This window comes from Triturus cristatus, chromosome 8 (genome assembly GCF_964204655.1).
Source record: "Triturus cristatus chromosome 8, aTriCri1.1, whole genome shotgun sequence".
Lineage (NCBI taxonomy): Eukaryota > Metazoa > Chordata > Amphibia > Caudata > Salamandridae > Triturus > Triturus cristatus.
Genome location: NC_140591.1, coordinates 329,711,367 through 329,783,455, shown reverse-complemented (window position 1 = coordinate 329,783,455; position 72,089 = coordinate 329,711,367).

Here is a 72,089-nt window from a genome sequence, read left to right as displayed (position 1 = left end):
CCTGATCAGGGGGGCTTGACAGGGGCCCTGGGGAGAGAGATTTGTTTAGGTATGTCCCACCCTGCAGTGATCACTGTTATGTATTGTATTTTGTCTTGTCGTAATAAACTTGCAATAAAGTTTGTTTAAAAAAAAATAATAGCGAAGAGGCCTGCTGAGCAAGTCCAAAGCTGGATATCTGGGCTAAAGCGCTGTATACGAGTAAACACTCAAACTCAAGGGATTTTTGGACACTGATAAATGGTTTATCACGACCAACTAAAACAGCTGAATCATCTACATTAAGCGAAGAAGATTGGATCAGATTTTTAACAACACACCTTAACTCCAAGTGTGAAATCACCCAAAAGGTGTACAGTGTGAAGGAGACAGATAAGCAAATAAAGGATTTTGACTATAAAATTGACTTAACAACCAACCAAGTATGCAAACTAATTCAAAAGAAAAAGATGGTGCTCCTGGTCCTAGTGGCATTCCATTCACATTATATAAAAAAATCCAGCTATTTGGGCAGAATATCTCACAAAGGTGTTTTAGGAAACTGTTGAGACATCAACAACAGCTGAAACATGACAGGGCTCGTTAATATCACCAATATATAAAAAAGATGATTGGGCACAGCCTGGCAATTATCGATTAATTACTTTACAGGATACTGATGCTAAATTATTTGCTGGAGTCCTACTCTCAAAATGATCTGCGTGGGCAAAGGAGAAACAGATAATTCCTCTGAATCAAACAGTGTTTATACAAGGATTAGGAACCACAACAAATATATTAGTGTTATCAGTATTAATGGATAAGTATGCTGCAAAGAAACAACCATTGTATCTGTGTTTTGTGGACTTTAAATCGGCTTTCGATTGTGTTCCAAGGCAAACACTCTGGCAAAAGTTGAAAGAGCAAGGAATTCCACCTTCCCTCTTATTATTGGTCCAATTACTCCATTCAAAAATCTGGGTTAGAGTTCAGATGGGTAATGGCTCATATGTATCTAAGGAAATTCCAACTTCCAAAGGCCTAAAGCAAGGGTATGTTCCGGCCCCATTGCTTTTTAATTTATTTCTATCGGGTCTAACACACGCGATGAATGAAGTGAATGCCTATCCACTAAAATTAGCAAGTACCCATATATCAAATCTGGTATATGCAGACGATGTTATCCTATTAAGCCAAACAAAGGTTGGGCTACAGTGCCGGATAAATAGGAGAGCAAGGTACTCCCAAGAGAATGGTATGGCTATAAACGACGCCAAGACAAAAATTATGGAGGTTAACAAAAACCTAAAGTCAAAGTAAAAGCATATCTGGTTCCTCCAAAACTTGCCATTAGAACAAGTAAGAACATACAAATATCTGGGAGTACTATTCAATGATAAAGGATCATTTCATCCACATAAGACTACTGACTGCATTTAGAACTTTGCAGAAGTCATTAGGAGGGCTGACTTACCTACCGCTACTAAAAGTGATATCGGCAAAATTAATGCCAACCCTAACATATGGCAGCGAAGCACTGTGTGGAAAAGATGCCATAATCGTCAATAATGCTGTGACAAAAACCTTTAAATCACTTTTTTTATCTTCCATATAATTCATCGCCTGCACAAATTAGAATGGAATTTGGCCAAAATAATCAGCTAATTGCACGAAATACATAAAAATATGGAAAAGAATCAAAAGGGATAATGTAAATCAAATAATAAATTGTTATGTCAGGAAATAAAAACAAATCAGAAGTCTTCATTCTGGAAGTATTTACTAGCTGCTTTAGATGAATATTCAGAGTATGAGATTTGGGGTATGCCAATAACTACAGATTCATTAAAAAAATCTATCAACAAAATTACAAAACATCTATCACTATTTACTGATAAAAATTCCCTGGTAAAGAGAACGCATGCTTGGTCAGTAATAAATGGGTATACAAAATTGAGAGTCCAATCGTATTTAGAAACTCCTTGGTCCTCGAAGCAAAAACATTTCTTCATAAAAGCTTGCTTTGGCGTTTTCCAGGCGCATGCCACGTAATGCCTTGGCTTCGATCAACGGGACGGTGCCCTGTCACCTATGTTAAATGGAAGAAGAGAACATTATTCATTTGCTTTGCATATGCTCAAAACAAACTTAAAAATGAAAGGAAAACTATACTTAAGTGGCATTTCAACTCCAGAGGAATATGGACCTATAGACAAGCACTGATAAAATGCCTTCATGCAGAAGACATAGCACTGAACTCAGCTTTTGTAAAGTTTTCTTTAATAGTAAAAAGGACATTAGATCAGTAAGATTAATTTGAGATGCTGCAACACGGACCTCAGCTTCTGTAAAATGTTACTAATAGTAAGAAGGGAATTAGAACAGCAAGATTAATTTTGAGATCAATATGAGATATAATATAGGATGTATATAATAGGAAAAGTTGTATTATGAAATTTGAACTATTAAGTGCTGCTATATTTAACTATAAAGATTAAATTGATCACTTTATTAAATGCATGTTTTTAACAGTTTTAAATCGGATTTATACTAATAGCATATTTATTATAATAGAAATTATTGTTACTATATTGTAAGAATTTAATTAGTCAAACTTGCCTGCCACTGACTTCATAACCCCTGACTGGGGTTAGCAAAGGCCATTCCAAGGTATGCAAAGGGAAGCAGCTGCTACCCCTGGTTACCCCCATTTGATGGCCATGTGTGTCTCGTTTGCTTACCTACCTTACCTCCTGCTTGCCTTGCACTAGCATGAACATTGGAGTGCATAGCAAGCATGAAAGAATGTGGCGGAGGCCCATGGAAAGACGTGGATCCCACCACAACTCTATCTGAAAGTGGCCAGTGAAAACCGCACCTTGGAGCATTCTGACTCTACCCCTAGCTAATCCAGCCTTGAATCATGGTAGTTCTCTAATGTCTTTCTGTTAATCTGATGCGATGGGAGGCAAAAGTTCTTTCGTGTGTCTCTGTCACTTTGAAACCGTCAAGAACAGGTCTTACAGAGCACTTCGGTCTGGCAATAAATCATTGGACCCCCTCCTCTTTCAATCTTCCGCAGGCAGTGATGGACCATTTTGAGCAGTTCCTCTCTGTTGAGTCAATGCCTTATTGAAGGCACATTACAAGACGTTTTCAGGCAATCATATAAACAAATCCCATTTTCATTGGCCGACCCACGCAGCAAATTTAGAAACCAAACCACTATAGTTTGCAAACAAAACTAGTAGAGCATGCATCAGTCATACAAAACATGATCGCATTCTTTCATCCTTCCAAGCACTCTGTAACTTCTAGCAGCACAAGGACACAATGCCAGTACCTATGTACATCACACAAGGTAGATAATGTGTGCCACTGCTGGGAATGGCTGAAGGCCAACGCAGCTCCCCACGCACCTTCAACTTGTCTAGTGTGGGCATGTAAATAATCAGAGAGAGGCACATCAGCTGGAAGGGCACGGGGGCGTGGCATGACTAGCCATGATGGTGGTAGCCAGATCAGAACCTCTCGGCTTGGACTCTCTGATCCATATCTCCCTCGGCCCGAGAGGGCTTTCTTCCCCACTTCCCTCCGAATGGAGGCTGAGGAGAACCAGGGGACCCAAGGGGCCAGCTTCCCTGCAGTAGGAACTCCTTGGAGACTTGCTGGGAGCCTGATACATAAGAGGCTCGAGCACTGCATAGTGGGGCCTAATCATGGCTGGGCAGAGTGTGCCTGACCTCCCCCTTCCTGTGCTTGTGTAGGCGATGCTAGGGAGACAGAAGTGGGGCGTCAAGGTTGTGGGAACCATGGGACATCCTGCATGCCATGGGACAGGCCCCAGACTACAGTGGCCTTGAATACCTAACTAGGGCTTGGGTATCCATTACAAGTAGTGGCCCACCCATGGCTGCACCACGGAGCCGACCCAGTAGTGAGGAGACTCCGCACCCAGCCTGCTCTCAGACCCGCCCTCGGAGAACCTGAGTGACTAAGGCGAAGTAGTGGCCAATGGCCAGCATGTGCTTACAGATGGGGCTACCTAATTTGGTGGGCCTGATGTGTGCTGGTGGAGGGCCCCAGGGCCCACCCGCAACCTTGTGGTCCTGCTGACTTTGGTATCCTGGAGAGGGCTTTGGGGTCTTTGCCTCCTGTCCTAGGAAACCTGTTGCTCTTGGAGGGGGTCCCATGCATCAACTGGCTTTGAACATTGCTGCGTGGGCCTCAACTGGATAGAGCTCTGCACCCGGTGCCAGGGAGGACCCCCAGGAGAAGTTCAGACTAGTCTACCCTTGCTTCCCATTGGCTGCCCCTGAGAGATTTGATGTTTTGAGGGGACACTGGGCTACTCATGCTGCACTACCTTGAAGAGCTTTGCCCACAATTTGCCTGCTGCAAGTGGGCCCACATGCTCCTCCACCTATCAGTTTGTGGACCTTACCATAGCCCATTGCAGGAGTTCCTCATCATGGGGCGAACTAGAAACCCCAAAAGGAATGACATTCCCCTAAACAGCCAGAACCTCCAGCTTTGCCTAATGCCTCTGCCTCAGACCCAGAAAACTCGACACCGTCTTGATGGCAATAGAGACTTTGCGCATCTCTCTGGCAGCCAAGATTGAAGCCGTGGCTGTGGATGTTACCATACTACGAAATGATGACCGTAAACTGTCAGTTTAGGTCTCTCATTCTGAAAATACTCTGGCCAGCTTACAGCCCCAAACAGACAATAGACAAAAACAACTGGGTGAACTAGCGGAGAGAGTTCGGGTTTTGGAAGGAAGGGAAGAGGATATGGAATCCCATACCATTTAAAGCAAAATAAGCGTCATGGAACTCCCAGAGGGCTGCGACAACCAGAACATAGAAGAATTACTTGAAGCCTGGCTTAGAGAGCTGCCCCCCCTCAGGAGCTTACACCCTACTTCTCCATGGAGATAGCCCACCAGGTGCCCTCGCGCCGCCACCCACCAGAGGTCCTGCCATGTCCGATAGTGGTCAAGATCCTTCACTATAAAAATTGTGGCACTATTCTTAAACAGGACAGACAACTAGATTCCTTCCTCAAGGATAACCATTGCATCCTTATATTCCCATATTGTATGCTCGCGGTCCAATTGCAAAGTACCTTCTTCTTGAGGGTTAAAAGGCAGTTATGAGAGATGGGACTTAAATACACTTTGCTCTTCCTCGCAAAAATCAAAATTATTGCAGGCCAGAAAACTCATTTCTTTTCACATCCATCTGATGCCTCGACCTCAGGGGAGGGTAGAAATGCACCTAATAGCACTCAGGTGGCCTGAAGATGCCCCCTTGCCAAACTAGATGCTGCCGCTGATGCTCCCGGGGAGGAATGGATAAAGCCTCATCCTCCTCTACAGATCCATCCCCAGAACATGTTCAGAGTGGCTGATGTTCTACCCTGAATGCAGCACCCGCCTTCTGTGGCCTTCAGATGGACTCAACCGGATCCTCTGGAGTAGACTCAGAGGATGCCTTGTCTCTTGTCCTTCATAGATTGGGCCCCCCTACTGTGTGACATCGCAGACGGCGGATGACCTCCTGTGACTTCTACTTCTTGGTCACCCCTGATCGCCCCCCACTTGGGACTTGCCATGCCTGACCATCCTGCTGCCCTAATTAGCTCCTCTGCACAGACGCTCAGATCATTGAACAGTTATTCCTCTCTATGCTGGGAGCTATGGGCCGGTCTGCCCCTAGAGTGCCTGACCGTTCTCCGGGCGATGAACCCTCAGACTAACTCACCCCTGGACTCGCTCCAGGACTTCTCCATTCCGCGTGGGTGCCATGGTCCCATACCCCATACAGATCACATACTTGTGAGAGTCCCACCCACTTAGTAACCGCGCCATGACACATAGCCTGCTCTATCCCCCTAGTGGGGTGTCCTTGACCTGTCTGGACAGCAGTCGTGTGGCTCCTTGTCCAGTGTATTGGACTTATGATTAGAACTGTTGGTTGTTCTCCTGGATTTTATTACTATGGAGCTGGCACCTCCACCTCCACCACATCCTATACCCTCCTCATCAGGTGACTCCAGGTACCCTTTGTAACATTGGCCCCGGACCCTCACGTGGGATCTAGTGGATGCCCTGCATGCCCAATGACACCCCCCCCAAATGTTTCAGATTATCTCCGTGAAGATCAGTGGGATGCACACTCCATCCCGACATTACAAAATTCACTCCTTCCTGAAATGTAAGAAGGTCCACATCATGCTATTACAAATATCCCATATGCTTCACTCCGAGGGGGCTAGGCTTTAGAAACAGTTTTGAGGTCAGTTGTACACTACTAATTAGTCAGCCTACACTAGAGGGAACCTTATTTGATGTAAGGGCAGGAACCCCCACTTCAGACACATAAGATAGACCTTAAAATTCTAGCCAACCACGTTCAACAAGTCCTTCCCCATCTGATTCTTGTCAACCAGAGTATATTTATTTCTGGTAGCTGTACATCGCTCAAAATCACGCAGCTCTATCGAATTATGGAGGTGAGGCAGACGTACTGGCCCGGACCACCACCCTGGTCATTGATCTGGAAAAGCATTTGACTCTCTCAGTTGGTATTATCTGTTCACAGTCTTGAGCCGCTTCCGCCTTGGGTCTTGCGCCATTAAAGTAATGTGTCTGCTATACACAGATCCCAACGTCAAAGTTCATTCTGGGGATTGATTTCAAAATTTATATTGGTGGGCACCAGACAGGGATGCTCTCTTTCCCTACTCCTTTTCAAATTAGCAATGGAGACCCTCGAAGCACATGCATGTCTCTCTGGGAGGAATTAAGGAGTTCCCTTACTAGATAGGATCCATCTATTTCCCTATATGCAGACAGTATACTTTTTTATTTTATAGATTAGAGCACGGACCACTCTGCCATTGCCATCTCCAAACTCAGTTTGGAGCACTTTCAGGGATGCAAGGGAGCTGGACCAAGTACTGCTTGTTCCCCCTAGTTCCTACTATGACTCCAGTTCATTTGGGTCTAGCAGAAAGCCCGGTACATTTGGAGACTGATCCTTCCACTATTTGGACATTCGGATATTCCACACCAAGCCTGACCTTTAGATGGTAACCTTACAGCCGCAGTATGTTACCTCCGCCCTCAAGTCACTTTCAAGAAATCTCTCCTGATATCAGTTAAGGGCCGTATAGCCCTCACTAAGATGGTGATGCTTCCCCAGCTCCTTTTCTGCTTCACCAACCTTCCAAATATGCCTGGCCGGACCTTAATACACTACAAGGTGACCTTATCTGGCATAATTACTGTTGGTGGGTAGTATGAACTAAATTGCAGCTTCCTGTGACTTCCAGGGGCCTGGGAGCTCTACATTTCAAAATGTACTTCCAGGCCGCCCAGCTACCATGGCTCACCCGGTGGCTAGCAGGGTATCCTAGAGGATACCAGTGTGCTTGACCACCCACTTGACTGGACTGCTGTCCTGGTCCTTACAGCCCTGGGTGTCCGCCCGACAAGGGGACTCCCCCATCTGTTATGGGTAGCTTTACAATGTCCGGACAGAGAAGGGTAGCTTACTAGGGGTTTTCCCTCCTATGCTCCCACCATGCCACTCCTGGGCCTCCCCAAGGGATCTGGTAGCCTTACCAGGCAAGATTTAAAGCTGTGGGATCAAGCTGGATTCGCCACTTTAGTCCATCTTTTTACAGATTGCACAGTTATTGTCCTTTGAAGACCTCATGGAGCAGTACGGCCTCCACAGTAGCTGGTCTTCTCCTCCACCTCCTCTGTGACCGCAGGCAGGTAGAGGATGCAGAACCAGACACGCATGGTCTACACTCGCTGGGTAACGACTGATAGCTTGTCAGTTGACTGGGCGCTGCTCACACACACTCAGGTCTTGCTGCAGCCCCTGCGAGATACCTAGGAGCGGACTTTGGCAGGGCACTTCATGATAAGGAATGGTTAAAGCTGTAAAATACTCCCTTAGGTTTTTTTGCAACGTGCGACTACAACTTATGCAGTTCTATCTGCTGCACCGAGCTTACCTTTTGCCCCAGCAAATCCGTACAATCTTCCTGGGACACCTGTATCGAATGTGCATATCTAGCGGCGGATCTCAAACACGTACTGTGGGACTGCCCCAACCTCCAGTCATATTGGTCGGAGGCAAGGTAGAAGGACTACCCTTATTGAACACTTGGGAAGTCAGATCTTTGGCTGTCTATAAACGACCAACGAGATATAATCACTCACTTCACGGCCCTGACCCTAGCACTTGGGAACAAGTGATTACACTAAGATAGAAAAGTGCAGCACCCCCAGAAGAGCAGCCTGGGAAAGTGCAGAGGGTCTGTGTACCTGGGCGGAAGTGTCTGCTTCACATAGAGAGGAGGCGAGGACCAATAACCCTGCCACAGGACCATTTACTTTACCATTTCACAGACATACAGGCTCCTCCTCCTCCTGAGTGCCTCCTGAGTGCCTGTCCGCGGGGTACCCCCCTTCCACTTGACAGGAAACGTAGGTCCGGATATCCAGTCTGATGCAGCCACACTGCAGGAGCTGCAAATGAGCCTGCTCCTCTCTTCTCTTAGTTGAAGACCTTTAAGAGAACCTTTCCACATATGATCTCTCTCCTTCGTCCTGTGAGACCAAACTATGCATTCCCCTGATGCATCTTTTCTACCCATACCATTATTTCACTAGTTTTTCATAGATTCCCTGGGGTGCCTCCTATCCTCTCCCGTCCCTATAGTACCCAGTTTCTCATAAGCTCTCCACTGTTCATTGGGATACACAAGTACACTTACCATGCGATTCCCAGGCTGTGGACTTTCCTCCTTTTGAACTAAAATCAGGAGGACGAAACCTGTCTTCTGTGTAAGTGTACTCAGTACTACTGTCAGGTCCCCAGCAGATTACCTTTGTGATAATTACTAATGTTTGGATGTTTAACATTAATTCAATAAAAACAAATGTAAAACAAAACAGGAGGAAGGGACACAGAGGAACCTATAGGTTAAATAGGCTCTTTGTCCTAGAACAAACTGGATGGGCTTCTTGGGCCACAAGGTTATCATCGACTCTTTAGGAAAGATAAAAAAGATATGATTTTAAAAGATCCATTAGCAAGCAAATAGCAGCATCCCAACTTCTACATCCTAAGGGGAACTGGGTCCATCTGCTTCATCAAGACAACCCCTATGAGCAACACCAACAGACACCAACAGACACCTCAATGACTGTTCAAGCAACCCCAATGGAAGAGATGTTATCATCCTATGTCCATTAATGATGCTGCAAGCAACCCCAGTGGAAGAAATATTCTCATCCAATGACGCCTCAATTACAAGCAAAACCAATGGAAGAGACTTTGTTATCCAATGACTTCTAATCCGAAGGTTTTCACAGTTTTAGTCTCCAGCGCCACAATCCAAATCCAAATCTTCAACAAAGCCAGCTCCACCATCGCACCCCCTCTCCGCAAGGCCATCAACATCTCCTTCAAGACCGTGACCTTCCCGGAAAGCTGGAAGCACGCCGAGATCAACGGCTTACTCAAAAAACCCAAGGCGGATCCCAAGGACCTAAAAAACGTCCGATCCATCTCCATGCTCCCGTTCCCAGTGAAGGTCATCGAGAAGATCGGCAACAGACAAGTGACCCACTACCTCGAGGAGAACAGCATCCTGGATCTGTCCCAGTCCGGGTTCCGCAGCAACCACAGCACCGAAACTGCCCTCATCGCTGCCACTGATGACATCCGGATCCTACTGGACAATGACGAAACTGCGGCCCTCATCCTCCTGTACCTGTCAGCTGCCTTCGACACTGTCTGCCACCGCACCCTATGCACACACCTCTACAACGCTGGGATCTGTGACAAAGCACTGGACGCAACCACCTCCTTCCTCTCCGGCAGAACCCAGAGCGTCCGCCTCCCCCTCTTCCGATCCGAAGCCACCGAGATCATCTAAGGCGTACCCCATGGATCTTCCTTCAGCCCGACATTGTTCAACATCTACATGGCACCACTCGCTCACGTCGCCAGACTGCACAACCTCAACATCATCTCCTACGCCGACGACACCCAGCTGATCCTCTCCCTCACCAAGGACCCCCTCACCGCCAAAACCAACCTTCACGAAGGAATGAAAGCCGTCGCCGAGTGGATGAAGATCAGCTGCCTGAAGCCGAACTCAGACAAGACAGAAGTCCTCATCCTCAGCTCCTCCCCCTCAGCGTGGGACGACTCCTGGTGGCCGATCACACTGGGAGCAGCACCTACACCCACCGACCACGCACGCAACTTAGGGTTCATCCTCGACTCAACACTCTCCATGACCAAGCAAGTCAATGCGGTCTTGTCCTCCTGCTTCAACACCCTCCGCATGCTCCGCAAGATCTACAGGTGGATCCCCACCGAAACAAGAAGAACGGTCACATAGGCCCTCGTCAGCAGCAGGCTAGACTACGGCAACGCCCTCTATGCAGGAGCCTCAGCCAAACTCCTGAAACAACTACAACGCATACAGAACGCCTCTGCACGCTTGATCCTCGACATCCCTTGCCGCAGCCACATCACACCCCACCTAAAAGACCTACACTGGCTTCCCGTCAACAAGAGGATCACCTTCAAGCTCCTCACCCACGCACACAAGGCACTCCACAACACCAGACCGACATACCTCAATAGACGACTAACCTTCTACACAACGAACCGCCAGCTCCGCTCCGCCGACCTCGCCCTCGCCACCGTCCCCCGCATCCGAAGAGTGAACACCGGCAGCAGATCGTTCACCCACCTAACCGCCAAAACCTGGAAAACCCCCCCCCATCCTTGTACGGCAGACCCAGGACCTACTCACCTTCAGAAGGCTACTCAAGACCTGGCTATTCGAGCAGTAGCAGCACCCCTCCCCTCAGCGCCTTGAGACCCTCACGGGTGAGTAGTGCGCTTTACAAATGTTATGATTGATTGATTGATTGATTGATTGATTGATTGATTGATTGATTGATTGATTAATGGGAAGAGTAGTGGTATGTGATGCAGCAGAGTTTTTTTCGGCGATATTTGTAAAGGCCTATGGAAAACTTAGCAACTTAGCAATGGTTGCCAAATTTTCCCCTTTGCCACTTGTGTGTAAAAATTGAAACTGATGCAACATTTTATGTGGCACATATCCTTAATTAAACCTAGCAAAATGCTTCTGCATTAGATTTAATTTATTTCACAGAAAATAGCATTATTTTCAATGGGTTCACTGACAGAATATCGAACCCTGCAAATATTGAGATACAAAAATATCGGGACCAAAATGTCGATGGCAAAAATATCTCCATCACATCTTCATAATGGTAAGTACAAAAATATCAGAAAATAATATCAATGTCATTAATATAGTTATATTAAATATCGATGTTTAAATGTATATAAAATAATAACTATTAAATATATTAAATAGTAACATTAATTTTTTTAAAGAAAAACATATTTAAAATATATCTTGACAAATATGAGAATCTTAAATCTAAAAACGATAAACACACATCAAATATAATAATTAATATATATTTACATATATCTACTTTAAAAACTTATTAAACGAATAATGTTAATTTATATTATAATTTAAAAATAATATAAAAACAAATAAATATATATATACATATACCATTAACATAAAATCTTTACAAAATAAACTGTTCTAATTAAATAAAAAACGTACATTTCTTTCAATTTTGTAAAATTTATTTTACACATTAAAAATATCAATAATTAAAAATATAATTTTAAATAAACAAATCATAAGAATATAAATTATAACAGCATAAAATAAATGGTAAAATATAAAATGTAATACTTATACTATTCCCACTACAGTTTATACCAAACTACCTATTAAAATAAATATATAAAAATTACTACATCCACGCCACACAACGCAAAAAAATAAAACTGGTTACAATGTGAAAATCTCCCTCGAATAAATGCAACAGTAGTAAAAGCATTGGATTGCGTATAGGTAATATTTACTGTACCCATTCCAGCCAGTACAACAGTAGGAAAACTATTGGAGTGCAGAGGGGTAACATAAAAGCATATATTCCCTCTTGCTCACTTAGATCAGGATCAAAAAAGTTTCTTCTTGTTCCTAGAATAAATAAAGCCCGTGCTGGTGGGAGGGCCTTTTCCTATCTGGCTCCTATGTTCTGGAACAGTCTTCCCCAACATCTTCGTATGGAAATGTCCCTCCTCCAATTTAGGAAGCTGTTGAAGACACATCTTTTCTAATGTCTAGCTAGACTTCTGTTGCAAGCGCAGAGATACCCCTCGGGGATATAAAATCATAAAATCAAATCAAATCAAATTAACATGTACTATACCCACTCCAATCCCTACAACCGTAGGGAAAGTGTTAGATTGAAGAGGGGTCAAATTTACTATTCCCACCTCAATGAGTGTAACAGTAGGGGAAGTGATGGAGAGCAGTGGAGTAAAATTTACTATTCCCACTCCAATAAGTACAACAATAGAGAAAGTGTTGGATAGCGGAGGGATAACATTTACTATTCCCAATCCAATCAGTACACCAGCAGGGAAAGTGTTGGATTGCTGAGAGGTAGAATTTACTATTCCTACTCCAAGAAGTGTAACAGTAGGGAAAGTGTTGGATAGCAGAGGGGTGAAATGTACTATTCCCCCTCCAGTAAATGCAACAGTAGTAAAAGCATTGGATTGCGGATAAGTAATATTTACTGTACCCATTCCAGCCGGTACAACAGTAGGAAAATCTGTTGGAGTGTGAAGGGGTAGTTTCCTATTCCCACTCCAATCACTACAACAGTAGAGAAAGTGTTAGATTGCAGAGGATTAAGATTTACTATTCCCACTCCAATAAGTACAACACTAGGGAAAGTGTTGGATAGCAGAGGGATACAATTTACTATTCCCGATCCAATCATTACAACAGTAGGGAAAATGTTGGCTTGTGGAGGGGTATACTTTACTATCCATACTCCAATAAGGGCAACAGTAGGAAAAGTGTTGGATAGCGGAGGGGTACAATTTACTATTCCCATTCCAATAAGTGCATCAGTAGGGAAAGTGTTGGAATGTGGAGGGGTAAAATGTACTATTCCCACTCCAATAAATGCAAGAGTAGAGAAAGTGTTGGATAGCGAAGGGGGAAAATTTACTATTCCCACTCCAGTCAGTTCAACATTAAAAACAAACAAAATATCTTCAACAAAATAAAATTATTTTAAAATCAAAGTAAATAAAAAAACAATTAAAAATAAAATAAAAACATATTTAATATTAAACATTTTAACAAATAAAAACATATTCCAATGTTAAATACATATCACAAATACCTACAAAAATTACTAGAAAAAAAATACAAAATTAATTTCCACACAAATAAATATTTTTATTTAGAAATGATTTATTAACAAAAACATTATCTATTACATAAATTTAGTTTAGTTACTTCCCACCCAATAACACCACAAAACTCACAACCTGCACCAATTCTTTTTTACACTATTAATATAAATATTCATCAACAAAATAATTTTCATTTCTTAAATATTAAATACGAATTCATTATAATTAATGTACTTCCCACAATATACCCCCACAAAACACACAACACACTCATAACATTTTAATTGATGATTAAATTAATATTAATCAAAAAATAATTCTCAATTGCTTAAAATTAATTTATTTCCCACCCCATACCCATAAAAATCCCACAACCCACATCTAAAAAAAAATAATAATTTCAGTTAACATAAATAATTATCAATTAAACAATTATTTAATAAAAACCAAATTATAATTAATTAAAGTTAATTAACTTCCCAACCATTTACCCCTATAATCCCCACAACCCACACCTAAAATTAAACTTAACAACAAAAAATTAATTACACAATTAAAAGTAATTTTCAATTAAATAACTAATAGTATTTACCAACTAATTAAAAATTAATTGAAATTCATTTACTCTCCACCTTTTACCCCTATAAACCCAAAACCCACACCTAAAAACAACTAACATAATTAAATATCAATTAATTAATATTAATTATCAACTAATTAATAATTAATTAAAAAAAATTACTCCCAACCCTCTACCTCTACAAATTCAACAACCCGCACCTTAAAAAAATGAATTACGCAAAAAACATAATTAATTATCAATTACTTAATTAATAAATATGACTTGACAAATAAATATTAATGCATTAAAAATAAAGTTCTTCCCACTCTTTACCCCTATAACCACACAACCTGCACCGAAAAGAAATTACACAATTAACATAATTAATTATCAATTAATTAATATAATTAATAACTAATTATTAATTAATTGCAAATCAAAAACTTACCACCCTTTACCCATATAAACCCCACAGACCCACACATTATTTTGCTAACGATTTTTATTGATTATATATTTAAAAAATTGATATTACTTACCTTAAAATCGATATTCTTGATATTGATATTCTTGCTGACGATATTTCCTAATCACGATATTTCCTAATCACAATATTTTAGACTCAATATTTTTGCATGGGGACTTTTTTTGATATTCTGTTTAAATACCTTTTCAATGTCCATAAAAACTCTGCAAAAGGTAAAGTTTCAGGGAAAAATCCTGCAGATATTTGCTATTGTGCATGCACATGCTTAGTAAAAGGAAACATTGCACATATATATTCCTCAAACAATTTAGCATCTTGGTTTGGGTTCTATTACAGTGAAAATGATCTTTTGATGCTGTGAAAAAGTATCTGTCAATGCTAAAAACATGTGCATGTTTGAAGATAAAGGGGGGAATTTCACAAATTTCACAAGGATGAAACTCAGGAATTTTGGAAAACCTTGGAACTGAAGAAAGCATTTGCACAATCCTAGAGAAGTGTTTAATGAAACAATCAGGATGATGAATGTTATAACGTCATGACAAATAAATTATATGATAAAGGATGCAGTAATTATAAAACAGGCCATAGCAGTTTTAACATTTAAAGAGGTAGTTCACCAGATTTTCCCAAGCTGCATTTGGTCTGGGTATGCTTGAGCTCTCTTCTGGAGGTGGCAACGCTTGGCAGCTCGAAGGACTGTTCTCATGAGGGGCAGGGGCAGTACTGATTTACATAAAGTGGGCCTCAGGCTAGAGTGGCTTAGTGGATGAAAAATGATGTATTGGAATGTGGCACAAATGATCGCCAGCACTTGTATTTGTTCAATCATACTTCCATCACTTTGTTGTTTGTTGTAGTTGAAGCCCTAAGTGCAATGTGTTTGCCCAGATGTGGGTACCATGCTCACAGCACCACAGGACTCAAGCTGCACCAACTGATGAAGCCTAAATGGATTGAAATTGGTCTGGGTGTAAGAAATTGGGTTACTAGTTGAGGGGGTGAAGCCCTACTCAGGTGCCGATTCCGATCCTGGAGAAATTTTCCCCGTACGAATCGTATCCGGATTTTTTTCCGTACGAATCGTACAAGTACCGTACAAACTGGCAAGTACGATTCGTATGGGAAAAAATACATACGAATCGCATTGGGAAAATTCCCCGACACGTCCTCGGGTCGGGAAAAGTGTCCGACACGTCCCCGGACGATTTTCCGTATGAATCGTAAAACTGAAGTCCGAGCGCGCAAGTACGATCCGTCCCGTGCGTCCGATTGTACAACCGTATGGAAAAAACACCGTACGGAGCGAACTTCTATAGCAACCATGGAGACATGTGCCCGCATACGCGCCGTCCCCCCAGCCCCTGTATGTACGCGCCGTCCCCCCACCCGTGTATGTACACCCGTGTATGTACACCCGTGTATGTACGAGACGTACCCTCACCCGTGAATGTACACCCGTGTATGTACACCCGTGTATGTACACCCGTGTATGTACGAGACGTACCCCCACCCATGAATGTACACCCGTGAATGTACACCTGTGAATGTACACCCGTGTATGTACGAGACGTACCCCCACCCGTGTATGTACACCCGTGTATGTACGAGACGTACCCCCACCCGTGAATGTACACCCGTGAATGTACACCCGTGTATGTACGAGACGTACCCCCACCTGTGAATGTACACCCGTGTATGTACACCCGTGTATGTACACCTGTGTATGTACGAGACGTACCCCCACCCGTGTATGTACACCCGTGAATGTACACCCGTGTATGTACGAGACGTACCCCCACCCGTGAATGTACACCCGTGTATGTACACCAGTGTATGTACGAGACGTACCCCCACCCGTGAATGTACACCCGTGTATGTACACCCGTGAATGTACACCCGTGTATGTACGAGACGTACCCCCACCCGTGAATGTACACCCGTGTGTGTACACCCGTGTATGTACACCCTTACAGCCAGAGGGACGCTGGAAGTACCGACGGACAGAGCGGTGCTTCAATTACCTGAGCTGTTTGCCAGGTGAGGTGAGGCAGTACTCTCCTGCACAATATGCTCGGAGAATGATCCTTCACTAATACCCAGGTGATACCTTTTCCTTTTTCATATTTTCTTTACACAACACTAGCAGTAGCGACACAGGTCCTGAAGAATGCAGTGGATACCAGTGTGATCCGTAATTCCTGCTGAAACATGTCGACCAACCTGTTGGTAGCTATTAGTTAAAACTACCAATTTCGCTCTTTTTAAGCTTTAGAGACTTTGAGGTCTCAAATAAATAAGTACTTTCCTCAGAGCCATCTAATTTTAATATCACTACTTTGCACTTTTGCACTATTTCACTTTTTTACTCGCACTGCTTTTCAGTAGCCCCCTGTGACCCAGTTATACCATCACTGGTTCCTATGTTGTCATTCATGACTAAACTCTTTTCCTATCCTTCATGGTTAGAAGGAACCCACATGATGAAAAGGGCGCCCAGGAAGAGCTACTGATGGGTATTTTTCAAAAACTATGAATGATGTACCCTGTCTAGCGAACCAATATCACTAGCTCCATTACATAGTCGTATCTTGTGAATTTCATACCTTTGACCCTCCATTACTTTTTGTATTGTGATAAGCCAATTCTGCCATATTTTAAGGAGAGAGCACAATCACATTATCACTCGTTAGCAGTAATAAAGTGTGCAGCGTCCTAATGGCAGCAAAAACGAAGCCACCAAAACAGGAGGTTTGAAGGCAAAAAGTTAGCGGGATAACCACACCTAGGGTGCCAGGTCTTACTGAGGGGATCATGCCTGGCAGTTAAGAATAAACTGATCTCATGATGAATAGGGTCAGTACTAATTTGCATAGACCTGCCTCTCTCTAGAGTGACATAGTAAGTGGAAAACGATGATCTGCATGCAGCCTTAAGTCATTGCCAGTGGCTTAGATTAGTTCAAGCATTCCATCCATCACTTTGTTGTTTATTGCATTTGGGCTTGCATCAACAACTTTACAATGCATGTTTTTGTGTTGTCCATGTCAGAGTTAAAAACTAATTCATTGTGCTATTGAGATAGTAGCAGCCCAGTGTTTCACTGACCAGCATGCAGCGCAGTATACTGATCCCACAAACATTGTCTGCTGTACATATAACTTCTCTGTCTGTACAAGTAGATACAATGACATATGTTTCAACTCAATGAAGCATGCTCAGTGTTGTTCTGAGTGGTTCCTGAGTAGCTTGTTCTTATGGTGCTTAAAGACATGGAGTGGATATTGAGAGGTATTGCTAGTTGCCTTCAATGTGCTTATCCACAATCCCCTGCATGTGTCACAACAGAGCCAAGAGATGTTTACGTAGTGCGCTATATACATGTTATTATCATCAAAGATTGCAATAATAGTCAAATGGCCCCTGGATAAATGTGTGGGATGTGGGTGGTATGGATTGTTTTTTACTGCTGATGTTGTTGTCATTCCCAGACTAGGCTTGTCTTGGTTTACTGTTTGCTACTCCCTGACCTGTGATATGCTGTTGTAAAGCATCGGAAATCATAGGTGATCTATGTGTATTTCGCTGTTAACTGAATGAGTAATAGCCTTGCATCACATATGGCCTGCACTTTGATGCTCTGACGAATCTCTTGGCTCCTAAAAAGTGCAAACTGTTCTAGGAGGCACTAGCTCCAAGTGTGTGTATTCAATGATGCCACATGTGCAAGGGAAGGCTGATAGATGGTAGAAACACACCTTAAGTGTGTTGATGTTTTCCAGGTTATGATAATATATGGGAGAATGAAGGGCCTGATATGACAGTTGCTGGTACCACAATGCCTTGGTGAGAAGGGAACGGAGTGGCACAAAAATATAGGGCAAAGAACAGTCTGACCATGAGTGGGTGGCAGTTGTGATACAGATATGTGGTTCCATGTTGTGACATAGATCCTTGAATGGGCACAGTATTTTGCAGGTGCCTATCATAGGGACAATTATATGACTTGCATACATGCCACATCTTTGATCCTTACTCTTAATATATCCTTACCTTCCATTTTCTGATCTGTCTCTTCAGGGAAAGCATGGTTTGCTTGGCGTATTCTCAGCACATTGCCACCATATAGTGCATAGAAGTGTGCTCATACTGTAATCAGAATGCAGCATTTTGGTACATTGTGCTGTAACCAGTGTGCAATCTTTATGACTTCCTGTTATGCACCATAGCCTCATGTTTAGTTCCTCCTCCACAGCGATGCATGCTTTGTGGCACTGGCTGTGCAATTTCTGATGTGTTTTGCTGTCTCCAAATGATCCAAATTTGTGTATTCAGCACACTCTTGCCAGATACAATGCCAATTTAAGGTAGCCAGGAGTAGAAGATCCTACCCATTGCTCTTCGGCTTGCTATATGGTTCTCCCAGCACTGTCCCTGCTACCCTTGATCTCATTGGGCAAGAAAGCAACAGAAAGTAAACAGGTACGTAATTGCCGTATTAATTTCTATAGTTTCCTCTCCTTGCTTTCCCCCATGCCTGTCAGCAGCAAATCGGAGGATGTTAATCAATAGTGATAAAGGCAGAAAAAAAGTGTCAATCCTCTAGTGCCATTGACTTCAGATGGTGCTTGGTGTCAGATTGGCTTCCCTGGCATTTTGAGAAATTGACGTCCGGTTGCTTCAGTCTTTTTTTAAACTTACACGTGTTATGTTTCCAACGTGATACCAAAGGGGATGATGGATGGAGCATTGGAGCAAATCAAACACTCACCCCCAGTCAACTGATTTGGGTTTAATCCATCATCATTCTTTAGCTCACTCCACCACCCCAGTTCAGACATGGCCATATGGAAATCAGTCTGATCCTGTGCCTCATGGGAACAGTCCAGCCCGAACTGCCAAGCCATGTTTTCCCTGGACCGGAAACAAGCATCCTGGGACCGGGTCTGGGTTCATAACCCACATCAGCCAGGCTATCTTGAATCCAGTGGCAAAGTGAGCAAGAGACCCATGTCTGGGCATACCCTGCCAACTTAGGGCGAACAAAGCGATACCAAAGGGGATGATGGACGGAGCATTGGAGCAAATCAAACACTCACCCCCGTCAACTGATCTGGGTTTAATCCATCGTCATTCTTTAACTCACTCCACCACCCCAGTTCAGACATGGCCATATGCAAATCAGTCTGACCCTGTGCCTCATGGGAACAGTCCAGCCCGAACTGCCAAGCCATGTCTTTCCTGGACCGGAAACAAGCATCCTGGGACCGGTTTTGGGTACATAACCCTCATCAGCCAGGCTATCTTGAATCCAGTGGCAAAGTGAGCAAGGGACCCACATCTGGGCATACCCTGCCAACTTAGGGCGAACAAAGCGATACCAAAGGGGATGATGGACGGAGCGTTGGAGCAAATCAAACACTCACCTCCAGTCAACTGATCTGGGTTTAATCCATAATCATTCTTTAGCTCACTCCACCACCCCAGTTCAGACATGGCCATATGCAAAGCAGTCTGACGGGTATGCTCAGACTTGAGTCCCGTGCTCTCCATGCCACTGGAATCAAGTTATCCTGGCTGAAGAGGGGTGAAACCCCGAAACCGGTCATAGGATGCTTGTTTCCAGTTCAGGGAGGACCTGGCCTGGCAGTTCGGGCTGGACTGTTCCGATTGGGCACAGGGTCAAAACTGATTTGCATATGGCTGGGTCCAAACTGGAATGGTATGGTGAGCAAAAAAACGATGGATTTAGGCCCAGATCTCTGTACTGGGGTGAATGTATGACATTGTTCTGCATTCTGTCCATCAATAGTTCTTTTTGCATGTTTCCAATGTGTGCAGCCTTTGTAAAACATGCATACTTTGCACACTTGACAGAAATTATGAATAATATATACCTTTTACGGCATGGGTTTTGACAACACTGCTGTCAAACAGACCTATTGCTGACAGTATACTTTGTGTGGGCTGTAGGTAACCCCCGAACCATTGTCTTTCTTCCACCAGCCTATTTCAGCCATTTGCTTGAGATTTTGACCTTCACTTCTTGGCTAAGCCCAATTGTGTATTCGTCTCTCACCTAATGCTATTGCCAGTTTGAGTGTATCCATCCGTCACCACTTGAGTGATTGCAGCAAACTGCGTAAGGACTTCTTTCTCTGTTTGCGCTCTCTGGTGCCACCTATATGTCTTACTCTAATGTGGTAATGCAGTACGCATCCATGCATACGGGCATTAAACCCACACCTGAGGGCTATGCCAAAGCATGCGCCCATGCACTTTTAAGAACTGCTACCCTCAGGGGAGACTTTGTTGTGCAACCCATTGGTATGCCAGAACCCGCACGTTAGACTAGAATTGAGGATGGGACTGGAGTAGGTAACGGTGTCACACAAGAGTGGTATCACTGTGGGTAGTTTTGTCGTCCTAGAACACCCTCTGTGGTGACTTATGAAAAATATAATGGTTTTTTATGTGCAATAATCAATTCAACAGTTTTCAGGATTTCACATAAAGAAACGCGCAACACCCCACAAAAACAGCAGTACAAAAAAGCTATCAAAAGTCCTCTTTGAAACATGAAAACTTGCAAAGGACCCGTTAATCAAATATTTCATTTTGACTAATACAGGAAGGTAGGCCACAAACAACGTAATTCAGCTTTTTTAGCTGTCGAGAGTTATCAGTGTGCATTATCAACACACTAGGCTGGCATTCTGGCTTTGAAATGCGCCGGTCCGCTTCTTCTTGCTGGCTCTTGCACCAAGAATCTCCTCAAGTACTTAACCAGGAGGAGGGAAAGCCGTGTGAGAATTAAAGGCTCGGGCAGGATCAAATGATTGACCCTTGCCCTCTCTCCTCCCTGCGGCTAGGAAAGGGCAGGGAGCATCCCTCGCTGGGGAGAAACAAACGAGTTTGACCTTGTGCTGACTGCTAAACCACCGGGTTTGCATCTGGCCCTCTAGGGGCAAGCGTGGGAAGTGCAGACGAGCTCTTCCGACATGGGCTTGGGAACCATGATTGGAAGTGTCCCACCTGTTTCAAAAGCATGTGGAAAATGCTACACAACTTTCGGTTTTCATTTGCTAAATCTGCAACGATGTTAAAGTTGAAAAGCCTATTGCACAACTTAAAAAATGCAAACTTCAGTGACAAAAGGTGCAAATACTAGAGCAGTCTGAAAAATATGTGCCCCATTTTTCTAAGATTCGTCTAACTATTAGATGATAAGTAAGGTGTGGAACTACTGGGCATCCGCTGCAATATTTAAGAGCACTAACTTGAAATAGAACTAAAGTACCGCAGTTCTGAAGTAGAGACACACTAAAAATGCTTAGACGATTTTCTTGACTGATAGGTTTTTATTTCTTTGCCACGGATGTATCTAGGGGGGTTCCTTCAAAATAGAGGCTGTTTTCTTTATTAAAATGCAGAAATAGAGAAATTCACATAAAGATCACTCAGGTGACAACATGTTGTAGAAAGCTATCCTCCATACACTAACTATGCTACGTACCTCTTGCTGTATTTTATACATAAGTGGAATAATCTGTTAAAAACACAGGGCTCCATTCATTGCTTGTAATCATGGTGTAGAAAGCTGGCTCGGTATTTACTATACCAAAGGAAGGTATAGTGTGCACAGAGTCCAGTGGATCCCCAGAGGCTTACAGAGGCTACAGAAGACAATACTAAAAGCTCTATTCGTGGTAGTGTGGTCGAGCAGTTCAGCTTATCAGTGGGCTGTGTTAAGAATTTATTGTACATACTCAGTCAAGAAATGATTGCACACACCCGAAGACTGAATCCAGACCAATTGTTTTGTATCAAAAATTATTACTTTGTTTTATTTTAGAACCAAGAGGATGTCAGTTGTAGGTAAGTAACAGTTTAAAAGTAGCAATACTTTTCAAATGCAGTAAGAATTGTTTTGCAGGGCAGTAAACAATGCTTAACTGTAATAGAAATACCTTGGTGATATCAGTTTAGAACAGCAGAACTTTGCAAAAGAAATAAATAGACTTTTGTATGCAAAAGGATGACAAATGCAATGCAATCCTATGGGAGGAAAACAGTGTTATGCATTATTAGGTAAGTACACAACTTACTCTTCCAGTCTTCGAGTGTTTAGACCAACACTGTGTAGGGTTCAGTGTAAGGTAGATACTGCACCACCAACGGCACTGGGGCGGCCGGGTAGAGAGTTCACTGAGCCCAATCTTAGTCAATGGAGACTGGGGGCAACTGAAGAGATGTGAGATGCCGTAGCTACGCAGCAGTGGCCGATATAGCAATTATATTTACCCTAGCAGTCAGCGGAGAGCAATGAAGATAGCTAGGATTCAGAAGTCCGCCAACACCATTACTGTTGTGGTCGTCGTCAGCAAGTTACTGTAGATCGAATGGATAGAGGCAACACAGCCCAGCAGTCACGGTCATGGGGATGGAGATGAGCAGGGGATGGAGGAGTTCTGCTGCTGTCGGACCATCACAGAGAGGCAGCGGCCATGCAGGCGGTGAAGGAAGAGGCCAACAGGGTTGGCTCTCAGGAACAAAGCTATGAACTGCTTGGGTCGTTGGGTTTAGAGGATCCCTCTCGGTCGTGGAAGCAATCCAGCTGCCGTGCCTTCTTTCTGGCAGGGCAGAGTTGCATCAACACTGGTGCCGGTCCTCTATCACTGCGGTCTTGGGGTTCTTTTGCAGCATTGAGTCACATCAACACAAGTGCAGTCCTCAACTGCGGATGTATGACGTTACAACGCATGCTTTTACACCGCATGCCGTTACAACGCATTTTTTACACCGCAAGATCTGTTACAACGCCAGCCTTTACAACGCATGCTTTTACAACGACGTACACTAGATGGAGTGCTGACATTAGAAATGTATAATTTACTATTCTAACTCCAGTCCACGTTGCAGTAGGGAAGGTGTTTGGATAGTAAAACTACACTATTTCTAATGTTAGCACGCCATCTAGTGCATTTCGTTGTAATAGCATGCGTTGTAATGGCATGCGTTGTAACAGATTTCGCGTTGTAATAGTTTCGTTGTAATGGTAGTGCGGTGTAAAAGTTGCGTTGTAAAGGTTGTTCACCCTCAACTGCTGCTGTTCCTGTACTGGCTGATGCTCAAGACTAGATCCTCTAGCCCAAGGGGAGGTTCTTGGTGATTGGGTGAAGGCTGAAAGGTCTCCGGGGTTTCCTGGAAGCCTTGCACAGTTTCTGGAAGGACAGAGGGCCCAGTTGTCAAACAGGTTACCGGTGGCGGGTTTCTTGCTGAGTTCTGTCTGCAGCCTTTCAGGTCAGGCAGCAGTCCTCTTCTGTCTTCTCCTTTGGTCCATTGAATCTGAGGATCAATGTTCAAAGGTGCCCCTAAACACTGAATTTAGGGGTGTTATAGGTACGGACAGATAGTCAATGGGCTACTTGGCTTTAGGGTGACTACACCCTTAGAATGTCCCCTCCCCTTGGGTAGGGGGAATTGCTATAATCTGATTGGGTCAAATCATTCCATTCAAGATGGAAGATTTCCTAAGGAGAGGGTCACCTCGGTCCTGGGTACCTTAGGGATGGTCCTGGCAGAGAGGGGACACACCTCTCCTGACTACTAATTTTCCGGCTGACCTGGTTTCCAAAAGTGGGGCTGGGTCAAGGGGGCAGGCATTTCCACTAGTTGGCGAGGCCCTGGCTAGCATATCCAAGGGCAGGAAGCCTTTGAGGCTCACCACCCTGAATGCTGTTCCTGCTTGAGGGTAGGTGTGAAGCACCTCCATGCCAAGCAGCTTTTGTCCCTGACTTATGAGAGCACAAGGTCTCCCACCTCAGGTGGGTGAGAAACATATCTGTGTGTGGCAGGCTGATGCAGACCAGTCAGCTTGACACAAGGGAGTTGGTCGTTTTTCAGGAGGCATCTCTAAAACACCCTCTGAGTGTATTTTGTACTAAATCCAACACTGGCATCAGTGTGGGTTTATTATGCTGAGGAGTTTGATACAAAACTCCTTAACATTCAGTAAAGACATCATGGAGCTGTGGAATTCGTAATGACAAACTCCCAGCCCATATACTCAATATAGCTCCAATGCACTTACAATGTCTGAATGGCACAGACACCGTAGTGGCACATCTCTTATGCAGCTGTGCCTTCACATGTGGTAGAGTGCACCCTGCCTCAGGACTGTAAGGCCTAAAGGAGTGACTTACCTATGCCACTGGCAATGGTTGGTGGGCATGGTACACAGGGATGTGTCGCAATAAAAAGAGATAGGCTCCTCTACTCCAAGAAACAGGGTTCCTTGTATATTCAATCAATCAATCAATCAATCGATCAGCGCGCTACTCACCCGTGAGGGTCTCATGGGGCTGAAACAAATAAAGTAAATCTCTTGGAGAAATCCACCAATACAATTGTACCACACTTCTCTCCTTTCACACACAAACTCTCCTCAATAACAGTCTTTAAAAGGACCCAAAAGGCAATTATAGGAAATTCCTTTAATAAAAAGCATTCACTAAAAACTGATTATACAATTATGTAAAATTCATACATTAAATTCATATTTTCTTAAAAAACAACCGTCTGGGTTAATTGTAAAAGTATTACACAAATATCATCAATACGCTATATCGAAAGACATAAGCAAGACATACACATCTGTCATTCAAAATGTGTTCATTTAAAGGAATCAATAAAGTAATTACAAAACATTATTCCACTTTTGATGCATTGTTCCTCAAATTTAGCATAAAAATGGGGAGGGGTCGATGCGTTTCGGTGGGCTGACAGGATAAAACCACCTTCTTCAGGACAGCAACAAATAAAATAACCTTCTAAGCGATTATGCCGTGTTCGCCTACATAAAAAACAGAACATATATCAGAAAAGGTTCTTACAATTGTATGACATAATCACAGCTATTTAAAACCCAACAAAAACAATATTTTCACTCAATAAGAGCTTCTTTTACAAAACATTCGTCTGATACTATTACATTTATTGGCTCAATCCTATATCCCAAAACATGCTCTCTTCAAAAAATACAAGATATAATTGTCACAGTGGTATCATGAACAGAACCATAATTGTCCAACGGGTCCAGAAGGAGACTAAAAACAGAACTCTCACTCCCACTTCTCACTCAACAATATTCTATCACATTCATATTCAAAATAAATAGAAAGAATTTGTGAACTCACCTATAGAAAAATTAAGGTAATGCCTACTAACGAATGACAAGAGCTGGTCGATCCAGATATGTCCTTGATTTATAATATAAAACTAAGGATAAAGAAGGTCAATTATTAATCCTAAATATAACCATGCCCAAATAGGAGATAAATAGAGGTAGTGAAAGAGTCATACCTTTATATGTATAAAACTATTGCTCACAACAACATTAGGGGCCTCTGTAGTTAAATCTCACGTGATTATTGTGTGGGTTTTACATAGGTACAATGCCCTTTGTACCTATACTGTGAGTTAAATGGAAGAAAACCAGGTATCAGTGCTCCCAAAAAATGGGAATATTAATAACCAGAGCCTTAACTTAACTAAAAAAGACAAGCAACCCCACCTAAAGCACGTTAGTTCCGTAGGTATGAATATCCTGACAATAATAAACAAATAGATTTTAGATCTAAAATTATTCCAAAGATCGTAAATAAAAAATGAAACTATTAAAACAATTTCGCAAACACTTAAATACGTCTGGAACCCCTATTGCATTGTACCACATACCTATATCGAGGATTCAAAGTCCAAGTGCCAGGACGTGGTAATGGGGACTAAGCAGCCCTCCATGTCACTCAGGGTACCAACAGCCACACCTATAGTATTTCCATCACTATTGGTGTTTCTTGGGAACAAATAAATATATAAATATGCTGCATATTCGACATGGATTTGTGCCATGTTGACTCTTACGCACCAAAACGCACAGTCTACAATGGTGTATGCGTTTGGTGAGGAGTCTCTGAGGGTGGTACAATAAATGCTGCAGCCCTTTGAGACCCTCTCTGGGCACAAGGCCCTTGGTAACCACTGGTACCTTTTACAAGGGACCACTTACATGTGAGCCAGAGATGTGCCATTTGTGAAAACAAAGATACAGTTTTGGGAAAGAACACAGGCACTGGGACCCTGACTGGCAGGGACACAGTGCAGACTCAGCCAAAGTGCATCAGATATCTGGTAAAAAGTAGGGGGGTAACCATGCAAAAAGGGGCACTTTCCTACACATGGTTATTGTGGTGTGCAGATGGGTGGCCATTACTAGAGTAAGGGTGGTACCCCCAACCTAACAGGGCCGGCATTAGAGCAGTGTGACCGGTGCAGCAGCACGTGGTGCCGAGCTTTGGGCAGGGCGAGGGCACTGTGCTTAGAAACAATTTATGGGTTTGAAAGTACCTGCTGCAGAGTTACTTGTGTGTCCAGCAGTTTTCAACCATAAAAATGTTAAGATAACACTGGTGATTAATGTTCCTGCTGGATAGAGATCTGAGTTTTGTCTAGCGGCAGTTTTGACTCATACAGTAGTGCAGAGGGTTAATATGCCTGCACAAAACGAGTACCATGCAGATAAAAGAACTGCCTTTCTGTGGATAGCTCAGTGGGTTGCTGGTTTTGTCACAGTGATCTTTTTGCTATTTGCAGTTACAAGTCCGCCACAAGAGCACCACAATTGCGGTGAGGAAAGTGGTGGTCTCTGGTGGCGGTGCTGAAGCCGGCACTGTCATGCAGTTTATGACTTGCCTTACCACCAACCTTTCCATGGCGGGGACCTCACCATGAAAAGGTCAGCAGAAAGGCAGGGAAGGGGCCCTAAACGGGGCCACTCGGTGTTGTAGCCCATAGGGTGTGTACATCAGGGCACCTCTTCTTGCACTGTTGTGCGTGCACTGTGTGCCATTCACAACATGATACATGGTAAACAGTGCACCGATATGCAGGAGGTGGTGCCATGGTGGCAGCATGTGCTGCAGGCTTTCTATTAGCCGAAGCATGTGACCGCCATAGTCCCGCTGCAGCAAAATCGCCATCCCAACAGTTTACTTGTAATGCAGCGGTGGGATGCTGCCAGCTTGGCGGCATACTCCTGACCGCCGAATGGCGGTCTGTCGGTCGGGCCACCAAACTCAGAATCAGGGCCTAAGTCTCTAAAATGAAAGTCAAAATACTCCAGTGGGGCAAGGTTGCATGCTGTATCTGACAACATCCTCTCAAAGTCAGATAGACGTTGGACACAGTCCAGCTGAAGCTGCTGGTTTTGGTGGGAAAAATTCTGAGTGAGAGGAATGCAAGTTTTGAACCCAATGAAGTCCTTTGGTCGGGCATATACTTTTTGCGTATTTGCTCAGTCAAAGTTTCTACCTTGAGTCCTACTCTTTTTTTATGAAGTTCAAAATCCTACAGTGGGGAAAGCCTGAAATTGTATCTGACAAAGACCCGTCAAAATCGTACACTATTGCCACAAGGTTCCGCTGATCCTCCTTAGGTCCTGGAAGTCCCAACTTTCCAATATTTCTGGAACAGCTCCTCTGGGTTGCTTCAAAGGCTCCCAGGACCCAAGAGACATCACTTATAGGCCATAATTCATTCCAGAAGAGGCCACCAGCAAGTTCCAGTCTAGGTACAGTTGCTACTGGTCAACGGGGACCTTCAGGAAAAGGCATCTTGAAGCTGGTTGTGCCCTATAGCCACCCAGGAAGACAGGCAACTGCCCTTAGAGTCCTGTGTACAAGTAGGAGCAAGTCCAGCCCTTCAGGTCTCCATAGAGGTTTTGAACAGCAAGTCCACTCTTCTTCTGTTGTTCCACAGTCCCATATATTGTTCAGATGAGCTTTGGGTGATGTCATTTTTACTAGTAAGTGGGTGGGGTGACTCCTGGACTCTCCCTAACCAAGAAGGTAAAACCTTCCCACTTTTCAGCACATCCTGCTTGCCTTACTGCAACTATTGCACAGTGTACACTTTTAAGTAAAATCCAAGATGACACAGCTTGTCAAATCTTTGGAGGTGGCTCTTGTGTCAGCTAGAGATGTGTTTAAGGGGCTGGTGCCAAACTGGCTACAGAGATCCCGGAGGACAAAAATGTCTTCTCTTCTACAGATCTTCATTTACATTTAACTATGACTGGGCAGTCCTCAGCCTGGTCCCTTTCAAGTTAATGCAGTATCTAAACTATCCCCAGCTGCTCTTCCTGAGATGGTATGCGCCTCATACCTCACAGCCAGGTCTTCTTACCAAGAGGCCTAAGTCATTGCTTCTGCTCCGAGAGCAGTTTTCACACATAATTTAGGGGAAGCACTGCCAGGCCAGCTGCTGGGAGACTAATGCTATTTCTACTGGAAGTTTAGGCAGAAAAAATCAAAAATGTTAAAAGTCACTTTTCCAACTTCATCACTGAATTGGATTATCAATACACAATAAAAATAGTGTTTGAATTAGATTGGCATCTTGTCCCAAACCTAAGTAGCCAGAGTTATGGATTTGTTCAGAACTTTATGTTTTTTCAAAGGACAGCTACAGCCCTCCACAGTGAAAAATAACTTTGGGGGCTAGTCACTGTGGGTACACACCAATACTAAGGGCCTAATTACGAGTTTGGGGGTCTGGGAACTGCCATCGTAATTTTGCAGTCCAAGTGCCCGCTACCCTGGCCATCCGACTGGCAGATTACAATGCGGACGGGCGGAGCACTGCAAGACTGCAGCAAGTTCACTGCCAAGATTTCAAGTCCAGCGGAGGTGGTGGTAAGGACAGTGGCAGTCAATGGTGGCGGTGCAGCATGGGCACCGCCGTGGGTATTATGAACTGCCTTTCTGCAGACCTTTTCATGGCGTTGGCACCGCCATGAAAAGATTGGTGGGAAGGCAGGTAGAGGGCCACAGAAAAGGGACCCAGGGCAAACAAGCCCGAGTGGCTTGTGGCCGGGGCACATGTTGGGCCCCCCTATGCCACCCATGTCAGTGCATGCACTGTTTGCCATGCATGACATGGTGCATGGCATCAGTGCACCCAACTTGCCGGTGGCACAGCAGCACAGCCTGAATTAGCTTCAGGCTTTCTCCTAGAGCTAAAGCATTCCGCTGCCTTGGCTGCAACGACGCAACACTGCCAGGCCCATGGTAATGTAGTAATGCGACAGTCGGGATGCCGCCGGCTTGGCTCTGTTCTCCCGACAGCCGCTGCTGTGGGCTGGCGGTTTCCCCTTCAAACTCATAATCAGCCCCTAAATTCTTGTATGCACCACTTTTAAATACTAAGCACCCTACCTTGTAGGCTACAAGCCTGCCTAGTTGTGACTTATTTAATATTTAAAAGGTGGGTTCTTTCCAGTCAAAAAGGATTATTTTGACAGGTTTGCCTGCAGGTTTAAAGGCTGTAGGAGTAAAACTCCACATGTACATCGGAAGTCATATTTTCTTTGTCAGCCTATTGGATGGTACAACTTGTGCTGCATTTGACAGATAAAATTTGATTTTCCCATGCCATTGATGTATTCCCTACACCAGTGGTTAATTTGTGTAAAAATAAGTGCTGGGGCTGTCATCAGGAGGCAGCTTGCCCCAGCCCACTGCTCCTATTACAGAACTAACTACTAACCATGAAATCCTACAAGTGGGGAGAGGATGTGGCGTAATGATCAGAGCTCCCGACTTTGGAGCTGGGGAACCAGGTTTGAGTCTCTGCATAGGCTCAAAATCCTGTGATTCTGGGCAAATCACTTAATCTCCCCGTGCCTACAAAAAATTAATGTACCCCTAACTGGTGCTCATGAATAGCGCTCCAGTTCCTTGTGCTAGAGTTTGCGCTGTAAATGCCGATGTTGATGATTAATTGCTGGTACTGTGCATCAGAAACTAGCAGCTCAAATTAAGCACTGCCCTACACCATATACTATGCCCTTACTGGAACGTTAAGTAGGTCAGTTAGGAGTTAGGCAATTTTACCAAGTTTTAAGAGATAGAGCGCATACACTGGGGACTGAGCAGCAAAGCCCAGTGGGTAGAGTTAAAAAAAAACAGATGCACCAGTGAACTAAAAATGTGGGTGACCACGAAAAAAAGACACATTTTCACACACCCTACTAAACATACTTTTTTAGACTCTTTCCACCGCTTTTTATTTCACTTCACATATTTTACAAAACGACTGAAGTCAGCAAAGTTTTAAAAACATCTTCCCGAGGAGGCAAACAAGAGCTTTCCAAATGTTTAATTCCCCTAGTTTCCAAAAACTTGTTTTTGCCTCAACTGACATCACTTCCAAAGTATTGTTATTTACCAAATTTCCATTGAGAAATGTTTCAGCTCTGATTCTCATCGATGGTCTGACGTGTTTGTATATAGCTGAAAGATCATATCCAAAACGTTAGTTGTTCTCATTATATTTACAGAGCGGCATTGCGAAAAGAAAGTCTGGGGCACAGAACATGAACACCCCTAGAAATTCCACAAACACATACATTTCAATTCTAAAATTCAATATTTGTATAATTGTAGCTCTGGCTTGAGAGAATAGAATAGCTGGCTGCTACAGTCTTTGTCAGTGCTCTTCTAAAAAATATTACATTCAGTAAACTTCATTGTATTAAACATCTCTCGGCTGATTCTGCTGGCTGTTTGGTATATCGTTATCCCTTCTAGAAAATGCTGCCATTGCAATATACCTCCTCTACTCTGGGGCCCTACTGCCCCAAGCCTGCTTTCCTCCCCTCCCCCACCACAGCATTATAGGAACAACCTACTACAGGACAAGCATTTTCTATCACTTCATAAATATCTCAAAGCACTATACTATTGGCCAGAACCCAACAGTACCACACAGCACTACTGTGTCACTTTGCCCACAATAATGCCCTCACACTACAATGCCCTAACAAATACATTACTCCTCACAGCACCAAACATCCACTCCAACACCACTCGCCTCCACCCCACACAATTGCAGCACCATCACATACTACTGAACTACCTTTTTCACACAGTAGCACTAGCAAAGAAATGACGTCAGTACCACCCACAGTAGTATTCAACATACCACCAAATCCACAGTCCCCGCACCACTTGGACACAGTCACACATCCAACCCACAGCAGCACATTACAATTACCACTACACATTTACCATTTTCCCACTAAAAATGACTACTTAGCTATATGAGCTCACCCAGCACCACCACATTACCACATTACCACATTCCACCGCTTTACTGTGACCCACTACTATAATGCCACTTAACAGAACCATAGTACCATGCACCAACACCCTCACCACTACACTACCACCCTCAACACGATACTTCTTCTTACTGCACCCCATTATCAACTCTTACCAACAAATGACACCCACCAGACTACCGCCAATTACCACTGCATTACTGAGTCATAGTATCTAATTACCCACATCACTGATCTACCACTCTTAAAATCACATTGCAGTCTCCACAATAGACTACACTTCCTCACTGCTGATGAACTACACTTGAGTAACAGCAATATCAAAATGCAACACCTCCACCATATTCCAAACTACAACACCACACAACAGTAAGAACTCGCAACTCATGAAAAAAGAACCCACAACACAGAAAGACTTCCCATAAGTGACAACACAACAAAACAACAACAGAACACTAGCAAACCATAACACAACCAAAGAATAGCAATAATACACACTAAAAACAGTAAAACACAACACATAGAAAAAACACACTTACACCCACACCAACAATTTAAAATATGACAATACAAAACAACACACATAAAACAATAACGGAAAAAGAGCTATTCATCATAGTGACACAGTTACACACATTCAAAACATAACAGGATACAGTACTACACAACCACAATGACAGAACAACATAGCAAATATGACAACAGACAAAAATAACACAACACAACATCATAATAACCACAGACCAATACATCACAGTAGCAGTAGCAATACAAAACAAACAGCTAAAAACAAGCACTTGAATAACAAAAGAATGACACTTCAACAATGCAAAGATACAATGAAGCAAGTAAGAACACATTAACCACAACACAAAACATGGCACAAGCAAAACACACTGATACAACAAAAATACAGACTACTACAAATTCAACACAAAAGCAAAAGGATACACACCACCTACACAAGAAAACAAAAACACAGCACAATAAGACAATGGCATGACAATGCAAAGTTTTCTATGCTTGTGTTGTGTTAGATTGTGTTGCATTTTTGTTTTGTGTGTTCCTGGCACTGGTTTTGATTTGCAGTTGTGTTTATATTGTGATACATAGATCTTTTGATGTTCTGTTGTGTTGCGGTGCTGTTGTATGTGTTGTTGTAATATTGTGTTGGGGTTTCAGTTTGGAGTTCTTGAGTATTTTAAAAGACATAATAAATCCTGTAATGTAAAATTTGGAATGGCATCTTTGCAGACGACCAACCCAAATGTCTTCGAAAGAGCCCATTTGTAGTGAGAGTTTATTTTTGTTATTTGTTGGTAGTATAGGATTCTATTAGCATGTTGTAGTGTTTGGTTACTTCTGTGACAGGCAAATAGGCTAATGCTCTTAGTTTATTAATTCATATGCAAATTATGCATTTGTAGGGTGTTCTATACTAAGACCCTCATTATGATGTCGGTCAGACCGCAACTGACAGCCTATCGGTTGTGGTCTGACCAACATCAATCAATCAATCAGGGAATTGTAAGTGTGCTACTCACCTGTGAGGGTCTCAAGGCGCTCAGGGAGGGGGGTCCGCAGATCTGTTTAGCCGAAGAGCCAGGTCTTGAGGGTCTTCCTGAAGGTGTTCACAGAGGGGGCGCGTCTGATGTCTGCCGGTAGCTCGTTCCAGGTCTCAGCTACAATGTGAGAGTTAGCTCTACCGCCTGCTCTGGCTCTGTGGAAGTAAGGGGTTTCGGCCAGTGCAAGGTTAGAAGATCAGATGTTTCTTTTGGGTACGTGGAAGTCGATTCTTTCGTTGAGGTATTTGGATCCGTTGTTTTGTAGGCATTTGTAGGTGTGAGTAAGGATTTTGAAAGTTACTATTTTCACTCCACGGGGAGCCAGTGGAGACTTCATAGGTGTTGGCTGATGTGTTTGTGTCGGGGGATGCTGAGGATGAGTCTTGCGGCGGTGTTCTGCATTGTCTGGAGTTTGCAGAGTAGGGACTTGATGCCGGCGTAGAGTGCGTTTCCATATGCCAGTTTGCTGGTGATAAGTGCGTGGGTGACTGTCTTCCTTGAGATCCACTTGAAGGTCTTGCGGAGGATGCGGAGGGTGTTGAAGCAGCTGGAGGTGACGGTGTTGACCTGTCGGTGCATGGTGAGTGATGAGTCGAGTACGATGCCAAGGTTCTTGGTGTGATCTGAGGAGGTAGGTGGGCTTCCGAGGGTGGTCGGCCATCATGTGCTGTCCTATGCAGAAGGGGTGGTACCGAGGACGAGGACTTCTGTTTTCCTGGCGTTGAGCTTCAGGCAGCTGTTGGTCATCCAGACTGCGACATCTTGCATTCCTTTCTGGAGGTTGAGTTTGGCAGTGGTGGGGTCTTTGGTGAGGGAGAGGATGAGCTGGGTGTCATCAGCGTAGGATATAATGTTGAAGCCGTGTTATCGGACGATGGCTGCGAGAGGGGCCATGTAGATGTTGAAGAGGGTGGGGCTCAGGGATGAACCCTGTGGGACTCCGCAGGTGATTTTCGTGGGACCGGAGCAGAAGGGTGGGAGTCTGATCCTTTTGCTCCTTCCGGTGAGGAATGATCGGATCCAGTCCAGGACTGTTCCTTTTAGGCCTGCGTCATGTAGTCTGGTGACTAGTTTGCTGTGGGAGACGGCGTTGAAGGCCGCTAATGGGTCGAGTAGGATGAGGAGGATGTGGATGTTATCTGTGGCGGCGAGTAGGGTGGTCTCTGTGCTGTGGGTGCTTCGGAATCTGGATTGGGGAGGGTCGAGGGAGGCGTTCTGTTCAATGAATCGTGTCAGTTTCCTGTTGACTGTTTTCTCTGCAACTTTGGCTGTAAAGGGGAGGAGCGAGATGGGCAGATAGTTCTTGAGGTCGGTGGGGTCAGTTGAGGGCTTCTTGAGCAGGGGTCTGACTTCTGCACGCTTCCAGTCATCTGGGAAGGTGCCTGTTGCATGGTAGAGGTGGTGTCTTCGGCCGTGATCGGTGTCCAGTTGGAGATGGTGGGCTGGCTGGTGTTTCAGGGGGCTGGGGGGCCATCTGTGGCACCTGGTGGATAGTCAATGAAGTTGTCGTAGAGGTTTTTGATCTTGAGGTGGAAATAGGTTTCAAGCTTGTCGCACAGGTCTTGGGATGGGGTAATGTCTGTGGCTTCGCTGTGTGGGTTGGTGAATTCTTGAATGGCACTGAAAAGATCCTTGGAGTTGGCCAGGATTTTGTTGTGATGAAGTTCCTCTTGGTGGCTCTGATCTAGTTCTGGTAGTCCGTCATGGCGTCCTTGTAGGTGGTGTGGTTTGCAGTTGTCTTGGTGTTTCTCCAGTTCTTCTTCAGTCGTCTGCAAGGGTGTCTGGCTTCTTGGAGAGTGGTGGTGAACCAGGCGGCTTCCTCGGGCGTTGTCTGTTGCGGTTGTGTAGCGGGCGAGTTCGTCTGTGCAGTTGGAGATCCAGGTGTCGAGTTCTCTGGCTGCGTTGTTTGTATCGGGCCCAGGTTTGGTTGACTCGGGTGAGGGTGGAGTTAAGTTGCTTGTCTGTAACCTTGCTCCAGTTCCTTCGTAGTGGGCGTGGGGCTGGTTTGGGTGCCTTGGGTTTGTTGATGACGAAGTGTACGCAGTGGTGGTCAGTCCATGGCGGCTGCATTGTGTGGCTGAATTTGAAGCTGTTTCCTGTCGCGAAGATGGGGTCGAGGGTGTGTCCTGCTCTGTGGGTCGATGTGTTGACGAGTTGTTTAAATCCAATGCTGGCGAGGTTGTCACGAAGGATAGTGGAGTTGAGGTCACTGGGGTTCTCGAGGTGGAAGTTCAGGTCTCCAATGAGTATGTAGTTTGTTGAGGCGATGGCTTGGGGTGCGATGAAGTCGGTGATGGTGGTGGCAAAGGGTGTTCGGGGGCTGGGGGGGCTGTAGACGAGGGTTCCTTGGAGTGGGGCTTTGGGGGTTGTCTGGATCTGGAAGTGCAGGTGTTCGGCAGAGGGGAAGGCTTTGCTGGAGGTGGTGAGGCAGAGGGTGCTCTTGTGGGCGATGGCGAGGCCCCCTCCTGGGTGGTTGGGGCAGTCTTTCCTCTGAATCTTGCGTCCATCTGGAATGGCTGTGCTGTTGTCGGGGGCAGAGGATGCGTTGGTCCAGGTCTCTGTGAAGAAGGCAATGTCGGGCGAGAGAGAGTCGAGTAGGTTCCAGATTTCCATGGCGTGTTTGTGTAAGGAGCGTAAGTTGAGGAGGATGCATTTTAGGGTGTCACCAGTGCTGGCATCGGCAGTGTTGGAGGTCGGGGTGGCAGTGAGGGTCTGGCAGCAGTGGAGGAAGGAGAACTGGCCGTGGGTCGTGTTCCCCGAGGCCTGTTGGCATTCTCTAAGTCTTCCAGGGTTGAGTGCGAGGAGGGTGGTGGTGTCGTAGCGATGGGTAATGGGAGGTCCAGGGTTCCTGCCGCTGGCTGCGGTCGGGTCACAGATGGGCGCAGATGGGCTTGCCTTTGGCGTGCCATTGGCGCGCCGGCAGCAGACCCGCTGTGCATGTTGCAGAGGCCGCCATTAAGTAGGGGAAGTGGGAGGGAGGAGAGGCTTGGAGGTGGGAGTGGGGAATTCCAGGGGGAAATTCTGGGGGGAGGGGCCACAGGGGCAGCAGCGGTGAAAGGCAAAAGGAACAGCCAGGCAGGAGAAAATAAAAACAGTGGTGGAATTAGAGCAAGACACAGATGGGCACAATAACAGTGGGACCACAGGGAATAATTAAGAAAACAAATGGCTGAGAAAGTTTACGGTGGTTGCAGTCAATCTGGTCCCAGTTGGAGCAGGCAGCAGGCGTAGGAGCGGGTAGCAGCCTTGAACCTCCCAAGGAGGAGATCGGGGGCTGGAGGCAAGAGACGGCACAGCAGAGCTGTGCAGAGAGAGTGGACCTAGCTATGTAGTCTGACAACAGCATTATGATGTGGTGGTTGGAGGCAGGGGGTGGGGACACCAACTGCTACTTTTCCGATGGGCTCAAGAAGCCCATAGTGGCAGCACTCAGAAAGTAATACCCTACAATGGGGTGGTGCCTGCTCAGGCACCACCGTAGGGATTGCGATGTCCCTCTCATTCAGCCTCTCTATGGCAGTCTGACTGCAATAGAAAGCTGTCGGAAACAGACTTTGGGGGCCCCTTACAGGGCCCCCGTCCCTGGCGGCCTCCGCTATGAGGCCTAGGGGGCACCTGTGGTGGCCCACCAATCATCAATGCAACTTGTGCCAGGCACCATCTGGTGCCCGACACAAGGTGCATGGATGTTTGTTTACATGCCCTTTATCATTGCTGCTTGTGCTGTGGTCCTTTTCAGACCGCCAGCACATGCCACAATAATAAAGGGCATGTTTCTGACTGCCGTGCTGACTGTCGCATCCTAATGCAGTTGATTGGACCTGAGACTCCTTGTCGGACTGACTCATTATCGCAATGATGTTGGTCGGATGCTCGTTCGACCGGAATCGTAATTAGGGGCGATGTGTAGATTTTTTTGGGTGCCTCAATATACCTTCATTTAAGTAGTAGTAGTAGCAGCCTTGAAAAGCCGTGTGTGGGTACATTTTTTAGAATTGCGAAATCACACCTTGTAAAAAATGTATAATGATTTTTGGGGAATTGTAATTATCTGTATTTTGTTTGATTAGTATTAAGAGCTTGTCAGGCTGCACTTTGCTTGTTTGGCAACATTGCATGTATTAAAGCAACATTTGTTTAATGGCACTGTCCTTGTATGGTGTATTTGTGTGTTAACCGAGATTGACACAATTTAAATGTCCATCATCCATGTGTTGCATTGTGGTAGAGTTAGTAAACTGTTGTTATTTATATAGACAATGATTATTTTGATTTGATTTTTATTGGCATGCAGTAAGAATTCTTGGGTATTCTGTATTATTTTTAAATGTTGCTGGATTTGTTTTTCTTCATGTGCACTGGGAGCTCCTGTCGTTCCCTAGTAATACTTGTTGTTTTACTTATTAGTCTTTTTAGATTTTTTTATGGGAGGGAGCTGCCCAATTAGTTCTTCTAGGAACTTGAGGAATTACATTTTTTTAGTATAATTCCTGCGGACTCTTGTGAGCCTGTGGTCACTTCTCTTAAGATCTGTAGGATGATTCACCTTGAATTTCATTCACATTTGGAGGGTGATTGTGTTCCTTTAGACTTTTTGCAATATTTTCTTTGGTGGAGGCCATGCCATTTCAAGAACTGGAGTTATAGATAGTACATTCCTAATGTGTTCTTTCACTAGAAGTGCTTTCTTTGCTATAGGTTTAACACTTATCACTTAAAAGTAGTACCCTCTTTTGTGAGTTGATGTGTTTCATTTTCTGCCATTTTAGCTGTAAATTACAGACTTGTTAATATATGTTTTATTTGTATGGATATTTTATCCTAATATAAAATTATTTAACATTTTGTAGTTACGAAGTCCGTAGCCAGGATGTAGTTTCAAGTGGATTTGTTGAGACAAGTTACATGTAGACAAGTAGTAGAGATACAGCCTCACCAGGAGCAGTCTGCCTGCTGCTCAGCCCATACTCCAAATGACACACTCAAGCATCCAGACACCCAAACTTTCCATTCAAGATTCTCACACCAACATTCCATGCATCACATTCACACTGGCTGAGCAGCTAGGGAATAAGTAACCAATAAATACAATACCGTTACAACATACCTTCCCTTCTTCCACAAAACAAAAATGAAAACCACAAAGAAAAAGGTTCATACAAGGAGAATCCCAAACAATAGAAAAATGGAAAAGTGGAGAAAAAGCAAGAAGAAAGTGAACCCAAGGAAAAGGATCATAGCAAAGAAACCAAAGAAAATCAGGCGTGAGCAAAGAAGAAAATAAAATGGAGGTGTCCAAGAGAAAGTACAATAGAAAGAGAAAATGAAAAAACAGGATAAGAACGAATTACAAGAGAAAGGAAAGAGAATACAGAGAAAATATAAATGAGATGTACAAAAAGTACATGCAATAAAAATAAACAAAGTAGAGGAGATGCAAAGATAAATATACATATTATATATATATTACCCACCCATCATCTTCCAATAATTTTTCAAGAATACAATGGAAAATGGGTGAAGGACATCCAAACTTACTTTCCCCAACATAAGGTGAATAAATGGACCAGAAAAATGGATCATCTACACCAAACAAGAAGTGAAGGGGAAAGAAATGTTGACTGCTAACTATGCAGCTAATCAGGCTTAGGTGCAGACAACCAACGAGTGTGCACAAAGAACGCATATACAATTATAAACATGTGACTCAAACCCATTAGAACCTCTAAATGAAGGTTAGAAAAGTGTAAATAGCAAATAAACACATGGGGCTCGTACCCTTAACCCCTTCAGTGCCACGCCCTTTCCCCCTCCTGTGCCGGGCGTTGCATTAGTGGGTGGGGTTCATGACGAGATAGTCTCGTCATGGGCACAGCGCAACCGTGCTCCATGACGAGACTATCTCGTCATGGGCACAGAAGAGGTTAAGAACCCCTGTGAGGAGGTTAGAAACATGCACAAAACAGCAGAAAACATGGGACTCTTACCGATTAGAACCTCTGTGAGGAAGTTAGAAATGTGCAGGGAACAATAGAAAACATGGGACTAGTACCCATTAGAACCACGTAGATGGGACTAAAACCCACCACTGAGAGTAGGTAGGGCTAAAACCCACTACAAAAACATGGGACTTGTATCCATTAAAACTGTGTAAATGGGACTAACTCCCACTACAAAAACATGGGACTTGTACCCAGTAGAAATACGTAGATGAGACTAAAACCCACTACAAACGACGTAGATGGGACTAAAACCCACTACAAAAACAAAATGTGAAACACCAGGTGACTACACCATGAACTGTGAAGATATGTCGAACACCAGGTGACTACACAATGAACTGTGAAGATACGTTGAAAGGGACTAAAACCCATCAACTTTGATAAGGGTGATTCGTAGCCAAGAACTGTAGTATGCATAATACAAGATTGCATGGACACTAAGCAGGAAAAAACTTGCACAATGAAAGAATGAAACCCAATGCACGTGAGGGACCCCTCAGCCGAGTAATGCTACTTTGGCCACACTCTAGACTTATTGACACTGACAAGCATGTAACACAAACTGTCACACATTAACAACAAATTGCATGTAAATTTGGTCACACTAGATTTGGAATAAGACCAATTCCAATAATCATGAGGATTAAACAAAGAAAAGGTTTTTTTTTCAATGCCTTTGCCCCTAAAAGAAAACATTAGCTGCAAACTGAATAAACTTTAAATGTCAGGGGATCCCACAAGAATCACATGCAGCGTATTGATACAATTTACAGAGAATCATGAAAATGTGTAGTGAAAATATATAAACCAATCCAAAGTCAACATTAATAAAAGGGTGGCATCCAGACACAGGTGCTTTACCAAAATGTTCCTTGCTTGAGCAGAAGAGCCGTAAATGAGGAACATGCAACGTGCCCAGTCTTCATATTCCGGTGCAACCAAGAAAGAACACATGCAGATGTCGAGATCTGAAGAGATGGAGACTGGGCAAAGCGAGATACAACCAAAAGGTTCATGATTCCAAAAGGAATAGCGGAGCAACAGTGCACCAGGGTCTTACTGCATAGGTCGCGGTTGGCAGAAAGTGTCCTGAATCAAAATGGACATTGTGGGACAACACTTACTCCAGTACTTGCGGCTAAATCCAACCACAAGATAGCGGCACGCAACCTACACTGCGCCGGGTGGGTCAAGGCACGTCCTAGCTGGAGAGCGTCACAGTGAAGCTTGAGGCAGCATAGAAGATCAAACGTCATAGAGAGTGCTACAACCCCTCCACGAGACTCATGGACACGGTAAGGTGCACGCGAACTCCTACAAATTCAAACCACAGTGAAAAGTTTAACTGAGCAAGCTGCATAGACGAGCAAAAGTATAATAAACTCACCAAACTGTTTAAAACAAAAGTTGACATGTGCCTTTTTATGTTATTTGGGAATTTTTTTCGAGAGTTTTATATAGCGCGAACTAAACCCAAAGATATCCGGTATCAGAGCGCTTTACATGAGCACCAGTTTTGTTACAGATGGACACATTCATTTTTGTTATGCAGGGGGAAATTAAGCGATTTGCCCAGAATCACAGGATGTTGAGCGTCGTTGTCGAGACTCAAACCCGGTTCCGTAGCTTCGAGGATGACCACTCTAGCCATAAGGCTACATCCTCTTGTTACCGGTGTTTTGGAGATATAATTTTTAAATAAGTCATATATTTTTATGTGTATTAAAATATTTATTATTTATGTTCAGTTTAAAATAGGTTATAATTAGTTTGTGGCTTTAGTTAGGGAGAATGACACTTTCCAGCAGTAATGCCTTCTTCTACAGAAGTTAGTTGTACATTTTTGTTTCATTTTGATGCTATTTTTAAATTGTGATAGTGTTTCCATTTGTTAACATTTTTTAGTTCAATTTGCTGTCTGCTGGAAAAATAAGTTGATTTGTTTAAATTGTGTGGTTCATAGTAAACAATAATTTTAAAAAATGGTATTCGTCCATTCTATATTATTTTTCAATATTATGTCATAGAAACACATTATCGATAGCTACACTCGTGTTCCCAAGAAAATGATTAAACTCAATCTTCTAGACGCTCCTAAATATCCAAAAATCAGTCAGAACAAGTTGTTGCTGCTGTGTTAAATGCAATTTCCAGGTGTTTAATATACATAATACTTACAGGGAATGTGTCAGAGTGATGCTAAAAAAAGGAAACTCACCAGAGAAAGTAGAAAGCTCGATCACAATTTTAAAGTAATAGAAGAATGTAACAAAGCCATCAGGTTTGGGGAGAGGATCCATACACTAATCATTGTAGGTAGCAGGTAGAGTGCAAGATTCAATGTACTTGATTTGAAGAAATCAGAAACCTTTCTGCCCACAGTCCCCTGCTTTGGCAGTTTCATGATGAGTGCTCCACGTTGTCTGCTAGGAATTGTCTACAGTGGTCAGAGTACCCATTCCTGGACCCACAGCCCATGCTGTGGGATCCATTTCTAACAGAACCCCTTGAACTCCATCGCTTCCTACACACAGCTGAAAGAGCAGTATACTGCTTTCAAATGCTGGCCATTGGGAGAGAAACCTAGGACAGGCCATTACCCCCAGGTCCCTCCGTCCTCGTCCCATTCCTTACAAAGTGGAGATTACTATCTCCGCGACAGAAAAAAGGAACAGGAGCATGCTGGGATACCTAACCCACTCCCTCCCACTGGGAGTACATAAGCGGTACCAGCCCAGCATGCAGCCTGTTCTTTTTTTCTGTCTTCCGACAGATTAGGACGTGCTGATCTTACCTGTGATTTCTTCGTTGGATGTCTCGTGGGGCTGCTGGGCTGTCCTCGACATCCTCTTCCGCGTCTCCTGGCCTGCCGGGCTTGCTGGGAGTCGCGTTGATTGGCGCCCGGCCCTTTGCGGCTGGAGCGCCGGATGTCCGGATTCCTTCCGGGTTATCGCGCGCGTCTTCCTACGGCTTGGCCTGGCTGGAAGACGCGCTGCTGTGGATGAGATGGGAGCCCAGGGGCTGCGCCGGGCGGTGCTCCTGGTCTCCCTTGGTGTGCTGCTCGCCTCCTTTCCTGCCAGTGCCCCTGCTGTTCCTGAGGTTGGTGCAGGGACGATGCTTGATGGGGGTCATTGTCTGATCGGTGGCTGCAGCTCTCTTCCTCGCCCGGCGCTGGTGTCTTGGAGGGCGCCTGGGCTGGGTCTTGGGGGCAGGGCGCTTTTGGTGTGCTCTTCCTGCCCCTGTGGTGAGTACCGCATAGCGGTTCCGATTTCTTCCATGCTTGTTCCTCTGTCTCTGTGCTTTGCCTGCTGGGTCTGGCTGTGCACGGTGGGCTGCTTCGGCGGTCTTGGCTGGGGGTCTTGCTTGGCTGCTTCGGGGGTATTCTCGCCGTGCTTGCTGCCTGGCGATTTTTACTCTGAGGCCTGGCGTCCTCTGGTCTCACCGTTTGCTGGTTGATTCCTGTTGGGGTTTGTCCGTGCTGGCTTATGGCGCTCCCTGTTCCTGCTTGCTGGGTTGGGGGCGTTGCGTGGCTTTCTGCGCTGTGTCCCTGCCTTGCTTCCCGATGCTGCGGGGGGGGGGTGCTTCCTCCTCCGGTTCTGGGTTCCCTGTCACCAGGAGCTATAGCTCAATGGTGAGTCTTGTGCCTACGGTTGTAAAGGGTCTCACAGGACGAGGGTTCGAGTCCCGCACACTCTGTCAGAGTGGCATAAGGTGGCAAAGTTTCTAACTCATCTTTAAAACTCCTTGTTTCCGCTTGCTCGACGCTTGTTGCTGAATGGCGTCTGGGCGGTGGGGTTGGGGGTCGGTCTCTGTTTTTATGGGGTTGGCCTGTCCCCCTGGTGGGTGCCGCTTTTCTTTCTTCCATGTGCTGCGCTCTTCTGCTGTGCTGGCCTGCGGCCTTGGCTCCCTGTTTTCCACCTGCTGGGGGTGTGCCGGGGCAGGCGGGTGCTGTGGCTGTCCCCCGTTCCCCTGTGCTCGCTTCTGCTCCCCTGGGCTATTTTCATTCTGGTGAGGTTCGTCCTGGTTCGTTCCTCTGTCCTGTGGGCTTCCTGCCTTCCTGCCCTGCGTGCTTCTGTTTCCCCCTGGTTGGTGCTTGGTTGTCTGTTTGCACGGATTCTTCAGCCTGCTGCCTGTCCGCCCTGTTGGTTCCTGCTGTTCTTTTATGGCCGGCCCTGGTGCGTGCCTGTCTGGGTGCCTGCCTGCGGCTCAGGGTGCTGGGCGCTTCTTGCGTCCTTCCAGGGGTGTTGGTGTGGCCCGTGCTCGGGGTGCCTTGTTTTTTTCTGCCCCCCTGTGCCTGTCCGGTGCTCTGAGCTTCAACGTGTGGGGTTTCCTGGCCTGTGGCCTTCCCTCCCTGCTGGCGCCTGCTCCTGTCTTGGTGTTGCGGCTGGGCACGCCGGTGCCCTTGCGTTCGCTCTCTCCTGCCCTCCGGCGTTTCTTCCTGCCTGGGTTGGTGGGCTCCTTCCCCGGCAGGTTCCCTGTGGGTGTACTTCGTGCTGGTTGTGGTCGGGGGGGGGTGGGCCTGTGGCCCCCGGTGTTCCCCCGTCTGAGGCTCCTCCACTTTGCGCTTGGCCTCTGCTTGTGTTTGGCTGGGTTGCTTCTTGCATCCTGCATCTGGGTCCTTGTTGCTTCCGGACTCCCTGTTTCTTGGGTTCTCGGGGGGGGGGGAAGGGGCTGTTGTGCCTTCCCTCTGTTCCGGTGGGTCTTGGCCTTGGTTGGCTGTTGCCTCCGGGGCTTTCCTGGTGGGCTTTCTGGCTGGTGTTGCTGCTTGCCTCTTCCCTCTTGCCTGGTGCTGTGTTGTGGTGCGCTGGGTTGACTGATGGGGTTTGGTTTCCTGTTGTGGTTTCCTTTCCCCTCGTGTCTCTTCTTTGTGGCTTGCGGTCGTTTGCCTCTCGCTGCCGCTCCTTTTGCCTCCTGTGGTGGCTGGGGGTTGTGGGTCTTCCTTGGCTTCTGCCTGGGTGGTTCCTTGTTTCTTGGGTGCACTGCTTCTGGGCCTCTCCCTGTTTATGGGTTCGGGTTGCCCTGTGCCCTTCTTTCATGCTTTGGGTGCCGCTCCCGATGTCCTCCTCGCCGTGCCTTATCTTGGGCTTGGCCAGTGGTTTTGTTGGTGGGACTGCCGGTTGTGGTCTAGCCTCCCGTAGTGTGTGGACCACGTTGCTACGTCCCCGCTCCTCTTTTCGGCCTTGTGCTGGTGGTTGGCTTTGCCTGGGTCCTGGGGCTCTGGTTTTCCCCTTGTGGGCCTTTTCCTTGGGCTTGGGGGTTTCTCGCTCCCGTACGGCCTGCTTTCGGCCTGTGGTGTCTCTGGCCGTTGCTCTTGCTGGCTCTGCGTGCTTTGTTCTTCCCTTTTTGGGTGTGTGCCCGCTCCCCCCGGGGGTTGTGCGCCTTTGGTTTCTCCGGGCTCCTCTCCTTTGGTTTGGGGGCGCCGGGGGTGTTCCGGGGTGCTGATGTGTTTCCTCCCTCCGGTCCTTGTTTTTGGGTCCCTGGCCGCTCGTTCTCTGGTGCTTTGGGCCTCTTTTTGGCCTCTTGCTGGCCGGTGGTTCTGGCCCTGTTGGTCTGGGTGCCGGGTTGGTCCTGTGTTCTTTCCTGAGCTGCTCCTTTGCGCCTGGCTGGTGTGCTGTGACCTCTGTGTTGGTTGCCAGTTGTGGCTTGCCAGTCTCCCTCTCTGTTTCCCGGCTGCTTCTCCTCTCTTGGTGGCTTGGCTTGCTTTGGTGCCGGTCCCTGGTCCCTTCTTGGTTGGGGTTTTTGGGTTTGGGTCGGTTGCCTCTCCTTTCGGGTTCTGCTGCTCCAATTTGGGGCCTCCGGGCTGGCTGGCTTGTCCGGTTGGCTTCTTGGGTCTTCTGGGCTGCCTGCGTTGTTGGGCTGTTGGCCCCTTGTTGGTCGTTCCTGTTTCGCCCCTTTTTGGGGTACGCCTTAGGAGGTTCCTTGGTGTCCTCCTGACCTATGGGTCGGCTCTTGGTTGGTGGGGGTTTCTCCTTTCCGGTTCTGGGGTTTGTTTCCCCGATTCTGTGTTCGGCCCTTGGTTGTTCTCTCCTGGCTGTTTGCTGGCCGTGTGTGGAGTCTGCTTTGGGTGGCGCTTGTTGCTCTCCCTGGCCTTGCTTAGGTGGGTTCCTGGGTTCGTGTCCCTGTGTCTCCTGCCTTTGGTTGCCTCGGTCCTGGCCTTTGACTGGTTCCTGTGACCGGGTCTTTTTTCTCCCGACGTGGCGGCCTTGGCTGCGGCCTTCCGGTGTCTCTTCTGGGGTTGGCGGCTTGTCTTCCTGCCTTTTGGCCTGGGCCTTCTGTCCTTTCCTCTTCGGTCTTTGGGGCTCTGCGGTTGTCTTCCCCTGATGTGTTGGGGTTGGTCCTGTGAATGGTCGCGCTCGGTGTTTTTCCGAGTTTGACGTGCCTCTTCGTTCTCCTCTTCCTTCCCCTCGCCTCTTGGTGTGGTGTTTGTGGATTGGTCCGGCTGTGGGTCGCCTTCTTCTCTGTTCTGGGGGGTTCGCTCTCTGGCTTGCCCTACTATGTTCCTTCCTGGGTCTTTGGCGTGTCTCCCTGTGCGTCCTGCTCTCGGGTGCTCTGCGTTGGGCCTGGTTGTGCTGTTTTGTCCCATTTGCTGCAGCTGCTTGGTGCTGCCTGGGGCTGTGGGCTTCTCCCTTGGTGGTTTTTCTCCCGGGTTGTTTGTCCTTCCTGGTTGGATTGCTCCTTTGGGGCGCTTCCGCTTCTCCGGGGTTCCCTTTCCCTGGTGGTTAGGGGTGGTGGTTTCTCTTTCTGCCCCTCTGGGGGTTCCCTTGGGTCTTGCTTCTGAGTGCGGGGCCTCCTTCGGGCTTTCCTCGGGGGTCTTGTGTTCGTTTACGGTCCTTTCTTGCTAGTCCCCTGCTTCTTTTGGGGTCTGGGTTCTTTTCGGCTTGGTTGGAGGCATGGCTGGTTGTGTTCTCCTGCCTGCTTTTCTTGTGGGCTCCCTATTGCTTCTGTTGGGGACCGTTTTTCTCGGTCTGGTGACCCTGGCTTTGGTGGGGTTCCGGTAGGCCGGGTTCTCTGCTTTGGTATTCTCCACTTTGTAAGGAATGGGACGAGGACGGAGGGACCTGGGGGTAATGTCCTATTACTTACCGGTAATCTTCATTACTCCTGGTCCCGTAGTCCTCGTCCCATTCCTTACTTCCCTCCCTCCCTCCCTGGCGGCCGGCCTTCCGGTTGTTGGCTTGGTATTTTCAGGCTGCATGCTGGGCTGGTACCGCTTATGTACTCCCAGTGGGAGGGAGTGGGTTAGGTATCCCAGCATGCTCCTGTTCCTTTTTTCTGTCGCGGAGATAGTAATCTCCACTTTGTAAGGAATGGGACGAGGACTACGGGACCAGGAGTAATGAAGATTACCGGTAAGTAATAGGACAGTGCTTAATTTGAGCCTGTGGTTTCCGCTGCTGAGCATCAGCACTTCATTTTCAGGACTAGGGCCTGTGACAGTCAGCCACAAGGTGGAGCTGTCTGTTAATTTAGAGATGACCACAAGACCAATTAATTATTAACTCAAAATACATAAAAATGTAATATAACCTGCCACCCAAGCCATTCTAATAGCTTTGGGGGCCTGAAATAGCCCAAACTCTCACACTTGTAGGAGGAGTGTGAATGTTAACATTCGTGGTGTTTCTATATTGGAGGCGATGGGAGGGCCAATGTGTGGTACAAGGTGCATTGGCCTCCCGACTAGAGCCATGGCACTTATTTTTTGTGTGCAAATTAAGCACTGGAACAGGCAGAGTGAAGTGCATACTCATGGAAGACTCATTACAGCTACCACCGTCACCTGGGCAGATGATCATGGACATGGACCACCCGACAGAGCATTCTCGGCGCTATAAAGTCAGACTGCAGGCAATTAGTAGATTGCATGGTTAGATCTTGCTTTAATTGCGTACTAAGGCATTCCGTATAACTGTAGAACAGTGTAGTCCCACAATCCCCACAAAAAGGCTTTTCTTGGCTCTTGAAGTCAAAAGGGGCTTATTTACAATACCCTTGCGCCGCCCGTGCGTGCGTCACTTTTAATATGTCTAAAGGTGGCGCACCAGCGGCGCGAAGGGGGTTGTAAATAAGCTGCTAAGAGGGGTAAAAAAGAGATACCTAAGAATAATGCGATCAGAAAAAGAGGAATAAAGACAACTGGCAAACGCTTTGAGCGAATCGGTTCACGGTAGCGACCTTCCCTTAGTTGCCTCCCCTCCCTTCTCTTAGTTGCCTCCCCTCCCTTCTCTTAGTTGCCTCCCCTCCCCTCCCTTCTCTTAACTGCCTCCCCTCCCTTCTCTCAGTTGCCTCCCCTCTCTCCTCCTGGTGGTGGTGCTGTGAGATGGGCCGCTCTAAGCCACTCGACCTGCTGTCTGTCACTCGCCCGCCACGGCCTTTCTCATGAAGAAGCGCTGCTGCAGTGCAGGCCTCGTCACGTGCGGAATATTCCAGCGTGTGATTTGTCTTTCTGGCGATAAATAAAAGGCTGCTTATTGTTAAGGGATTGACCGCAATAAATCCTTCCCTCGTGACTTCCATCCGCAGGTTCTGAACACTTCCCATGAGGTGGAGATGGCTCGAGGCCGGGTCTTCTGTTAATTATTCGCAGCCTTCACGGGAGATTTGTCCTGGTTGAATGCACATGGTCGCCCCCTGCAGCAACAATGACTCCGGGAATGCAGCCTCGCATCAGGCTTTCTTTGAAGGTGAATTTTCACTTCATAAATGGGAGTGCATTTAGTGCGGTGTGCTCCCTAACCCGCCTCTCCCAGTTTGTATGTGATTTCTGCTGTCACTGTCCTGGTAATGGATACTTTATGTATGCAGCTGTTGGTATATGGAAGTACCAAAGTAGGGTGAACTGAAAGTTCATGTTTGTGGTTCCTGACACCTTACAAAATTCGTCTTTTCAAATCTTATTTTGTCTTCATTATCACAGTCGTCGCTGACCTTTTTCGGATTCGAATTCCAGAAAAACCAACGGATGCTGGTAACGCAAAATAACCACAAGCACTGATGACGCAGCATCACGAACTAAGCCAGACCCAAGCATGTGGAGAAAGCCTCGAAAAAAAGGTGAACACTGGGAGACAATACCGAATGCCGATTGCACGTATCACTCTGATAGAACATAATTCAGGCTTTCATCCTTCCATGGTGGGTAAATTGAGAATAATTAACCTGCCTAACAGAAACCAGGTCAACTGTTAGGCGACTGCACGTCTGGAATTTACCACCTACGTATGGTTTATTGCACTTGCCACTTAGTCCACCATATGTTGCACTATGTGCTGATTATAAGAAAATATATTTCTAGTGCAAATTGATAAAAAAAAAGTACTTAAAAAGGTGCCACATGCAGTCCCACAGTGGCAGACATTTCAAATGTTTTCTGGTCATTTATTTATTGTTCTGTACAGTGAGGTGGTGAACTGGTACCAGTGAGGTGGAACCTTTGCCCAGAAAGTAATAATAAGTGGGAAAATGAAAAACAGTCAAATAATTCTGCCCTAGAATTTGCCACTAAAGTGGCGGCCATCAGCTAACAAACCATTTATGAGGATTATTGAATAGACGCCCTTAGCCATGACCAGCAGAAGGAACTAGGCTAGCAATACATATAGATTTGCAGCGCTAAGGTGAACATATCCCCTTTCCCTGCTTAGACAACAAAATCCAAAAAAAAGAAACGTCAGGAGATGGAGAAGAAAAGAAACAAAACATAAAAAAACATATCAGACAAATACCCATAAAAGTTTTTTAAAGAAATATACCAGACAGAACATGTTGATACCTTAAGTAGGGCTGGGAGAAATGTAAATTATGCTGGCGTAGTTCATTGAATCTTAGGAATTTTGCATTACGTTTGATAAGTGACATTCCCCAAATTACACTGTTATGCCACATTGCATAATGATGCTGCAGTTCGCGGAAAAAGTATCTCACAGGCGTGTGGTAACAATGCAAACATCCAGAACATGAGAGGCTGTTATTGGCAGCACTGTGTCATTTACACTTTTGCAGTGCAAAATGTGTCCTTGCCATGCATTTCATGCCGAAATATAGCACTAAATGTCAGATTTATATTTCATGTTATTACAAGTAATTTTCCCAAGATTTTGCGCTCTCCTAACTTTAAGGCAATACATAGTCTTCCAGCCTAGCCAGCAGATGCCTTACCATGACACCCAAGCTGGCCTACTCATTGGGTGAGTTTCAGGTGGCCTCTGTGTACATGTTGGGAGTTTGTCCAGCATCTCCAGCATCTCATGCACCCTCTGCCTCTCAGTGGCGTAGCTCGGGGGGTGGGGGCGTTCCGCCCCGGGCGGCATGAGTTTTGCAGGTGGCAATCTCCCCCCACTCTTACCTGGCATCGATCTTGGGGCGGCAATAGCAAGCACCACCGCGCCACAATGCGTTTTCTGCAGGGCATCAAACGAAGAAAACTCACCAGCACCCTCCCCTATTTACTGCGGCTGCCGCAGGGTCACAAGCGCAGGGACCGCCACGGGCAACCAGAGGGCTAGCTACGTCACTGCTGCCCCTATACTTCTTCTACCCCTCTTTTATTGCACTCATGAGCCATCATTTTTCCATCATTCATCATCATGAAACTACTGCACCTCTGTTCTTTCTGTATCGCCCACTCCATATCATCCTCCGTTCTTACTCATTCTTCACTCTTCCTCCTATATAGAGCCACTCTCCATTTATTCCACTGCTACACATTTTTCAGGATCACATTATACCCATACATCTTCCTCACCTCCACCGGTTCAGAGAACTTGAGTACACCATTTCTCTTTTTACCTAATTGTACCTTCACCAAATCACTTTCTCTCAACCATTTCCATTTCTTCTCAGGCTCCATTCTCTACCTTTGCTCTAGTTTACATACATATGTGCAGAGCAGAGAACTCTTCACATAAAAATATAGGCTTGTCCTACTCAGTATCTCATGCTGGAGCACACACTTTCCTCTCAATTATTAGGCAATAGCAATTAGTAGCATTCAATGACGTCAAGGCTAAAGCTACCGGGATTTCTTCCTCCCTTTTCTTTGTGATAAAACCACTCCCAATCAACATGAACAAGCACCCAAAGTCAAGATGCTAACATCTTTCACTTCAAAAGGATTCAGTATTTTAGCATTTGAATAGCCCCAGACCTTCTTGCAGTCATTTTCTTGCTTCTTACCCTGCTTTAACTCCTTTCCTTTTCTTAAGAGGTCCTTCAAGTAATCCATTTTCTCTGTAAACTTGTTGTCTAATTTGGCATAATAATGGTGAGTTCTATAAAGTATCATAATTAAACTTGAGTTGGGGGCGTGGCCAAGATGGCCGCCGAGACGGACGCGTCCTGCTAGGGCTCCGAGCTCGGGCTTTACCCTCGCCCGTTACTGGCCTGCCTAGGGGAGCCCCGGACCCTTTGGGGCCATCCTAGGAAGTGGGGAGCCCAGCGCTACTGACCCGGTGGCGGAGCGACTCCCCGGTGCCAGACCCCGGGCGCGGGAGCTGCTTGGAGGAGCGGGCGCCGGTTCCAACATGGCGCCCGCCTGACACTGCCGCGGCTGCTGCCGACCTGCGGGACTGGGACAGAGACACCAGTGGCGGCGATTCCGCTCCCCAGATGCATGCCGAGGGCAGCGGAGTACCTGCTGTGGGGGCGAGACTGAAGGGGACTCCGGGTTCCGGGACTGTGATGGTGCTGGTGGGCTCCCCGTGAGTCCCCCCCCTCCTCCCCCCTGTGCAGTGGCGGCTGGAGACAAGTCGGAGTGACGGCGGGGCTGAGAGGTGGAGAGAGCCGGCGCGAGGTGCGCAGACTGAGGGCGCCGATCGGTGTGGGCTATCGCCGCTGCCGGCCACTGCTGAGGTGAGGCGACTCGCAGAGGACCAGAGGGCGGCGGAGCCGTGAGACCCCGACGGCTGGACTGCAGGTGGGCCCTCGCGGCGGTGATCCGGAGTGGTGGCGGTACTCCCCCCGGGGGGGGTGACTCTCACGTGGGGAGGCCCCCGGTGCAGATCACGAGGGTGCCCGCCTGACCCTAAGATGGCGACCTGTGGTGTCCCGGCCTATTGAACCGAGCGGAGGATCGGCGAGCTCAGGGGGAGTTGCGCACGAGGCAGTCTTGTTCTAGTGCTGAGCCGCTCTATGGCGTTGCGCGCCTGGTGCTGAGACCCGGAGGGGCTGCCCGGCTCCCGCTCGGACGGAGTTGAGGGCTCCGAGTGGTACGAAGCTTGTCTGGGGCTACCAAGTGGACGCTGACCCGGCGGTGGAGCCCGGGGTCACGCGGCCAAGAGAGCGTTGGCCGTGGCAGACAGGGGACTGGTGACTGCGCCGAGGGAGGCCTCTGCCACTCGAGCGGGTGCTCTGCCCTCTACGGCCCTTCCCGCCCGTGGGCGGCGCGGCCCGAAGACACCGCCGGTTGGGGGCGTGAGGCGGCGAGGAGCCGGGGGAACCGGGACCGGCCACAGCCACATCTAGTCCGGATACTGCGCTTGTTCAGCGTGCACAACGGCCCTCTGGGTGGCCGTTATGGGCAAGTCCAGGACGGGGCAGTCGGCCCCGGGGACGGCGGCGGGGGTCCAGGCCGGCACGCGTGGAGGGACCCAGGTGGCTGCAGGACCGGAGGGGGAGCCTTCCTTGTCGACCAAATTGGATCAGGTCCTGGTGGCGATTGAACAGTCCCGACTCTCATTGGAGCGGCAGTTGGGCACCCTAACCACGGACGTCAGTCTCCTCCGAGATGACCACCGCAAGCTCGCCGATAGAGTCTCGGACAACGCCAAAGCAGTCGCTGACATCCAACCAATGGTGGACACACACCGGGACTCGATGCAAGCTTTGATGAGCTGCATGGCTACCATGGAGGAACGCGTTGATGACTTGGAAGGGCGGTCTCGACGCTGCAACATCAGGGTCATCGGCCTGCCGGAGGGGATCGAACGGGCGGACGCGGTGGAATACGTGGAAACCTGGACCAAGTCGTTCACCCCTGATGAGAAAATAAAGATTATGACAAGGCCTATGTGTCCCCTATGTGTTCCCCAACGTTTCGTGTACATGCATGTACGCCATGCATTTTCCCTCCATGGCCTGTCAACCATGATGCCTATGCTATAACGTGGCCTGCCATCAAGTCTCCCATGAGAGAAACGACAAATCTGCACTGAGGCCTACACGTTTTGCATCATGTTTTCCTGCACTCGTGCCATTTTCATGATCGCCCATTTTGTGGCTCAGCCGGAGCCCGAAAAGAGGTTTCAGGCCTCAGACGCTCTGAGAGCTGCAGCTGCGTATCCTTGGCCTCGCACACTTGGGCCTCAGCCAAAGGGGCCCAGTCCGGGGTGCCGAGATAGTATTGAGCACGGTTATCTGCTTACTCCTACTGAATCACATTCCTGCCTGGAAAAGGAGGAATAAACAAAACCCGCCTGCAAAGGATAGAGCCTAGCCTTTCTGTCTCCCTTTCAGTGATTGCAAGCTCACGTCAGTGAAAAACCCATAGCCCCCATGTAAGGCCCACGCAGTGAATAAAGAAATAGAAGCCACATCGGCTCTTGGTGATGGGCAACCTATGTCACAGATCAGTTCCTGCTCCGGACTTTAGATATCAGATAATACAAGATGTGCTGATCGTCCTGACACTGAAGGCCTCTCTTCCAGACTCCCCGGCTGCACAGCAACCTTCCCCCAGTTACACGTCAGTTACACGCCATGCTCGAGTTGAGCACAAGTAAGGCAAAGTTCCAGTAAAGTTCCAGCTGATCACGCAACCCCCTCCAGGTACCCACCCACCTATGACACTCACCTATGACTCATCAAGTGGACGCCCACATGGACACCCACCTTCACGCCTACTTATACACCCACATGCTCTTATCTCATGCTCTCTTGCTCTGCCTGAAGCGCTCCTGCTTACGTATAATATTGAATGTATATATACTGTACTCTGTGAATAAAGTTGCAGAAGACCCTTCCTGATCCCTTGTGGTGATGGAACCATTCTCCCTATAACTCAAGTTATTGGAATAAAGCCCTTTTGAACCTGATACCACGGACTCAGCCTCTTGCTTTATGCATGATCCTATTGATACCTATAGAAATTATGAGTGCGTAATACTTTATTTACGACATTATTATGGTGCCCGAACAGGGACGAATCCCCTTCCCCACGCGCCGGAGATGAAGGTCCAGTTTTGCCCCCTTCTACAGCCGTGACGGACTTCAAGTGTACACGTCGCAGGTTTTTCCGCCAACTCCCTCAGGCCAATGGAGGAGACGGACTGCGACCAGGCATCCATACGAGGCGGTGAGGATTGCGGATCGTCCCGACCCAGAGCCCACCCTGCGAGAGAGCTGTGTCCGAGGTTTCTAGAGATCCGCCAAAGATACGCCATTCCCGCGCATGCGCAGCGTCGAGTGTCCGAGGCCTTCAAGTTCTGCTTCCCGGTGAGTTTCATGGGGGTTGCATAAAGACGGGTTCATTTAATGAACACAGTAAAGACGTGTCTCACTTGTGAGACCGGTATGGTTGTGCTGTATTCCAGTGCATAGAGTTTTCAAGTATTCAAGTATACAAGTGCATGCATAGAGTCATTCAAGTATTCAAGTATTCAAGTATTCAGGTGCACCGATTCAACTGTATGAATGTTATTGTCTTAGTCAGGTTCAGTTAGGTTTAAATGTGTCAGGTTTGTATGTAAGATTGTTTCATTGTGATTTTTTTTTTTGGTTACATTTCAACATGCCGTTGTTTTCGAAACTGCGTAAAATAGGTACTAGGAAAGGTGTATTAGAGGAATCAGTTAACATTCCGCCTAGAGACACACCTGGACATTTCATGTACTGTAAACATGGTTTAGATACCGTGTTGTTTTTAGAGCTATGGGTGGATTACACGAAGGATTTAGAGACACAGTATAGATGGCCTATCACGGGAACGTGGGATGCGGAATGCATTATGAAGGTAGAGGAAGAGCTATGGAAGAGAAAATGTAGACCTGCTCAGAAGGATGCCATTGAGTTTTGGCGCAAGGAGTCACATAGAAGAACAGAGAAAGAGTTCCACAAAGCAGAGAGAAGTAGACAGGAGTCTGAAAAAGCCAAAGAAAAGAAGTTACAGGAGGAAGGGGAGCGGGTCAAAAGAGAACAGGCTGAAAGAGAAAGAATTACTGTCGTTGCTGGTATTTATCCCGTCCTTTCAGAGGAACTAGCAAGAGTGGCCCCAGTAGAAAGACCCGTTAGAGTGCCACCGCAAGTACCCCGCAAAATAAGACCAACAGCATCCGAAGCGTTTGTTACCACCTACCTAGAGGAATCCCCACCAGCATACCTAGACAGATCTTTCCCTGCACCCCCAACACAGGCCCATTTCCAGGAGCTCGAGGACGGCGGGGAGGGATCTGGGACAGCATCAGGAGGGGGGCCGACTGTAAAAGTAGACATCTCCGAATGTATATACGATCCAGATCCAGGAAAGAGCAATATGCTCGTGATTTCACTAAGACTTAGACAAGCAGTCGCATATTTGGAAAAATTACCAGATATGGATAAACACCTAAAGAAAATGTACAATTTCATAAGAACAGGGGAGGGTCCTGAGTGCATAGCAGAGGCCACACAAAACCGAAAAGTAATTGTTAAGAACTATATCCTTCGTTTCCTAATTAACTGTCTGATCAGGGAAAAAGACGAAGGTGACGGGGACGTACACCCTTGTTATATAGGTTGGAGTGATCACATAGATGCCGGTCAGCATGATAAATCAGGACAGACAGACAGCATGTTGACCAAAATCCGAAAGGCAATAATAGCCTCACACGAAGCAGGACCGGACGGAAAGGCTGAGTCATCCTCTGATGACGAAGCCGGGGACAAAGACAAAGTACTATACGTGGGCCATGCCCGACGGTTCGAGAGGCCCAAGGGCCACAATTACCGTAAACAGGGAACGGCTATAAAAGAAAGATATTCCCTTGAAAGTTTATTCCAAACTACCGAAAAGGCCCTGAATAGATGGATAGGTAACGACCAGCCCCTCACCCCGACCGAAAAAGAATTAGCACGGTCAGCCACCCTGTGGGTGTCCCAATATGATACATATAATAATGATATAGTAGCCCAAAGGTTCTTGAGCCTCCCACCAAACGAACAGCGCATAGCTGGTGTTTACATGGTCCAACATTTGATTACGTTGTATGAGAGTCAATATTCTGATCCCGGTCTATTGTATAAGTTGCTGGACGACATAGTACTAGATAGGTGGACGAACATGGGTACTGAATTGATTAATGTCATCCTAGATCAGCGACACAAATATATAGAATTAGTGACTAGGTCCCTGCTTCCCGCTCCACCCCATGATAGGCGACAGTTATACGACAAGCTGAACCCCCTACGAGAGGTTCATCCTGTAAAAGATACAAACAATGTGCTACAACGGGTGTATGTCTACACCCCCTTGTCGAAATTAGAGATACTGGAAATGAAAAAGATGTTGCCCTCCCATGATAAAGACCCGGGGGGTTTTCACCGAGAACTAAAAGACATTCTCCGCTTAGGAGAGTATACATATGCTGACATTCTAAAATTATTGAAAGTACTATTGCCTGCTGGTATTTACGAGAAGCTTAAAGAAAAGGACTGGGAGGTGGGAGAGAAAAAGATTAGCTGGGATGTGTTGGAAAGAGAGGATGCAGCCAGAGCCCCGGGGGTTGGTCTGGGTCCCCGAGCTAAAGAATTACCTGAACTCCTTGTACAAGTTTTGCCTAGATTATTAGTTACTAAAAAGGAAGACTGGGATGCTATTTCAGCCTGTAAGCAGAAACCAGACGAGGACACAAGCGATTTTTACTCTAGGTTTTAGAAATGTTTTACTATCAATAGTGGCCTTAAGCCCGGTAGCGAATCATATCCCCATCTTTTTGTGAGCAAACTAGTAGAAAATTCCCTACTGGAGATTAAGTATAGGGTACTGAAGGTTGAGAGTACTTGGCAAGCAAACAGCCCTTCACAAATGTTACAAATGTTACAAATGTTACAATATCACCAGAACAGAATTAGAGAAGAACACGAGCAGGAAAAGAGACGCATGAAAGACACAAAGATGAAGATGCTGGTGGCCCAATCGGCACCGGCAAACACAAACACGAACAAAAGTAGCGCGACACCAGTTAAAGGGAACTGTAATTATTGCAAGAAGCCAGGCCACTACGTAAATTAATGTGCAGTCCTACAGGTAAAACAAAGCCACGTCCATCTCCTCCCAAGGAAAATAACACGCATCAGACATCAGATACGTTTCCACCGCCGCCACCGCCAGTCCATGCACCTGCACCCACCCACGCTACAGCACAAATGTATCAGCACGCTCAACCTAACTATCCAGAATACCAAGCATATTCATGAAGGAGCCTAGAGAGGGAATTCGACTTGACCCTTATTCCAGTTCCTGTGGACCAAGAGGGTCCCTATGTACATACACGTTTACTGGGACAGGATAAAAAGTTTTTGATTGACACTGGGGCGAGTAGAACTACCATCAGTCATTCCGAGGTTCCAGGGGCACCCCTCTCGGGCTCAAAGAGCATATCCCTGCGTTTTTCAGGAAAGCCAATTATTAACGAGGTTTCGGAACCAGTCTCTTTAGGAGTTGGTCCACTGATACATACAACAGACTTACTGCTTACTAAATCATGTCCAGAAAACTTACTTGGTATAAAGACATTAAAGGAACTGGGAGCAATTATCTGTTTATCGCCAGAAGGAGTGTGACTGTATTTACGTGATTTCAAGGGACATTTTGTAATAAAAGATTTTGACATCAGGCTCCAAAATGTACCGCAGCACCTATGGGCACAAGGTCCGACTGACGTAGGTTTCATGAACATTACACCACACCAGGTCACCCTCAAAGCAGGAGTAGTGCTGCCACGGATACGACAATACAAGATCCCACCTGAGGCTGAAGTAGGGTTACTGAAATTAATCGACGAACTCATTGCACAAGGGGTGGTGGTGGAGACTGATTCAAACGTATGCAACTCACCTGTTCTTCCTATTCTTAAGCAAACTGATCCCAAAGCACCACCTGTCTATAGATTAGTTGTGGACCTGCGAGAATTAAACAAATGTGTAGTCCCACAGTACCCGGTGGTCCCGGACATTTCTTCATTATTGACTGCTATTGATGCAGAGGCTATGTTCTTTACAGTTATCGATCTGAAGAACGCATTTTTCAGTATCCCAATACATCCAGACAGCCAATATCTTTTTGGCTTCAGTTTAAAAGGCCGCAGCTTCAGATTCACAAGAGCACCACAGGGCTACACAGAGAGTCCTAGCATCTACAGTAAGGCACTCAAACAGCAACTAGACAGTATTCATATGCCTACCACTACAGCACTGATACAGTACGTAGATGACATTCTCATCACAGCAAGATCAGAAACTGACTGCGAAGATGCATCACTCACGGTTTTACACTTTCTGGCTGACAAGGGGCACAAAGTGTCCCCTTCGAAGTTACAATTCTGTGAACAGCAAGTGGCGTACCTTGGGCACTTGCTGTCCAAGGAGGGTAGGCGACTGACACCGGAATGTATTCAATTGATTTCTGGCCTTTCACAGCCCAAGACACAAAAGGAGGTACGTGCATTCATTGGCCTCACTTCATATTGCAGGCAGTGGATTCCCCAGTATGCTTACATAGCCAAGCCCCTAATGCAGTTGACGACACAGGAGGCAGCTTCTACTAATGTCCTCCCTTGGACACAAGAACACACTGTGGCATTTGAAGAATTAAAAAGAGCTTTATGTCAAGCACCAGTTTTAGCGACCCCTGATTACAACAAATCTTTTATACTTTTTGTGACAGAGCGGGATGGAACAGCACTATCTGTCCTCACACAAGATCATGCAGGAAAACACAAGCCCTGTGCTTATTTTTCTAGTACATTGGACCCAGTAGCCCAGGCTTTGCCTGCGTGCCTAAAATCTGTTGCAGCAACGGCCTTAGCCATAAGACAAAGTGACTCGATAGTGCTGGGCCACCCCCTGACAGTACAAGTACCGCACGCAGTGGAGGTTCTCTTGAACCGGACACAAACCCAACACCTGACTGTAGCGAGACTGACAGGTTATGAGCTGACGTTATTTCAACCACACATAGAGATCAGACGATGCAACATACTGAATCCTGCTACTCTTTTGCCCTCTAGTACAGAAAACGTTCCACCACATGACTGTGTTGAAGTGATACATACCGTGACTAAACCAAGACAAGACTTGACAGATGTTGCACTCCCAGACCCTGACCTAACACTCTATGTTGACGGCTCATGCATGAGGACGGGGGCGGGAGAATTAGTGGCAGCGTATGCAGTGACCACTGCTACTGAAATCATAGAGACTAAAAGAATAGACATACTATCAGCACAAGCAGCAGAGCTCATCGCTCTGACACAAGCATGCATAAGAGCTAAGCACTTGAGAGTAAACATTTACACCGATTCACAATATGCATTCGGGGTAGTTCACGATTTTGGAGTACTATGGAAAGAAAGAGGTTTCTTGACCTCTCACGGGGCCAAGATACAGCATGGCCCCCTTATACAAGCCCTTCTGGAAGCGATACATTTACCGACAGCCATAGCTATCCTGAAATGCAAAGCACATACTAAAGCCACAGATACCATTTCTCAAGGCAATGATCTGGCAGACCGAACTGCTAAACAGACAGCTCAGACCCCACTAGACATGAAGAACTCACAGATACCATCAATGACCAAAGCCATGACAGTCAGGGATCCTTCCAGGGATGTACAAGATATACAGACACATGCTACTCTAGACGAATTAAAGAAATGGTCGGAACAAGGAGGGGTACTGACTGATCAGGGTTGGATGACTAAGGGCAAAGCAACATGGTTTCTTCCTGATTCGATGGTACAAGTGATCATAAATACCGCACATAGTCCTGCACACTTAGGAGAGAAAGCAATGCTAGACAGCTTACAGAATATCTGGTTCAACAAGCACCTGCGTGCAGCAGCGAAACAAAAAGTCAGAACATGTATGATCTGTTGCCAATTCAATCCAGGTAAAGGCATTCCGGTGGAACAAGGTGGATTCTCTCCACCTGACCATCCTTTTGAAGTCCTCCAAATGGATTATATCCAAATGAACAGATGTAGAGGTTACAAATATGTCCTGGTAGTTGTATGTGCACTCACAAGATGGACAGAAGCCTATCCAGTCCCTGATTATACTGCTGTAACTACCGCCAGACAATTGGTGCGAGAGTTTTTCCCACGTTATGGATTACCGCGTGTCGTATATTCCGACAACGGTCAGCCTTTCTCCTCTGAACTCATGAAGCAGGTGTCCCTTCTGTTAGGGTATACCTGGAAGTTTCATTGTGTGCGACATCCTGAAGCAGCAGGCCTTGTAGAAAGGCACAATCAGACCTTAAAGACAAAACTAGCAAAGATTTGTGCAGAAAAAGGTGTAGATTGGATGGTAGCCCTGTCGGTTGCCCTCTTTTACATGCGAATGGTAGCCCATTCTAGAACTGGCTTATCTCCTTACGAAGTGGTCTTTGGTAGGCCACCGAATATGTGGGGCACTCCGATGCCTAAAAAGATTACTGATGTTGATAGTAACTTGCTGACAGATTACCTGGCTTCCTTGATGTCTGCACTACTCTCTTGTCGTTCGCAGGTTGCCGCCGCCTTCCCTGACAACACCCAGGTCAAGGAACACTCCATCGCTCCTGGGGATTATATTTTAATAAGGAACTTTGACAGGACGAGTCCTCTTGAGCCGAGGTGGAAGGCGCCGAAGTTAGTGCTATTGACGACGAGGACAGCCGTTAAAGTCGAAGGACGGAAAGGATGGCTGCATATACACCACTGCAAGCGCTACTTCGGGAATAACGACTCTTTTAAAAAGGAAACAAACTTTTCAGACTTTGAGCCCCCTATACTAGAGGAGACTCCTCAGCAGGAGTACAAAGCTAAACTTAGATCTAGAAAGCCAGACCCCGTTTGATCAATGAAGTCCACTAGGTGGTGAATCGGTTGAACATGTATTCTGACTTGCATAAGATCTCGGACAATGATAATCATAAAAAGAGCAAGATGAAAAGCAAATACTGTAAAATATTACGTGGTAGATGTATAGTGACTTTGATTTTTCTATCTCTTCTGTGCATCACGATAATATGTATCAGCTTAATACTACATGCTATTTTTCCTCCTATTGCCTCACTCTTACACTCCTCCACTAATGATACCATAAAGCATACATTTAGTGATCTGCCATCCTATGAGCTATCCTATCGACTTGCCCTGCGCAACAATACCTTTATTCAGATGCTGCACCATTCACATCAGACTAGCAATGCTACAGACTGCTGGGTCTGTGGCCGACTTCCCCCGTATCAGAAGGTGAAGGGAGTGTTGCCTCTTTTCCCTTTTCCGTTCTCCCATAATGGTTCTTGCGGAGCATGGTTTGCCTTAATGACATCCATCAACGGTGATGCCAAAGAATGTCAAGACAAGGAGTGTAGGGGTGACTGGGTATGGGGTAACTTGAATAAAGTCATGAATGAAGCATGTTTCCCAGACGAAGAAGGTCTTCCCCAAAGAAAAGGTACAGATCTAGAAAATGAAGAGTATCAGCAAGGAAATGCGACCCTCGACTTTATAATGTTGAATGTCAAGCCCATACACAATGTAGGTCCATCCTCAATTACAATCCTGCCAGTAAAAGGGGACTTGTGTGTCAGAAAAGAAGGCTCAGTACATTTGGGGCACAGCGAGTGTAATACTATAATAGAGTTTAAAGACAAAGGAAAGTCCTATTTCAGAGCATCACGACACACCTACTTTATTTGTGGCCAGACAGCCTATGTACAGCTGCCCTTAGACTGGGGTGGGACGTGCTACATATCATTTCTTTTACCACCCGTTTTCTTGGCCCCATCGAACTATCATCAAGATCCCCAACTAGCACTTATCAGACACAGACGAGGGCTCGATGCCTCCGACATTGACCAGACCGAGACAGCTTGGGAGCAATATACAGATTTCAACAAAGGATTCTTTTTCTTCATAGGTCCCGTCCAGAATAGTAAACTTATCTGCAGGCTAACAAGGATTCTAGAAACAGTTGTAAAAGAGACTGCATCAGCCCTGGGGAACTTGACCCAGGAACAGTCTGCTGTGAGAATGGTCGTTCTTCAGAACCGCCTTGTTCTTGACGTCATCCTGGCGGATAGGGGCGGGGCTTGTAGAATCATCGGCTCCAGCTGTTGCGTTTTTATTCCTAATAACGCACCATCTGTATACAAAGCAATAACAAGGCTCCACAAGATTGCCCAAAGCATACATCAAGACCCAGGCACGTGGACTTGGTCCAGTTGGCTCTGGGGAGTAATATCGGCATGGGGATGGAAAGTGTTGACCGTCTGTGGGTTAATACTACTAATGGTATTCAGTTGTTGTCTATGTCTGCAGTGTGGCCCGGCCATTTGCGGCCTGTGTGCTACTGCATGTGTTCCACGTCCCCATATACAAAGCATTGAAAATGGAAAAATAATGCTGCAAGAACAGATCGACTGTCTCATGAGAATAGATGTGACATGAAGGGTCCACTAGGGGACAAGGAGGGAATGAGAAAATAAAGATTATGACAAGGCCTATGTGTCCCCTATGTGTTCCCCAACGTTTCGTGTACATGCATGTACGCCATGCATTTTCCCTCCATGGCCTGTCAACCATGATGCCTATGCTATAACGTGGCCTGCCATCAAGTCTCCCATGAGAGAAACGACAAATCTGCACTGAGGCCTACACGTTTTGCATCATGTTTTCCTGCACTCGTGCCATTTTCATGAAAGCCCAATTTGTGGCTCAGCCAGAGCCCGAAAAGAGGTTTCAGGCCTCAGACGCTCTGAGAGCTGCAGCTGCGTATCCTTGGCCTCGCACACTTGGGCCTCAGCCAAAGGGGCCCAGTCCGGGGTGCCGAGATAGTATTGAGCACGGTTATCTGCTTACTCCTACTGAATCACATTCCTGCCTGGAAAAGGAGGAATAAACAAAACCCGCCTGCAAAGGATAGAGCCTAGCCTTTCTGTCTCCCTTTCAGTGATTGCAAGCTCACGTCAGTGAAAAACCCATAGCCCCCATGTAAGGCCCACGCAGTGAATAAAGAAATAGAAGCCACATCGGCTCTTGGTGATGGGCAACCTATGTCACAGATCAGTTCCTGCTCCGGACTTTAGATATCAGATAATACAAGATGTGCTGGTCGTCCTGACACTGAAGGCCTCTCTTCCAGACTCCCCGGCTGCACAGCAACCTTCCCCCAGTTACACGTCAGTTACACGTCATGCTCGAGTTGAGCACAAGTAAGGCAAAGTTCCAGTAAAGTTCCAGCTGATCACGCAACCCCCTCCAGGTACCCACCCACCTATGACACTCACCTATGACTCATCAAGTGGACGCCCACATGGACACCCACCTTCACGCCTACTTACACGCCCACATGCTCTTATCTCATTCTCTCTTGCTCTGCCTGAAGCGCTCCTGCTTACGTATAATATTGAATGTATATATACTGTACTCTGTGAATAAAGTTGCAGAAGACCCTTCCTGATCCCTTGTGGTGATGGAACCATTCTCCCTATAACTCGAGTTATTGGAATAAAGCCCTTTTGAACCTGATACCACGGACTCAGCCTCTTGCTTTATGCATGATCCTATTGATACCTATAGAAATTATGAGTGCGTAATACTTTATTTACGACACTGAGACGGACCGCACGGCCTACTTCTCGGTTCAGCGAGCGCACTGTGTGCCGGCTCGTCGGTCGCTGCCGGGGGCCCCACCTCGCCCGCTGCTGGCCAAGTTCCTCCACTTCAGAGACCGGGATGCGGTACTGCGAGCGGCCAGGCAGGCGGGCCCGCTACGCATCGAGAATAAGACTGTTATGATCTTCCCCGACTATTCACAAGCGGTCCAACGCCAACCCGCGTCCTTCCTGGAGGTGAAACGGCGCCTTCGAGCCGAAAACATCCAATACTCTCTCCTATTCCCGGCCCGTCTGAAGATTATTCACGGCGGCGTCACACACTTCTTCATGGCACCGGAGGAGGCGCACGACTGGGCGGACCAGAACTGTACTGGGGACCGGAGGACCGGGCGTCCTCTTGATCAAAGAGCGGCTGCGGGGGGACGCAGGAGGCAGCGCTTGCGGAAGAGACACCGCCCAGGTACTCCCGGGGAGCTGTCACGCACTCTGGGATCACCGGACTTGGAGCAGATCGTCCAGGAACGGCACCAGGCCCTCAAAGCGGCGGCGGGCCTCTGCCCGACCTCCCCGGCAACGGACTTGGAGCGGGCACCCCATATCTTCACGTCAGAGGAGGAAGAGGACAGTGAGGCGACACAGTCCGGGGTAGACTCAGGGGCCCTGCCCTCTCTCACCCCGCGGACAGCGGACGACCTGATATGATTGGGTCTGGGTAGAGGGCCTCACATTCGCAACCCGGGGTGCAGCCCCCCCACAACTTACAGATGCAAGCCCGGCGCTTCTGGCGTTTCTCTTGCGGCCCGGGACAGATACCTCCCCAGGGGCGCCCATTTTCCCCCAGTGGCTAGCCATAGCTTCCGCGCACAGCCCGCTTGTAGAGCCTGCAGCAGACGTTAGCCGACCCCCCTTTCTTAACAGGTTCATGCTCCCCTGCAATTTGGGAGTCAGTTTGGACGTATCGCGCTTGGCGATGGGTCCCTTGTGTTGGGGCAAGTTACGTTCGCCTCACCCTAGTTTCCCCTTCCCCTTTCACGTACACTTTCAGCACTGTGTCCCTGCCCACATGTCGCTACGATGCCACACCGCTGCGCCGGACCCGTGGGGGTGGGACGAGGAGATCGATTCCGGGGGGGACTCCGGGGGGTCCCGCCGCCCAGTCCTTAGAAGAGCCATAGACGCAGATCCCGATGGCGCAAGCAGGTAGACTTACACTCCTTACACTAAATGTGCGGGGCATGCATACAGCGCGCAAGCGGTACTCTGTTTACGCATACATTAAGCGCCACCAAGCGCAGGTTGCACTCCTGCAAGAGACACACCTGGCGGCGGGGGAGGTGGCAAAGCTGCGCAGATGCTGGCGGGGGGCCCTTTATGCTACAACTTACTCCGCATTCGCCCGCGGTGCTCTCATATGGGTGCGCCCGGGAGTCCCCTTTCAGGAAGAGTCACACCTAATTGACCCGGAGGGTCGCTTTGTACTGGTTCTGGGCCGGTTAGACGGCCAGACGGTCTAACTGGGCAGTATCTATGGGCCGAACGTCGACTAATCTAAATTCTGGGACACGCTCTCCAATCCCTTAGGCTCATAGGCGCAGGTACCATGGATCCTGGGGGGGCGATTACAACTGCGTGCAAGATGTAACCCTGGACAGATCTCACCCGCCCCTCCCGTCTTCCCCCATTGTAACGCAGGCGAAAAGGTTTACAACCCGGGTGAGATACTGGTCCCTGGTGGATGCTTGGCGGCTCCGGAACCCCACCGCTAAACTCTATTCGTTCCATTCCAGACCCCACAACCTCAGAGTACGCCTGGATTGTTTCCTTTGTTCTCCCACCATCCTCCCTGCTGTTCTAGACACTGACTACCTGGGTAGAACTATCTCCGACCATGATGCCCACACGCTCACCCTGCAATGGCGCCCGCCGCACCCCCCCCGTTCCAGCCTGGCGCCTCCCCAGGGACAGTCTCGAAGACCTGGTCTTCCGGCAAACCCTAGCAGATCAAATCGGTCATTATTTCTGGGAGAATGCTGGCACCGCCAGCACCCGAGCCGCAGAATGGAATGCTTTTAAGGTGATAATGCGTGGCAATTGCATTCGTCATATTACGGGAGTCCGGCGGGTTCGAGAGGGGGACATTCAGCGGACGGAAGGGGCGCTGGCCGCACTAACTAAGGAGACGGACCCTGCGAAGGCCACGCCGGCTGTGTTGGCTAGTGCTGAGACTGCGTACGCCGCGGCGTTGGCAGGCATGCGTCAGTTTAATTTCGCAGCCTACGCGGCTAGGGCCCACTCGGAGGGTGATCGGGCGGGCGCCCTGCTGGCCTGGCTCATAAAGCGGGATTCGTGCCTCCCGACCATCACGGCCATACGAGACTTCCGAGGCACCGTGGTGTACTCGCAGGGGCAGATACTCAAGACCTTCCAAGAGCACTACATGCGCTTGTACGCTTGCCCCCAACCCGCGGGGTTGACTGCCGCCCCGGCTGACTTCCTGGACCGTGTCCAGCTACCCCATATTGACCGGGATACGCGCCTGGACCTCGATCGCCCTCTCAAGACGCTGGCCGCCCGCAAGGCCCCGGGGCTGGATGGTTTCCCCCTTGACTTTTACCAGACTTTTGCGTCCCAGCTGGTCCCCCAACTAGAGTTGCAGTTCCAAGCGGCTCTAGACGTGGGAGTCCTACCGCACTCCATGCGCGAATCCGCTATAGTATCCCTCCTTAAACCGGATAGGGACCCGCTTCAGCTAGGCTCCTACCGGCCCATAACTCTATTGTCAGCAGACTATAAAATCTACGGGAAAGCCCTGGCGGACAGATACACCACGGTCCTCCGCGGCTTGTCCACCCGGATCAGAGTGGATTTGTGCCTGGTAGGCACACCTCTTCGAATATCCGGCGGCTGTTTCACGTGCAAGACCAGGTGCAGGGTCGGTTCCCTCGGGCAGCGTGCCTGGTGCTGGACCTCGAAAAGGCGTTCGACACACTTTCTTGGGCCTACTTGTTTCAGGTCTTGTTACGCATAGGTGTCGGGCCCAAACTGCTGGCCTACACTCTGCTCAGCTACTCCTCACCCAGTTCCAGGGTACGCATAGGCCCTCTCATATCGGACTCCTTTCCAATCCGGCGCGGCACTAGACAGGGGTGCCCCCTCTCCCCCCTGCTGTTTGCGTTGGCGATGGAGCCGCTGGAGGTTCTGTTGCGAGGGGCGAGCGAGGAGTGGGGCATCCCGATAGGAGATCATACCCACGCAGTGTCACTATACGCCGATGACGTCCTCATATATGTCCGGGACATCGCGATCGACCTGACTCCGATTTCATGCATCCTGCAAGATTTCGCAGAAGTGACAGGCCTTAGGGTGAACTGGGCCAAGTCCACTGTTTACCCCTTAACACAGGTCGTGCCCCAGGGTCCGATACGACTCGGAGTCAATGCAATCTCGTGGAGTCCCCATGCGGTCCGATACCTCGGCGTTAACTTATATCATACGCCGCAAGACATATATGAGGGGTATTACCGCAAGTTGATGGGCGACATCCGTTCCCTGGTCCATTTCTGGAAGGGTCTCCACCTGGCTGTCCCGGGAAAGATAGCCGTTGCGAAAATGATCCTGGTGCCGCGCCTGCTCTACCTCTTCTCCAATCTCCCGGTGGTTCCCCCGAGATCCCTGTTTCGGGAATTGGAAACCCTGCTCGGGACTCTCATCTGGGGCAACGGCCGCCGGCGGAGAGCCCTGGCGAAACTGCAATTGCCCCTTGATCAGGGCGGGTTGGCGGCTCCCTCATTCGAGGCGTATTTCCTTGCTGCCCAGTTGCAATGGGTGTCGCGGTGGACGGCGGGCAGGGCGCCCGAAGAGCTGCATACAGCGACGCGGCGGATTTCGATCCCCGATGTCCATCGCATGCTGCTGCCGGGGGCGGCACCGCCGACTTCCCGGCCCCTTCAGGTCATGACGGCGCGGGCCAGTTTGGCGCGTGTTCATCGACTTAGCCGAGGTATTCCCCTGTACTCCCCGTTGTTACCACTGGTGGGGCTACCCAGGGGACGGGCATACTATACGGAGCACATGATGCGGGTGTGGACGGATCACGCGGTAACAGAGGTGGGGATGCTGTTCTCTGGTGAGAGCCTGCAGCCTTTTGAGGCGCTGGTCGGAGACTTCGAGCTCCCCAGGGGCCAATTCCTGCGGCATGGACAGCTCCTCCTGGACTGCCGTAGGCTGTGGGGGGGGGATTGATGCGGAGCCCCCTTCACACCCGGTCATTCATGCGGTACTCCAGATGGGGCCCGGCCGCCATCTAGTCACATGGATATACAAGGCAGTGAGAGCCCTGCGGAGTCCAACGCTGGCGACCCTCAGGGAACACTGGGAAGATGATTTCCAATGGCCCCTGCATGATAGGGAGTGGACGAGGGCTCTAGAATACACTAAGAAAGTGTCACGCAACTATCGGTTTAAGAACATTCAGTTGCATATCCTACATAGGGCGTATCTAACCCCTGAAAAGTTGCAGAAATATTTCCCCGAGGGGGTGTTTGGCTGCCCTAGATGCTCGGAGCCTGCCGCCTCGTTTAGGCACATGTTTTGGGACTGTCCGATGCTCTACAGTTACTGGCAAACGATTCACGCTGCCCTAGAGACGGTCACAGGGCTCCAGGACCTGGGCACATGGGAGGCGTGTGCGCTGGGAATTCATGGTCAGAAAAAACAGAACATACTGTCCAGGCTGAGAATCACTACAACCAATCCCTTATTATAACTCCTATCATGAGAAGTAAAACATGAAAGGAGGGCTTTATGAATTTCCTTTTGCTTAGAAGAACATTTATTGTTTATTTCTCATTTTTCTCTTTTTGTGCGTTCAATAATTGTTCGTTGCACATTCACATTTTACAAAAAACATCATGGTATATATACAAATGTATTAAACAACACTACACGATAGTCTTGATCCCCTGTGTAGAGGTTTCAAACTGCATTCATTCATCAAACATTCATGGCCGATTCATTCATACACACACTCGACATACACTGAACAAAGCGGTCCTAATGACACCTCTCCTTTTGGAAAAAATTCACTAACATACTCTATATATGTCATAATACTTTTTCTTTTTTTATACAATGAAAATCCAAAGGAACGTTTTTAGTAGGAGCCTCTCAAATGGGTGCAAAAAGGACCAATCTGGTCGACGCGTTTCGAACCTCTATCTTTTGAGGTTCTCTTCAGGACCAACCAATTTCTTAGAAAAGTGCGTAAATGGGGAACCTTAACGATCCGTGACTCATCCAACTCACCCTGGGGCCTTTGAAGTGAATCTGTTATCGTGATGGGACAGCCGAGTCCCAATTGTGAGACGGCTGTCTCCTTAGCCGGCTACCTTGGAGGACGAACTTCTTTTCTACCTATGTAAGTTTGCGTAATCGTGTTAGGTTGAAATCCCGTGCCGGCATCGAGATAACTTCACTCCTCCAGCGTTTCGCGGCTCCGTTAGTCTGTCAGTGATGCTTCAGGAAGCACTGAGGCGTGTACCGGCTGATTCCTCCCGGGTCATAAACTGCCCTAGGGAATTCATGGTCGGCATAAGCGGCAGAAAGTGGAGAGGAGGTTTGCTTTCTTAATGTTGATCCTCGCTAAACGTTGCATTGCTATGCATTGGAAGGCGCCGGGTGGGCCCCCCATAGCGGCATGGGTGGGGGCCGTCAAGAAGTGGGGCAAGGCGGAGGAAACCACACTCAGAATGGAGGAGGCCCGAGGGATGCGCAAACACCCGATCTCCATGCCCTGGGCCATGCTCATGCACACATTCACGCAGGAAACTGAGGCAGCGGCGAGTGCGGGAGTGATAGACCCATCGGGGGCGCCCGCCACTCTGGACCCCACCCCGGGCAATGCGCAGGCAGGTCCGGCACCCGGTGTCTCGCAGGGGTTGCCACCAGGGGCCCCACAGCCAGAGTCCTCATAGGCCAGGCGCGCTGCTCCTGCCCCCCCCGCCCCCTCCCCATCTCCACGTCCGTGCCCACACCGGCCCTCTCCCACATGATGGTCCGATCACAAGAGCGCGCAGCTACTAGTACTCCTGATGGGCGACACAGTGCACCCCCCCCTTTTCCCTGGTTTTCGACCCCCAGTTAGTTAGTGGTTAATCAATGGCCGCACTACCATAGCCTCTGCGACGCCCCGTACAGGGGGCTCAGGCGCATAGCACGGCATCCCGGCCGCGAGGCGATCTTGGCGCACTCCAGCAGGGCACACTCAGAGGCTGGATTCGGGCCCATATCTGCAGCCCCACTCAGGACAGCGATGAACGGCCTGAAGAGCCGAGAGGCTGCTAGATTGCAAGAACTATGACTGGGCGCACCTGCAATGTACATCTATGTGTCAATGGCAATATCGTATGTGCCTGTGTTTTTTCACTGTCTATAAATGCCAATAAAGAAAGTTTAAAAAAATAAATAAATAAATAAATAAATAATTAAACTTGAGTTTGTGGAGTGAATTTGACATCTTGGTCTTAAATATGTTTCTCCAAGTACTCAATTTCCTTAAACAAATTGCATTTCTGTTTGTGTAGTGTTAAACCTGCATCTTTCAGGATTTGTAAAACATCTTGTTGTGCTTAATTAAGTGTTTCTTTTGTATTAAGTGTTTCTTTTGTTTGTCCATGTAACAAAATATCATCCTAGAAATAGAGAAGTTTTGTCCCCTGAAGAGTTCATTCATTATGCTCTACTAGACGCTGGCCACTAATCTCATGTTTGTCCTTTCAGTTTACCTGACATGCAGTTGCAAGATTGCTGCCAGCAAACCGTTCAGGGTATTTGTGACTTTGTTTACTAGGAGGGTTGTCGGTTGTCTCCTTTGTTGAAAGCTACATTTTTCACAACCTGGTTTTCCTAGACCTTTACACAAATGATCCCATTATAATTTGGATTTTTTCAATCAGAGCCTGTGCTAATTCCATTTCATGCATCAACAGTAGAGATTCTTGGTTTGCAGGTAAGGAACGTTCCAGATTTGTCAAAGGAAAGATGATGGGCAATCCTATGGAAGAGTGGCAAATTCAAAGGGACGTCTAATGCACTGATATTCCCCTTACATGGAGATGAAAGCTATGAAATCTGTAAGTGCTTCGAGAGGTGATGCACATCTGGTGGTATGCTGCCATAAGGTCTACACGCATGAAAAACGTTGCATTGTTCAGAAGTAAGATCATTTCATTAATATTTGGCAGGGGAAAACTATTCAGAACAATATTCTGGGTATGGCTTCTCAAATTTACAAATAATCTTAGGCAGCCAGGGGCTTTTTTTGTAATTACTGCAAGAGAAAGCCAGTCATATATTGCACCACCCCATTACAATATCTTCTAGCATTTGTTTCACCTCTTCCATCACAATTACTGGGACCCTGGTCATTGTTTGTCAGGCTGCTACTGCATCTTTTTTATTTTTTAACTGATGCATTTACTTTTTGAGTGTGCCCACCATGTTAGTGAAAAATTGTTTACATTCTTCCAAAATACTTTTCCCTGTTCCACCACTAACACTTAAGCCTTTATTCTTGGCTCCAACTCAATATGTATATCGTACTGTTGCACCCAGATGGAAATGGCTGGACCCTTTTGCATAATGTAACCTGTTCCTTCTGTCCTGAGTTCTTTGAACTCAAAAGCTTCCGCCAAATGTCTCTGAAGATGCTTATATATCTTTCCCCATAACCATTGGGATGTGTGTTCTAAGGTTATAGTACATTCCCCAGACAAATAGCATCAAATAGTATACCAGATACAATAGACTATATCAAACCTAAGGCTATAAGTACATCTACTACTCTGTCATTACTAGGTTTAGATCAGTTCGTTTTTGCTTCATTTTTTTCTTCTCCTTCAATAGAAAAAAAAGATCCATTGTACCCTCTACTCCTTGCATTACAAAGACTATCCTAAACTTGATAAAGTCTTCAAAGAGGCCACATTTTCCCTCAGTTGCAACAATTGAAACAGCTATGGCTCGCGCAGGCGAAACAGCAGAGCGATTATTTTAGTTAACTTCGCATTTAAACAATACTTCACCACTCAAGCGGCATACCCTAACAACTAAAGATACGCCAATAAATTAATAATTAACAAAGCAACCTAACAATAAAGAAAAAACACAAAAAATCCCCAAATTACACAAATTCTCATAATAAAAGGACACACAGCATACCATTCAATATGTTCTCTATTAAAATACAGTGCACAAGCTCCAAAGAGTACAAAAACAAATACATTCACTAAAGATATTCAAATAATATGAACTGTACTTATCTCTGTGAGCAGCAGCAATAAAAGAAGGAGGTGGACTAGTTGCTGGGGGTTTTTATGGTTTTTGGAATGTTTTGGGTGTTCTAAGTTCTTTTGTTTTGTTTTGTTCTAGAAGCTTTAAATATGCTGCTGTGTGTGGTGCCAATAAAGGAACATTGTATAATATTAGCCTCTGGTCTTGCCATAAAATCCATATCATGACTAAATATCCTTTATAGTCTGCAGCATGTGTGGTTCTTCCACACCTATAAGACACTTTAAAATTACTTCTGTTTTGACCACCATTGAACTTTGAGTGACTTGGACCCTTTTCAAGCATTTTCCTTTCTCTTCTACACATTTGTTCCCTTTAATACCCCTTTACATCTTTTCAACCACATTAACTTCACTATGTTTATTTATATTTTATTTTTATTTATTTAAAAGTTTTATATAGCGCTGGCCTGACCCGAGGGTATTGGAGCATTTTACAACAGTTACAATGCAGAGAATCACAAAATACAGTAATAGTGTAGGTCAATTGGCGGCGAGTTCAGGTATGAGGCTTGCGGACATAAAGTCGAAGCTGTGAAAGGTGTCTGCTTCCACGCCCCGGCTGTTCCTATCGTTTCCCTAGGGAGCGGTCGAGGAACAGGACTTTGAGCTAACTTTTGAATTTTGCAAAAGAGGGAGTAGTTCTGATGTCGGGGGGGGAATAGAGTTCCAGATTTTGGGCGCACTCCCAGCGAAGGATTGAGCCGCAGTTTTTTGTTTTCGAGTTTTCAGCGGAATGAGTAGAAGAGAGTTCGAGCTTCTGAGGTTCCTAGTCTGACCGGCCTTTT